Source organism: Somniosus microcephalus, unplaced genomic scaffold (genome assembly GCF_052327205.1).
Source record: "Somniosus microcephalus isolate GS21.2 unplaced genomic scaffold, FLI_Smic_1.0 unresolved_chr5, whole genome shotgun sequence".
Taxonomy (NCBI): Eukaryota; Metazoa; Chordata; class Chondrichthyes; order Squaliformes; family Somniosidae; genus Somniosus; species Somniosus microcephalus.
The window spans coordinates 13,844,429-13,915,803 of NW_028225183.1; the positions used below are offsets into that span (position 1 = coordinate 13,844,429).

Here is a 71,375-nt window from a genome sequence, read left to right on the forward strand (position 1 = left end):
AGCACGGTGGGAGGCCTTTCGGCCAATCGTGCCTGTGCTGTCTCTTTGAAAGAGCAGTCGTGCTTTCTCCCGCTGTTATCTCATTTTCTCTCTCCCTCCTCAGAGCCCCACACAACAGGCAAACAGAAGGAGAACACTCTACTAACGAGGAACTGGTGCAGGGAGTTGTTATAAATTTCGTCATGTACATATTTTAAAATTATTTTCGTTCATTTTGTTCTATTCAACTTTTCCCAGGGTCTTTTTAAGGAGCTGCTCAAAGGTTTAAAATTGGGGATGTTAAAAATTCTCCCCGTCTGGGAATTGAACCCCGGTCTCCTGCGTGACAGGCGGGGATACTCACCACTATACTAACGAGGAACTGAAAGGTGCCGAATCTGTCAGAGCAAAAATCGACCTGTGAACAGAGGGACAGAGGCAGAAGGGACAGAAATAAGAACAGAAGGAATAGGAGCAGGAGTGGGCCATTCGGCCCCTCGAGCCTGCCCCGCCATTCAATAAGATCATGGCTGATCAGATCTTCTACTCAACGCCACTTTCCTGCCCGCTCCCCATAACCCTTGACTCCACTGCAGCTCAAATATATGTCTATCTCCACCTTGAATATATTCAGTGGCTCCGCCTCCACAGCTCTCTGGGGTAGAGGATTCCAAAGATTCACGACATTCTGAGAGAAGAAAATCCTCCTCATCTCCGTTTTAAATGGGCGACCGGATATCCTGGAGCTTTGCCCCCTAGTTGTAGATTCCCCTAGGAGGGGAAATATCCTCCCTGCATCTATCCTGTCAAGCACCCTCAGAATCCTATACAGAGAGAGACAGGGACAAAGAGGGAGACAAAGATAGACATACAGAGCGAGACAGTCAGTTTGACGTCTTGCAGAGTGGTCCGAGGGATAAGGAACTTCAGTTATGTTGAGAGTTTGTGATTGTTTTCCTCAGACGGTTAAGAGGAAATTTAATAAGAGGCTTTCAAAATTACAAGGGGATTTGATTGAGCTAATAAGGAGAAAAACTTGCCAGTGGCAGGTATGACGGTAACCAGAGGAGACCAATTGAAGATAGCAGAATCAGTATGGGGAGAATTGTATTATGCAGCAAGGGCTCAGGCCTACTGAATATCTTACTGCTTAGAAATGTTATCACGGCCCAACTCTCTCTCACTAAAGTCTTGCACACTTTGCTAACTTTCAAATGTTGCATTCTTCAAACTGGCGTTGAGTTGATTGATAGCCGTGCTGTGATAAGCTAAGTTTGTTAGGGGGGTGCAGCCTGCAAGAAAATACATGGAAGTTTGATAATAACCGTGACTGTTCTGACACTGTCAGCTGCAGTTAAATGTGGGCATGTACACGTTTAAATTGTCTCGTCCCAAATGTAATTTCCTGCTGACTTTGAAACAGCAGGCATTTTACAAAAGGCAAGGAAGTGCATTGTGAACCTGTTGAGGCAGCAGCAGTGTTGAAATTGCAAAGGTTGATCAGGAGCAGGCATTGCTTCGCGCGGGTGCATTGATTGGAGGCATTTCAAACAGCCTCAAAACGCACTGCTCCCTAATCGGGAATCGAACCCGGGCCGCGGCAGTGAAAGCGCCGAATCTTAACCACTAGACCACCAGGGAAGCTGCAAGAAGCTGCCTGCCAGCAAGCAGAGCAACGCAGACTTAACTCCTTGCTGCTTTGAAATTCAGATCACTTTAACGCCAGGCAAACTTTTCGTACAAGATGACATCTTTTAGACGAGAACACAAAGGACATGTTCACTAAGCCACAGCATCAAGTGCGGGAAGGCGTCCATTTGCCATATATTTCCTTCTCTGCTTTTCTCAGAGACAGAGGCATAAAGTCAGAGAGAAGCCGTCGGGGAAGTGAAAACTGAACATCATAATATCCACGACATTGTAGAGGAAATGGTTATGCAGTGCTTGAGACAAAGCAGCAAACACACACAAAATACCCGTATGTGCTCTCTTTGTGTGGGTATGTCTCAGATATCCATCTCAGTGTCATGCATTCATGGAGGCTGGCAGCACGGTGGGAGGCCATTCGGCCAATCGTGCCTGTGCTGTCTCTTTGAAAGAGCAGTCGTGCTTTCTCCCGCTGTTATCTCATTTTCTCTCTCCCTCCTCAGAGCCCCACACAACAGGCAAACAGAAGGAGAACACTCTACTAACGAGGAACTGGTGCAGGGAGTTGTTATAAATTTCGTCATGTACATATTTTAAAATTATTTTCGTTCATTTTGTTCTATTCAACTTTTCCCAGGGTCTTTTTAAGGAGCTGCCCAAAGGTTTAAAATTGGGGATGTTAAAAATTCACCCCGTCGGGGAATTGAACCCCGGTCTCCCGCGTGACAGGCGGGGATACTCACCACTATACTAACGAGGAACTGAAAAGTGCCGAATCTGTCAGAGCAAAAATCGACCTGTGAACAGAGGGACAGAGGCAGAAGGGACAGAAATAAGAATAGAAGGAATAGGAGCAGGAGTGGGCCATTCGGCCCCTCGAACCTGCCCCGCCATTCAATAAGATCATGGCTGATCAGATCTTCTACTCAACGCCACTTTCCTGCCCGCTCCCCATAACCCTTGACTCCACTGCAGCTCAAATATATGTCTACCTCCACCTTGAATATATTCAGTGGCTCCGCCTCCACAGCTCTGTGGGGTAGAGGATTCCAAAGATTCACGACATTCTGAGAGAAGAAATTCCTCCTCATCTCCGTTTTAAATGGGCGACCGGATATCCTGGAGCTTTGCCCCCTAGTTGTAGATTCCCCCAGGAGGGGAAACATCCTCCCTGCATCTATCCTGTCAAGCAACCTCAGAATCCTATACAGAGAGAGACAGGGACAAAGAGGGAGACAAAGATAGACATACAGAGCGAGACACTCAGTTTGACGTCTTGCAGAGTGGTCCGAGGGATAAGGAACTTCAGTTATGTTGAGAGTTTGTGATTGTTTTCCTCAGACGGTTAAGAGGAAATTTAATAAGAGGCTTTCAAAATTACAAGGGGATTTGATTGAGGTAATAAGGAGAAACGCTTGCCAGTGGCAGGTATGACGGTAACCAGAGGAGACCAATTGAAGATAGCAGAATCAGTATGGGGAGAATTGTATGACGCAGCAAGGGCTCAGGCCTACTGAATATCTTACTGCTTAGAAATGTTATCACGGCCCAACTCTCTCTCACTAAAGTCTTGCACACTTTGCTAACTTTCAAATGTTGCATTCTTCAAACTGGCGTTGAGTTGATTGATAGCCGTGCTGTGATAAGCTAAGTTTGTTAGGGGGTGCAGCCTGCAAGAAAATACATGGAAGTTTGATAATAACCGTGACTGTTCTGACACTGTCAGCTGCAGTTAAATGTGGGCATATACGCGTTTAAATTGTCTCGTCCCAAATGTAATTTCCTGCTGACTTTGAAACAGCAGGCATTTTACAAAAGGCAAGGAAGTGCATTGTGTACTTGTTGAGGCATCAGCAGTGTTGAAATTGCTAAAGGTTGATCAGGAGCAGACATTGCTTCGCGCGGGTGCATTGATTGGAGGCATTTCAAACAGCCTCAAAACGCACTGTTCCCTAACCGGGAATCGAATCCTGGCCGCGGCGGTGAAAGCGCCGAATCCTAACCACTGGACCACCAGGGAAGCTGCAAGAAGTTGAAAAAAGCTGCCTGCCAGCAAGCAGAGCAACGCAGACTTTCCTCCTTGCTGCTTTGAAATTCAGATCACTTTCACGCCAGGCAAACTTTTCGGACAAGATGACATCTTTTAGACGAGAACACAAAGGACATGTTCACTAAGCCACAGCATCAAGTGCGGGAAGGGGTCCATTTGCCATATATTTCCTTCTATGCTTTTCTCAGAGACAGAGGCATAAAGTCAGAGAGAAGCCGTCGGGGAAGTGAAAACTGAACATCATAATATCCACGACATTGTCCAGGAAATGGTTATGCAGTGCTTGAGACAAAGCAGCAAACACACACAAAATACCCGTATGTGCTCTCTTTGTGTGGGTATGTCTCAGATATCCATCTCAGTGTCATGCATTCATGGAGGCTGGCAGCACGGTGGGAGGCCATTCGGCCAATCGTGCCTGTGCTGTCTCTTTGAAAGAGCAGTCGTGCTTTCTCCCGCTGTTATCTCATTTTCTCTCTCCCTCCTCAGTGCCGCACACAACAGGCAAACAGAAGGAGAACACTCTGCTAACGAGGAACTGGTGCAGGGAGTTGTTATAAATTTCGTCATGTTCATATTTTAAAATTATTTTCGATCATTTTGTTCTATTCAACTTTTCCCAGGGTCTTTTTAAGGAGCTGCCCAAAGGTTTAAAATTGGGGATGTTAAAAATTCTCCTCGTCGGGGAATTGAACCCCGGTCTCCCGCGTGACAGGCGGGGATACTCACCACTATACTAACGAGGAACTGAAAAGTGCCGAATCTGTCAGAGCAAAAATCGACCTGTGAACAGAGGGACAGAAATAAGAATAAGAACAGAAGGAATAGGAGCAGGAGTGGGCCATTCGGCCCCTCGAGCCTGCCCCGCCATTCAATAAGATCATGGCTGATCAGATCTTGTACTCAACGCCACTTTCCTGCCCGCTCCCCATAACCCTTGACTCCACTGCAGCTCAAATATATGTCTATCTCCACCTTGAATATATTCAGTGGCTCCGCCTCCACAGCTCTCTGGGGTAGAGGATTCCAAAGATTCACGACATTCTGAGAGAAGAAATTCCTCCTCATCTCCGTTTTAAATGGGCGACCGGATATCCTGGAGCTTTGCCCCCTAGTTGTAGATTCCCCCAGGAGGGGAAACATCCTCCCTGCATCTATCCTGTCAAGCACCCTCAGAATCCTATACAGAGAGAGACAGGGACAAAGAGGGAGACAAAGATAGACATACAGAGCGAGACACTCAGTTTGACGTCTTGCAGAGTGGTCCGAGGGATAAGGAACTTCAGTTATGTTGAGAGTTTGTGATTGTTTTCCTCAGACGGTTAAGAGGAAATTTAATAAGAGGCTTTCAAAATTACAAGGGGATTTGATTGAGGTAATAAGGAGAAACGCTTGCCAGTGGCAGGTATGACGGTAACCAGAGGAGACCAATTGAAGATAGCAGAATCAGTATGGGGAGAATTGTATTTCGCAGCAAGGGCTCAGGCCTACTGAATATCTTACTGCTTAGAAATGTTATCACGGCCCAACTCTCTCTCACTAAAGTCTTGCACACGTTGCTAACTTTCAAATGTTGCATTCTTCAAACTGGCGTTGAGTTGATTGATAGCCGTGCTGTGATAAGCTAAGTTTGTTAGGGGGGTGCAGCCTGCAAGAAAATACATGGAAGTTTGATAATAACCGTGACTGTTCTGACACTGTCAGCTGCAGTTAAATGTGGGCATGTACACGTTTAAATTGTCTCGTCACAAATGTAATTTCCTGCTGACTTTGAAACAGCAGGCATTTTACAAAAGGAAAGGAAGTGCATTGTGTCCCTGTTGAGGCAGCAGCAGTGTTGAAATTGCAAAGGTTGATCAGGAGCAGGCATTGCTTCGCGCGGGTGCATTGATTGGAGACATTTCAAACAGCATCAAAACGCACTGTTCCCTAATCGGGAATCGAACCCGGGCCGCGGCAGTGAAAGCGCCGAATCTTAACCACTAGACCACCAGGGAAGCTGCAAAAAGTTGCAAGAAGCTGCCTGCCAGCAAGCAGAGCAACGCAGACTTTCCTCCTTGCTGCTTTGAAATTCAGATCACTTTAACGCCAGGCAAACCTTTCGTACAAGATGACATCTTTTAGACGAGAACACAAAGGACATGTTCACTAAGCCACAGCATCAAGTGCGGGAAGGCGTCCATTTGCCATATATTTCCTTCTATGCTTTTCTCAGAGACAGAGGCATAAAGTCAAAGAGAAGCCGTCGGGGAAGTGAAAACTGACATCATAATATCCACGACATTGTCGAGGAAATGGTTATGCAGTGCTTGAGACAAAGCAGCAAACACACACAAAATACCCGTATGTGCTCTCTTTGTGTGGGTATGTCTCAGATATCCATCTCAGTGTCATGCATTCATGGAGGCTGGCAGGCCATTCGGCCAATCGTGCCTGTGCTGTCTCTTTGAAAGAGCAGTCGTGCTTTCTCCCGCTGTTATCTCATTTTCTCTCTCCCTCCTCAGAGCCCCACACAACAGGCAAACAGAAGGAGAACACTCTACTAACGAGGAACTGGTGCAGGGAGTTGTTATAAATTTCGTCATGTACATATTTTAAAATTATTTTCGTTCATTTTGTTCTATTCAACTTTTCCCAGGGTCTTTTTAAGGAGCTGCCCAAAGGTTTAAAATTGGGGATGTTAAAAATTCTCCCCGTCGGGGAATTGAACCCCGGTCTCCTGCGTGACAGGCGGGGATACTCACCACTATACTAACGAGGAACTGAAAGGTGCCGAATCTGCCAGAGCAAAAATCGACCTGTGAACAGAGGGACAGAGGCAGAAGGGACAGAAATAAGAACAGAAGGAATCGGAGCAGGAGTGGGCCATTCGGCCCCTCGAGCCTGCCCCGCCATTCAATAAGATCATGGCTGATCAGATCTTGTACTCAACGCCACTTTCCTGCCCGCTCCCCATAACCCTTGACTCCACTGCAGCTCAAATATATGTCTATCTCCACCTTGAATATATTCAGTGGCTCCGCCTCCACAGCTCTCTGGGGTAGAGGATTCCAAAGATTCACGACATTCTGAGAGAACAAATTCCTCCTCATCTCCGTTTTAAATGGGCGACCGGATATCCTGGAGCTTTGCCCCCTAGTTGTAGATTCCCCCAGGAGGGGAAACATCCTCCCTGCATCTATCCTGTCAAGCACCCTCAGAATCCTATACAGAGAGAGACAGGGACAAAGAGGGAGACAAAGATAGACATACAGAGCGAGACAGTCAGTTTGACGTCTTGCAGAGTGGTCCGAGGGATAAGGAACTTCAGTTATGTTGAGAGTTTGTGATTGTTTTCCTCAGACGGTTAAGAGGAAATTTAATAAGAGGCTTTCAAAATTACAAGGGGATTTGATTGAGGTAATAAGGAGAAACGCTTGCCAGTGGCAGGTATGACGGTAACCAGAGGAGACCAATTGAAGATAGCAGAATCAGTATGGGGAGAATTGTATTACGCAGCACGGGCTCAGGCCTACTGAATATCTTACTGCTTAGAAATGTTATCACGGCCCAACTCTCTCTCACTAAAGTCTTGCACACGTTGCTAACTTTCAAATGTTGCATTCTTCAAACTGGCGTTGAGTTGATTGATAGCCGTGCTGTGATAAGCTAAGTTTGTTAGGGGGGTGCAGCCTGCAAGAAAATACATGGAAGTTTGATAATAACCGTGACTGTTCTGACACTGTCAGCTGCAGTTAAATGTGGGCATATACGCGTTTAAATTGTCTCGTCCCAAATGTAATTTCCTGCTGACTTTGAAACAGCAGGCATTTTACAAAAGGCAAGGATGTGCATTGTGTAGCTGTTGAGGCATCAGCAGTGTTGAAATTGCTAAAGGTTGATCAGGAGCAGGCATTGCTTCGCGCGGGTGCATTGATTGGAGACATTTCAAACAGCATCAAAACGCACTGTTCCCTAATCGGGAATCGAACCGGGGCCGCGGCAGTGAAAGCGCCGAATCTTAACCACTAGACCACCAGGGAAGCTGCAAGAAGCTGCCTGCTAGCAAGCAGAGCAACGCAGACTTTCCTCCTTGCTGCTTTGAAATTCAGATCACTTTCACGCCAGGCAAACTTTTCGTACAAGATGACATCTTTTAGACGAGAACACAAAGGACATGTTCACTAAGCCACAGCATCAAGTGCGAGAAGGGGTCCATTTGCCATATATTTCCTTCTATGCTTTTCTCAGAGACAGAGGCATAAAGTCAGAGAGAAGCCGTCGGGGAAGTGAAAACTGAACATCATAATATCCACGACATTGTCCAGGAAATGGTTATGCAGTGCTTGAGACAAAGCAGCAAACACACACAAAATACCCGTATGTGCTCTCTTTGTGTGGGTATGTCTCAGATATCCATCTCAGTGTCATGCATTCATGGAGGCTGGCAGCACGGTGGGAGGCCTTTCGGCCAATCGTGCCTGTGCTGTCTCTTTGAAAGAGCAGTCGTGCTTTCTCCCGCTGTTATCTCATTTTCTCTCTCCCTCCTCAGTGCCCCACACAACAGGCGAACAGAAGGAGAACACTCTACTAACGAGGAACTGGTGCAGGGAGTTGTTATAAATTTCGTCATGTACATATTTTAAAATTATTTTCGTTCATTTTGTTCGATTCAACTTTTCCCAGGGTCTTTTTAAGGAGCTGCCCAAAGGTTTAAAATTGGGGATGTTAAAAATTCTCCCCGTCGGGGAATTGAACCCCGGTCTCCCGCGTGACAGGCGGGGATACTCACCACTATACTAACGAGGAACTGAAAGGTGCCGAATCTGTCAGAGCAAAAATCGACCTGTGAACAGAGGGACAGAGGCAGAAGGGACAGAAATAAGAACAGAAGGAATCGGAGCAGGAGTGGGCCATTCGGCCCCTCGAGCCTGCCCCGCCATTCAATAAGATCATGGCTGATCAGATCTTGTACTCAACGCCACCTTCCTGCCCGCTCCCCATAACCCTTGACTCCACTGCAGCTCAAATATATGTCTATCTCCACCTTGAATATATTCAGTGGCTCCGCCTCCACAGCTCTCTGGGGTAGAGGATTCCAAAGATTCACGACATTCTGAGAGAACAAATTCCTCCTCATCTCCGTTTTAAATGGGCGACCGGATATCCTGGAGCTTTGCCCCCGAGTTGTAGATTCCCCCAGGAGGGGAAACATCCTCCCTGCATCTATCCTGTCAAGCACCCTCAGAATTCTATACAGAGAGAGACAGGGACAAAGAGGGAGACAAAGATAGACATACAGAGCGAGACAGTCAGTTTGACGTCTTGCAGAGTGGTCCGAGGGATAAGGAACTTCAGTTATGTTGAGAGTTTGTGATTGTTTTCCTCAGACGGTTAAGAGGAAATTTAATAAGAGGCTTTCAAAATTACAAGGGGATTTGATTGAGGTAATAAGGAGAAACGCTTGCCAGTGGCAGGTATGACGGTAACCAGAGGAGACCAATTGAAGATAGCAGAATCAGTATGGGGAGAATTGTATTACGCAGCAAGGGCTCAGGCCTACTGAATATCTTACTGCTTAGAAATGTTATCACGGCCCAACTCTCTCTCACTAAAGTCTTGCACACGTTGCTAACTTTCAAATGTTGCATTCTTCAAACTGGCGTTGAGTTGATTGATAGCCGTGCTGTGATAAGCTAAGTTTGTTAGGGGGGTGCAGCCTGCAAGAAAATACATGGAAGTTTGATAATAACCGTGACTGTTCTGACACTGTCAGCTGCAGTTAAATGTGGGCATGTACACGTTTAAATTGTCTCGTCCCAAATGTAATTTCCTGCTGACTTTGAAACAGCAGGCATTTTACAAAAGGCAAGGAAGTGCATTGTGTACCTGTTGAGGCAGCAGCAGTGTTGAAATTGCAAAGGTTGATCAGGAGCAGGCATTGCTTCGCGCGGGTGCATTGATTGGAGGCATTTCAAACAGCCTCAAAACGCACTGTTCTCTAATCGGGAATCGAACCCGGGCCGCGGCAGTAAAAGCGCCGAATCTTAACCACTAGACCACCAGGGAAGCTGCAAAAAGCTGCCTGCCAGCAAGCAGAGCAACGCAGACTTTCCTCCTTGCTGCTTTGAAATTCAGATCACTTTCACGCCAGGCAAACTTTTCGGACAAGATGACATCTTTTAGACGAGAACACAAAGGACATGTTCACTAAGCCACAGCATCAAGTGCGGGAAGGGGTCCATTTGCCATATATTACCTTCTATTCTTTTCTCAGAGACAGAGGCATAAAGTCAGAGAGAAGCCGTCGGGGAAGTGAAAACTGAACATCATAATATCCACGACATTGTCCAGGAAATGGTTATGCAGTGCTTGAGACAAAGCAGCAAACACACACAAAATACCCGTATGTGCTCTCTTTGTGTGGGTATGTCTCAGATATCCATCTCAGTGTCATGCATTCATGGAGGCTGGCAGCACGGTGGGAGGCCATTCGGCCAATCGTGCCTGTGCTGTCTCTTTGAAAGAGCAGTCGTGCTTTCTCCCGCTGTTATCTCATTTTCTCTCTCCCTCCTCAGTGCCCCACACAACAGGCAAACAGAAGGAGAACACTCTACTAACGAGGAACTGGTGCAGGGAGTTGTTATAAATTTCGTCATGTTCATATTTTAAAATTATTTTCGTTCATTTTGTTCTATTCAACTTTTCCCAGGGTCTTTTTAAGGAGCTGCCCAAAGGTTTAAAATTGGGGATGTTAAAAATTCTCCCCGTCGGGGAATTGAACCCCGGTCTCCCGCGTGACAGGCGGGGATACTCACCACTATACTAACGAGGAACTGAAAGGTGCCGAATCTGTCAGAGCAAAAATCGACCTGTGAACAGAGGGACAGAGGCAGAAGGGACAGAAATAAGAACAGAAGGAATCGGAGCAGGAGTGGGCCATTCGGCCCCTCGAGCCTGCCCCGCCATTCAATAAGATCATGGCTGATCAGATCTTCTACTCAACGCCACTTTCCTGCCCGCTCCCCATAACCCTTGACTCCACTGCAGCTCAAATATATGTCTACCTCCACCTTGAATATATTCAGTGGCTCCGCCTCCACAGCTCTCTGGGGTAGAGGATTCCAAAGATTCACGACATTCTGAGAGAAGAAATTCCTCCTCATCTCCGTTTTAAATGGGCGACCGGATATCCTGGAGCTTTGCCCCCTAGTTGTAGATTCCCCCAGGAGGGGAAACATCCTCCCTGCATCTATCCTGTCAAGCACCCTCAGAATCCTATACAGAGAGAGACAGGGACAAAGAGGGAGACAAAGATAGACATACAGAGCGAGACACTCAGTTTGACGTCTTGCAGAGTGGTCCGAGGGATAAGGAACTTCAGTTATGTTGAGAGTTTGTGATTGTTTTCCTCAGACGGTTAAGAGGAAATTTAATAAGAGGCTTTCAAAATTACAAGGGGATTTGATTGAGGTAATAAGGAGAAACGCTTGCCAGTGGCAGGTATGACGGTAACCAGAGGAGACCAATTGAAGATAGCAGAATCAGTATGGGGAGAATTGTATTACGCAGCAAGGGCTCAGGCCTACTGAATATCTTACTGCTTAGAAATGTTATCACGGCCCAACTCTCTCTCACTAAAGTCTTGCACACGTTGCTAACTTTCAAATGTTGCATTCTTCAAACTGGCGTTGAGTTGATTGATAGCCGTGCTGTGATAAGCTAAGTTTGTTAGCGGGGTGCAGCCTGCAAGAAAATACATGGAAGTTTGATAATAACCGTGACTGTTCTGACACTGTCAGCTGCAGTTAAATGTGGGCATGTACACGTTTAAATTGTCTCGTCACAAATGTAATTTCCTGCTGACTTTGAAACAGCAGGCATTTTACAAAAGGCAAGGAAGTGCATTGTGTCCCTGTTGAGGCAGCAGCAGTGTTGAAATTGCAAAGGTTGATCAGGAGCAGGCATTGCTTCGCGCGGGTGCATTGATTGGAGACATTTCAAACAGCATCAAAACGCACTGTTCCCTAATCGGGAATCGAACCCGGGCCGCGGCAGTGAAAGCGCCGAATCTTAACCACTAGACCACCAGGGAAGCTGCAAGAAGCTGCCTGCCAGCAAGCAGAGCAACGCAGACTTTCCTCCTTGCTGCTTTGAAATTCAGATCACTTTCACGCCAGGCAAACTTTTCGTACAAGATGACATCTTTTAGACGAGAACACAAAGGACATGTTCACTAAGCCACAGCATCAAGTGCGGGAAGGGGTCCATTTGCCATATATTACCTTCTATGCTTTTCTCAGAGACAGAGGCATAAAGTCAGAGAGAAGCCGTCGGGGAAGTGAAAACTGAACATCATAATATCCACGACATTGTCCAGGAAATGGTTATGCAGTGCTTGAGACAAAGCAGCAAACACACACAAAATACCCGTATGTGCTCTCTTTGTGTGGGTATGTCTCAGATATCCATCTCAGTGTCATGCATTCATGGAGGCTGGCAGCACGGTGGGAGGCCATTCGGCCAATCGTGCCTGTGCTGTCTCTTTGAAAGAGCAGTCGTGCTTTCTCCCGCTGTTATCTCATTTTCTCTCTCCCTCCTCAGTGCCCCACACAACAGGCAAACAGAAGGAGAACACTCTCCTAACGAGGAACTGGTGCAGGGAGTTGTTATAAATTTCGTCATGTACATATTTTAAAATTATTTTCGTTCATTTTGTTCTATTCAACTTTTCCCAGGGTCTTTTTAAGGAGCTGCCCAAAGGTTTAAAATTGGGGATGTTAAAAATTCTCCTCGTCGGGGAATTGATCCGCGGTCTCCCGCGTGACAGGCGGGGATACTCACCACTATACTAACGAGGAACTGAAAGGTGCCGAATCTGTCAGAGCAAAAATCGACCTGTGAACAGAGGGACAGAGGGGACAGAAATAAGAATAAGAACAGAAGGAATAGGAGCAGGAGTGGGCCATTCGGTCCCTCGAACCTGCCCCGCCATTCAATAAGATCATGGCTGATCAGATCTTCTACTCAACGCCACTTTCCTGCCCGCTCCCCATAACCCTTGACTCCACTGCAGCTCAAATATATGTCTACCTCCACCTTGAATATATTCAGTGGCTCCGCCTCCACAGCTCTCTGGGGTAGATGATTCCAAAGATTCACAACATTCTGAGAGAAGAAATTCCTCCTCATCTCCGTTTTAAATGGGCGACCGGATATCCTGGAGCTTTGCCCCCTAGTTGTAGATTCCCCCAGGAGGGGAAACATCCTCCCTGCATCTATCCTGTCAAGCACCCTCAGAATCCTATACAGAGAGAGACAGGGACAAAGAGGGAGACAAATATAGACATACAGAGCGAGACAGTCAGTTTGACGTCTTGCAGAGTGGTCCGAGGGATAAGGAACTTCAGTTATGTTGAGAGTTTGTGATTGTTTTCCTCAGACGGTTAAGAGGAAATTTAATAAGAGGCTTTCAAAATTACAAGGGGATTTGATTGAGGTAATAAGGAGAAACGCTTGCCAGTGGCAGGTATGACGGTAACCAGAGGAGACCAATTGAAGATAGCAGAATCAGTATGGGGAGAATTGTATTATGCAGCAAGGGCTCAGGCCTACTGAATATCTTACTGCTTAGAAATGTTATCACGGCCCAACTCTCTCTCACTAAAGTCTTGCACACTTTGCTAACTTTCAAATGTTGCATTCTTCAAGCTGGCGTTGAGTTGATTGATAGCCGTGCTGTGATAAGCTAAGTTTGTTAGGGGGGTGCAGCCTGCAAGAAAATACATGGAAGTTTGATAATAACCGTGACTGTTCTGACACTGTCAGCTGCAGTTAAATGTGGGCATGTACACGTTTAAATTGTCTCGTCCCAAATGTAATTTCCTGCTGACTTTGAAACAGCAAGCATTTTACAAAAGGCAAGGAAGTGCATTGTGTACCTGTTGAGGCAGCAGCAGTGTTGAAATTGCAAAGGTTGATCAGGAGCAGACATGGCTTCGCGCCGGTGCATTGATTGGAGGCATTTCAAACAGCCTCAAAACGCACTGTTCCCTAACCGGGAATCGAACCCGGGCCGTGGTGGTGAAAGCGCCGAATCCTAACCACTAGACCACCAGGGAAGCTGCAAGAAGCTGCCTGCCAGCAAGCAGAGCAACGCAGACTTTCCTCCTTGCTGCTTTGAAATTCAGATCACTTTCACGCCAGGCAAACTTTTCGTACAAGATGACATCTTTTAGACGAGAACACAAAGGACATGTTCACTAAGCCACAACATCAAGTGCGGGAAGGGCTCCATTTGCCATATATTTCCTTCTCTGCTTTTCTCAGAGACAGAGGCATAAAGTCAGAGAGAAGCCGTCGGGGAAGTGAAAACTGAACATCATAATATCCACGACATTGTCCAGGAAATGGTTATGCAGTGCTTGAGACAAAGCAGCAAACACACACAAAATACCCGTATGTGCTCTCTTTGTGTGGGTATGTCTCAGATATCCATCTCAGTGTCATGCATTCATGGAGGCTGGCAGCACGGTGGGAGGCCATTCGGCCAATCGTGCCTGTGCTGTCTCTTTGAAAGAGCAGTCGTGCTTTCTCCCGCTGTTATCTCATTTTCTCTCTCCCTCCTCAGTGCCCCACACAACAGGCAAACAGAAGGAGAACACTCTACTAACGAGGAACTGGTGCAGGGAGTTGTTATAAATTTCGTCATGTTCATATTTTAAAATTATTTTCGTTCATTTTGTTCTATTCAACTTTTCCCAGGGTCTTTTTAAGGAGCTGCCCAAAGGTTTAAAATTGGGGATGTTAAAAATTCTCCCCGTCGGGGAATTGAACCCCGGTCTCCCGCGTGACAGGCGGGGATACTCACCACTATACTAACGAGGAACTGAAAAGTGCCGAATCTGTCAGAGCAAAAATCGACCTGTGAACAGAGGGACAGAGGCAGAAGGGACAGAAATAAGAATAGAAGGAATAGAAGCAGGAGTGGGCCATTCGGTCCCTCGAACCTGCCCCGCCATTCAATAAGATCATGGCTGATCAGATCTTCTACTCAACGCCACTTTCCTGCCCGCTCCCCATAACCCTTGACTCCACTGCAGCTCAAATATATGTCTACCTCCACCTTGAATATATTCAGTGGCTCCGCCTCCACAGCTCTCTGGGGTAGATGATTCCAAAGATTCACAACATTCTGAGAGAAGAAATTCCTCCTCATCTCCGTTTTAAATGGGCGACCGGATATCCTGGAGCTTTGCCCCCTAGTTGTAGATTCCCCCAGGAGGGGAAACATCCTCCCTGCATCTATCCTGTCAAGCACCCTCAGAATCCTATACAGAGAGAGACAGGGACAAAGAGGGAGACAAAGATAGACATACAGAGCGAGACAGTCAGTTTGACGTCTTGCAGAGTGGTCCGAGGGATAAGGAACTTCAGTTATGTTGAGAGTTTGTGATTGTTTTCCTCAGACGGTTAAGAGGAAATTTAATAAGAGGCTTTCAAAATTACAAGGGGATTTGATTGAGGTAATAAGGTGAAACGCTTGCCAGTTGCAGGTATGACGGTAACCAGAGGAGACCAATTGAAGATAGCAGAATGGGGAGAATTGTATTACGCAGCAAGGGCTCAGGCCTACTGAATATCTTACTGCTTAGAAATGTTATCACGGCCCAACTCTCTCTCACCAAAGTCTTGCACACGTTGCTAACTTTCAAATGTTGCATTCTTCAAACTGGCGTTGAGTTGATTGATAGCCGTGCTGTGATAAGCTATGTTTGTTAGGGGGGTGCAGCCTGCAAGAAAATACATGGAAGTTTGATAATAACAGTGACTGTTCTGACACTGTCAGCTGCAGTTAAATGTGGGCATGTACACGTTTAAATTGTCTCGTCCCAAATGTAATTTCCTGCTGACTTTGAAACAGCAGGCATTTTACAAAAGGCAAGGAAGTGCATTGTGTACCTGTTGAGACATCAGCAGTGTTGAAATTGCAAAGGTTGATCAGGAGCAGACATTGCTTCGCGCGGGTGCATTGATTGGAGGCATTTCAAACAGCCTCAAAACGCACTGTTCTCTAACCGGGAATCGAACCACGGGCCACGGCGGTGAAAGCGCCGTATCCTAACCACTAGGGAAGCTGCAAGAAGCTGCAAGAAGCTGCCTGCCAGCAAGCAGAGCAACGCAGACTTTCCTCCTTGCTGCTTTGAAATTCAGATCACTTTCACGCCAGGCAAACTTTTCGTACAAGATGACATCTTTTAGACGAGAACACAAAGGACATGTTCACTAAGCCACAGCATCAAGTGCGGGAAGGGGTCCATTTGCCATATATTTCCTTCTATGCTTTTCTCAGAGACAGAGGCATAAAGTCAGAGAGAAGCCGTCGGGGAAGTGAAAACTGAACATCATAATATCCACGACATTGTCCAGGAAATGGTTATGCAGTGCTTGAGACAAAGCAGCAAACACACACAAAATACCCGTATGTGCTCTCTTTGTGTGGGTATGTCTCAGATATCCATCTCAGTGTCATGCATTCATGGAGGCTGGCAGCACGGTGGGAGGCCATTCGGCCAATCGTGCCTGTGCTGTCTCTTTGAAAGAGCAGTCGTGCTTTCTCCCGCTGTTATCTCATTTTCTCTCTCCCTCCTCAGTGCCCCACACAACAGGCAAACAGAAGGAGAACACTCTACTAACGAGGAACTGGTGCAGGGAGTTGTTATAAATTTCGTCATGTTCATATTTTAAAATTATTTTCGTTCATTTTGTTCTATTCAACTTTTCCCAGGGTCTTTTTAAGGAGCTGCCCAAAGGTTTAAAATTGGGGATGTTAAAAATTCTCCCCGTCGGGGAATTGAACCCCGGTCGCCCGCGTGACAGGCGGGGATACTCACCACTATACTAACGAGGAACTGAAAGGTGCCGAATCTGTCAGAGCAAAAATCGACCTGTGAACAGAGGGACAGAGGCAGAAGGGACAGAAATAAGAACAGAAGGAATCGGAGCAGGAGTGGGCCATTCGGCCCCTCGAGCCTGCCCCGCCATTCAATAAGATCATGGCTGATCAGATCTTTTACTCAACGCCACTTTCCTGCCCGCTCCCCATAACCCTTGACTCCACTGCAGCTCAAATATATGTCTATCTCCACCTTGAATATATTCAGTGGCTCCGCCTCCACAGCTCTCTGGGGTAGAGGATTCCAAAGATTCACGACATTCTGAGAGAACAAATTCCTCCTCATCTCCGTTTTAAATGGGCGACCGGATATCCTGGAGCTTTGCCCCCTAGTTGTAGATTCCCCCAGGAGGGGAAACATCCTCCCTGCATCTATCCTGTCAAGCACCCTCAGAATCCTATACAGAGAGAGACAGGGACAAAGAGGGAGACAAAGATAGACATACAGAGCGAGACAGTCAGTTTGACGTCTTGCAGAGTGGTCCGAGGGATAAGGAACTTCAGTTATGTTGAGAGTTTGTGATTGTTTTCCTCAGACGGTTAAGAGGAAATTTAATAAGAGGATTTCAAAATTACAAGGGGATTTGATTGAGGTAATAAGGAGAAACGCTTGCCAGTGGCAGGTATGACGGTAACCAGAGGAGACCAATTGAAGATAGCAGAATCAGTATGGGGAGAACTGTATTACGCAGCAAGGGCTCAGGCCTACTGAATATCTTACTGCTTAGAAATGTTATCACGGCCCAACTCTCTCTCACTAAAGTCTTGCACCCGTTGCTAACTTTCAAATGTTGCATTCTTCAAACTGGCGTTGAGTTGATTGATAGCCGTGCTGTGATAAGCTAAGTTTGTTAGGGGGGTGCAGCCTGCAAGAAAATACATGGAAGTTTGATAATAACCGTGAATGTTCTGACACTGTCAGCTGCAGTTAAATGTGGGCATGTACACGTTTAAATTGTCTCGTCCCAAATGTAATTTCCTGCTGACTTTGAAACAGCAGGCATTTTACAAAAGGCAAGGAAGTGCATTGTGTACCTGTTGAGGCAGCAGCAGTGTTGAGAATGCAAAGGTTGATCAGGAGCAGGCTTTGCTTCGCGCGGGTGCATTGATTGGAGGCATTTCAAACAGCCTCAAAACGCACTGTTCCCTAATCGGGAATCGAACCCGGGCCGCGGCAGTAAAAGCGCCGAATCTTAACCACTAGACCACCAGGGAAGCTGCAAAAAGCTACCTGCCAGCAAGCAGAGCAACGCAGACTTTCCTCCTTGCTGCTTTGAAATTCAGATCACTTTCACGCCAGGCAAACGTTTCGTACAAGATGACATCTTTTAGACGAGAATACAAAGGACATGTTCACTAAGCCACAGCATCAAGTGCGGGAAGGGGTCCATTTGCCATATATTACCTTCTATGCTTTTCTCAGAGACAGAGGCATAAAGTCAGAGAGAAGCCGTCGGGGAAGTGAAAACTGAACATCATAATATCCACGACATTGTCCAGGAAATGGTTATGCAGTGCTTGAGACAAAGCAGCAAACACACACAAAATACCCGTATGTGCTCTCTTTGTGTGGGTATGTCTCAGATATCCATCTCAGTGTCATGCATTCATGGAGGCTGGCAGCACGGTGGGAGGCCATTCGGCCAATCGTGCCTGTGCTGTCTCTTTGAAAGAGCAGTCGTGCTTTCTCCCGCTGTTATCTCATTTTCTCTCTCCCTCCTCAGTGCCCCACACAACAGGCAAACAGAAGGAGAACACTCTACTAACGAGGAACTGGTGCAGGGAGTTGTTATAAATTTCGTCATGTACATATTTTAAAATTATTTTCGTTCATTTTGTTCTATTCAACTTTTCCCAGGGTCTTTTTAAGGAGCTGCCCAAAGGTTTAAAATTGGGGATGTTAAAAATTCTCCCCGTCGGGGAATTGAACCCCGGTCTCCCGCGTGACAGGCGGGGATACTCACCACTATACTAACGAGAAACTGAAAGATGCCGAATCTGTCAGAGCAAAAATGACCTGTGAACAGAGGGACAGAGGCAGAAGGGACAGAAATTAGAATAAGAACAGAAGGAACAGGAGCAGGCCATTCGGCCCCTCGAGCCTGCCCCGCCATTCAATAAGATCATGGCTGATCAGATCTTATAATCAACGCCACTTTCCTGCCCGCTCCCCATAACCCTTGACTCCACTGCAGCTCAAATATATGTCTATCTCCACCTTGAATATATTCAGTGGCTCCGCCTCCACAGCTGTCTGGGGTAGAGGATTCCAAAGATTCACGACATTCTGAGAGAACAAATTCCTCCTCATCTCCGTTTTAAATGGGCGACCGGATATCCTGGAGCTTTGCCCCCGAGTTGTAGATTCCGCCAGGAGGGGAAACATCCTCCCTGCATCTATCCTGTCAAGCACCCTCAGAATCCTATACAGAGAGAGACAGGGACAAAGAGGGAGACAAAGATAGACATACAGAGCGAGACAGTCAGTTTGACGTCTTGCAGAGTGGTCCGAGGGATAAGGAACTTCAGTTATGTCGAGAGTTTGTGATTGTTTTCCTCAGACGGTTAAGAGGAAATTTAATAAGAGGCTTTCAAAATTACAAGGGGATTTGATTGAGGTAATAAGGAGAAACGCTTGCCAGTGGCAGGTATGACGGTAACCAGAGGAGACCAATTGAAGATAGCAGAATCAGTATGGGGAGAATTGTATTACGCAGCAAGGGCTCAGGCCTACTGAATATCTTACTGCTTAGAAATGTTATCACGGCCCAACTCTCTCTCACTAAAGTCTTGCACACGTTGCTAACTTTCAAATGTTGCATTCTTCAAACTGGCGTTGAGTTGATTGATAGCCGTGCTGTGATAAGCTATGTTTGTTAGGGGGGTGCAGCCTGCAAGAAAATACATGGAAGTTTGATAATAACAGTGACTGTTCTGACACTGTCAGCTGCAGTTAAATGTGGGCATGTACACGTTTAAATTGTCTCGTCCCAAATGTAATTTCCTGCTGACTTTGAAACAGCAGGCATTTTACAAAAGGCAAGGAAGTGCATTGTGTACCTGTTGAGACATCAGCAGTGTTGAAATTGCAAAGGTTGATCAGGAGCAGACATTGCTTCGCGCGGGTGCATTGATTGGAGGCATTTCAAACAGCCTCAAAACGCACTGTTCCTTAACCGGGAATCGAACCCGGGCCGCGGCGGTGAAAGCGCCGAATCCTAACCACGAGACCACCAGGGAAGCTGCAAGAAGCTGCCTGCCAGCAAGCAGAGCAACGCAGACTTTCCTCCTTGCTGCTTTGAAATTCAGATCACTTTCACGCCAGGCAAACTTTTCGTACAAGATGACATCTTTTAGACGAGAACACAAAGGACATGTTCACTAAGCCACAGCATCAAGTGCGGGAAGGGGTCCATTTGCCATATATTTCCTTCTATGCTTTTCTCAGAGACAGAGGCATAAAGTCAGAGAGAAGCCGTCGGGGAAGTGAAAACTGAACATCATAATATCCACGACATTGTCCAGGAAATGGTTATGCAGTGCTTGAGACAAAGCAGCAAACACACACAAAATACCCGTATGTGCTCTCTTTGTGTGGGTATGTCTCAGATATCCATCTCAGTGTCATGCATTCATGGAGGCTGGCAGCACGGTGGGAGGCCATTCGGCCAATCGTGCCTGTGCTGTCTCTTTGAAAGAGCAGTCGTGCTTTCTCCCGCTGTTATCTCATTTTCTCTCTCCCTCCTCAGTGCCCCACACAACAGGCAAACAGAAGGAGAACACTCTACTAACGAGGAACTGGTGCAGGGAGTTATTATAAATTTCGTCATGTACATATTTTAAAATTATTTTCGTTCATTTTGTTCTATTCAACTTTTCCCAGGGTCTTTTTAAGGAGCTGCTCAAAGGTTTAAAATTGGGGATGTTAAAAATCCTCCCCGTCGGGGAATTGAACCCCGGTCACCCGCGTGACAGGCGGGGATACTCACCACTATACTAACGAGGAACTGAAAGATGCCGAATCTGTCAGAGCAAAAATCGACCTGTGAACAGAGGGACAGAGGCAGAAGGGACAGAAATTAGAATAAGAACAGAAGCAGGAGTGGGCCATTCGGCCCCTCGAGCCTGCCCCGCCATTCAATAAGATCATGGCTGATCAGATCTTATACTCAACGCCACTTTCCTGCCCGCTCCCCATAACCCTTGACTCCACTGCAGCTCAAATATATGTCTATCTCCACCTTGAATATATTCAGTGGCTCCGCCTCCACAGCTGTCTGGGGTAGAGGATTCCAAAGATTCACGACATTCTGAGAGAACAAATTTCTCCTCATCTCCGTTTTAAATGGGCGACCGGATATCCTGGAGCTTTGCCCCCGAGTTGTAGATTCCCCCAGGAGGGGAAACATCCTCCCTGCATCTATCCTGTCAAGCACCCTCAGAATCCTATACAGAGAGAGACAGGGACAAAGAGGGAGACAAAGATAGACATACAGAGCGAGACAGTCAGTTTGACGTCTTGCAGAGTGGTCCGAGGGATAAGGAACTTCAGTTATGTTGAGAGTTTGTGATTGTTTTCCTCAGACGGTTAAGAGGAAATTTAATAAGAGGCTTTCAAAATTACAAGGGGATTTGATTGAGGTAATAAGGAGAAACGCTTGCCAGTGGCAGGTATGACGGTAACCAGAGGAGACCAATTGAAGATAGCAGAATCAATATGGGGAGAATTGTATTACGCAGCAAGGGCTCAGGCCTACTGAATATCTTACTGCTTAGAAATGTTATCACGTCCCAACTCTCTCTCACTAAAGTCTTGCACACGTTGCTAACTTTCAAATGTTGCATTCTTCAAACTGGCGTTGAGTTGATTGATAGCCGTGCTGTGATAAGCTATATTTGTTAGGGGGGTGCAGCCTGCAAGAAAATACATGGAAGTTTGATAATAACAGTGACTGTTCTGACACTGTCAGCTGCAGTTAAATGTGGGCATGTACACGTTTAAATTGTCTCGTCCCAAATGTAATTTCCTGCTGACTTTGAAACAGCAGGCATTTTACAAAAGGCAAGGAAGTGCATTGTGTACCTGTTGAGACATCAGCAGTGTTGAAATTGCAAAGGTTGATCAGGAGCAGACATGGCTTCGCGCCGGTGCATTGATTGGAGGCATTTCAAACAGCCTCAAAACGCACTGTTCCCTAACCGGGAATCGAACCCGGGCCGTGGTGGTGAAAGCGCCGAATCCTAACCACGAGACCACCAGGGAAGCTGCAAAAAGCTACCTGCCAGCAAGCAGAGCAACGCAGACTTTCCTCCTTGCTGCTTTGAAATTCAGATCACTTTCACGCCAGGCAAACTTTTCGTACAAGATGACATCTTTTAGACGAGAACACAAAGGACATGTTCACTAAGCCACAGCATCAAGTGCGGGAAGGGGTCCATTTGCCATATATTTCCTTCTATGCTTTTCTCAGAGACAGAGGCATAAAGTCAGAGAGAAGCCGTCGGGGAAGTGAAAACTGAACATCATAATATCCACGACATTGTCCAGGAAATGGTTATGCAGTGCTTGAGACAAAGCAGCAAACACACACAAAATACCCGTATGTGCTCTCTTTGTGTGGGTATGTCTCAGATATCCATCTCAGTGTCCTGCATTCATGGAGGCTGGCAGCACGGTGGGAGGCCATTCGGCCAATCGTGCCTGTGCTGTCTCTTTGAAAGAGCAGTCGTGCTTTCTCCCGCTGTTATCTCATTTTCTCTCTCCCTCCTCAGTGCCCCACACAACAGGCAAACAGAAGGAGAACACTCTACTAACGAGGAACTGGTGCAGGGAGTTGTTATAAATTTCGTCATGTTCATATTTTAAAATTATTTTCGTTCATTTTGTTCTATTCAACTTTTCCCAGGGTCTTTTTAAGGAGCTGCTCAAAGGTTTAAAATTGGGGATGTTAAAAATTCTCCCCGTCGGGGAATTGAACCCCGGTCTCCCGCGTGACAGGCGGGGATACTCACCACTATACTAACGAGGAACTGAAAGATGCCGAATCTGTCAGAGCAAAAATCGACCTGTGAACAGAGGGACAGAGGCAGAAGGGACAGAAATCAGAATAAGAACAGAAGGAACAGGAGCAGGAGTGGGCCATTCGGCCCCTCGAGCCTGCCCCGCCATTCAATAAGATCATGGCTGATCAGATCTTATACTCAACGCCACTTTCCTGCCCGCTCCCCATAACCCTTGACTCCACTGCAGCTCAAATATATGTCTATCTCCACCTTGAATATATTCAGTGGCTCCGCCTCCACAGCTCTCTGGGGTAGAGGATTCCAAAGATTCACGACATTCTGAGAGAACAAATTCCTCCTCATCTCCGTTTTAAATGGGCGACCGGATATCCTGGAGCTTTGCCCCCGAGTTGTAGATTCCCCCAGGAGGGGAAACATCCTCCCTGCATCTATCCTGTCAAGCACCCTCAGAATCCTATACAGAGAGAGACAGGGACAAAGAGGGAGACAAAGATAGACATACAGAGCGAGACAGTCAGTTTGACGTCTTGCAGAGTGGTCCGAGGGATAAGGAACTTCAGTTATGTTGAGAGTTTGTGATTGTTTTCCTCAGACGGTTAAGAGGAAATTTAATAAGAGGCTTTCAAAATTACAAGGGGATTTGATTGAGGTAATAAGGAGAAACGCTTGCCAGTGGCAGGTATGACGGTAACCAGAGGAGACCAATTGAAGATAGCAGAATCAGTATGGGGAGAATTGTATTACGCAGCAAGGGCTCAGGCCTACTGAATATCTTACTGCTTAGAAATGTTATCACGGCCCAACTCTCTCTCACTAAAGTCTTGCACACGTTGCTAACTTTCAAATGTTGCATTCTTCAAACTGGCGTTGAGTTGATTGATAGCCGTGCTGTGATAAGCTATGTTTGTTAGGGGGGTGCAGCCTGCAAGAAAATACATGGAAGTTTGATAATAACAGTGACTGTTCTGACACTGTCAGCTGCAGTTAAATGTGGGCATGTACACGTTTAAATTGTCTCGTCCCAAATGTAATTTCCTGCTGACTTTGAAACAGCAGGCATTTTAAAAAAGGCAAGGAAGTGCATTGTGTACCTGTTGAGACATCAGCCGTGTTGAAATTGCAAAGGTTGATCAGGAGCAGACATTGCTTCGCGCGGGTGCATTGATTGGAGGCATTTCAAACAGCCTCAAAACGCACTGTTCCCTAACCGGGACTCGAACCCGGGCCGCGGCGGTGAAAGCGCCGAATCCTAACCACTAGACCACCAGGTAAGCTACAAGAAGCTGCCTGCCAGCAAGCAGAGCAAAGCAGACTTTCCTCCTTGCTGCTTTGAAATTCAGATCACTTTCACGCCAGGCAAACTTTTCGTACAAGATGACATCTTTTAGACGAGAACACAAAGGACATGTTCACTAAGCCACAGCATCAAGTGCGGGAAGGCGTCCATTTGCCATATATTTCCTTCTATGCTTTTCTCAGAGACAGAGGCATAAAGTCAGAGAGAAGCCGTCGGGGAAGTGAAAACTGAACATCATAATATCCACGACATTGTCCAGGAAATGGTTATGCAGTGCTTGAGACAAAGCAGCAAACACACACAAAATACCCGTATGTGCTCTCTTTGTGTGGGTATGTCTCAGATATCCATCTCAGTGTCATGCATTCATGGAGGCTGGCAGCACGGTGGGAGGCCATTCGGCCAATCGTGCCTGCGCTGTCTCTTTGAAAGAGCAGTCGTGCTTTCTCCCGCTTTTATCTCATTTTCTCTCTCCCTCCTCAGTGCCCCACACAACAGGCAAACAGAAGGAGAACACTCTACTAACGAGGAACTGGTGCAGGGAGTTGTTATAAATTTCGTCATGTTCATATTTTAAAATTATTTTCGTTCATTTTGTTCTATTCAACTTTTCCCAGGGTCTTTTTAAGGAGCTGCCCAAAGGTTTAAAATTGGGGATGTTAAAAATTCTCCCCGTCGGGGAATTGAACCCCGGTCTCCCGCGTGACAGGCGGGGATACTCACCACTATACTAACGAGGAACTGAAAAGTGCCGAATCTGTCAGAGCAAAAATCGACCTGTGAACAGAGGGACAGAGGCAGAAGGGACAGAAATAAGAATAGAAGGAATAGGAGCAGGAGTGGGCCATTCGGCCCCTCGAACCTGCCCCGCCATTCAATAAGATCATGGCTGATCAGATCTTCTACTCAACGCCACTTTCCTGCCCGCTCCCCATAACCCTTGACTCCACTGCAGCTCAAATATATGTCTACCTCCACCTTGAATATATTCAGTGGCTCCGCCTCCACAGCTCTCTGGGGTAGAGGATTCCAAAGATTCACGACATTCTGAGAGAAGAAATTCCTCCTCATCTCCGTTTTAAATGGGCGACCGGATATCCTGGAGCTTTGCCCCCTAGTTGTAGATTCCCCCAGGAGGGGAAACATCCTCCCTGCATCTATCCTGTCAAGCAACCTCAGAATCCTATACAGAGAGAGACAGGGACAAAGAGGGAGACAAAGATAGACATACAGCGCGAGACACTCAGTTTGACGTCTTGCAGAGTGGTCCGAGGGATAAGGAACTTCAGTTATGTTGAGAGTTTGTGATTGTTTTCCTCAGACGGTTAAGAGGAAATTTAATAAGAGGCTTTCAAAATTACAAGGGGATTTGATTGAGGTAATAAGGAGAAACGCTTGCCAGTGGCAGGTATGACGGTAACCAGAGGAGACCAATTGAAGATAGCAGAATCAGTATGGGGAGAATTGTATTACGCAGCAAGGGCTCAGGCCTACTGAATATCTTACTGCTTAGCAATGTTATCACGGCCCAACTCTCTCTCACTAAAGTCTTGCACACGTTGCTAACTTTCAAATGTTGCATTCTTCAAACTGGCGTTGAGTTGATTGATAGCCGTGCTGTGATAAGCTAAGTTTGTTAGGGGGGTGCAGCCTGCAAGAAAATACATGGAAGTTTGATAATAACCGTGACTGTTCTGACACTGTCAGCTGCAGTTAAATGTGGGCATGTACACGTTTAAATTGTCTCGTCCCAAATGTAATTTCCTGCTGACTTTGAAACAGCAGGCATTTTACAAAAGGCAAGGAAGTGCATTGTGTACCTGTTGAGGCAGCAGCAGTGTTGAAATTGCAAAGGTTGATCAGGAGCAGGCATTGCTTCGCGCGGGTGCATTGATTGGAGGCATTTCAAACAGCCTCAAAACGCACTGTTCCCTAATCGGGAATCGAACCCGGGCCGCGGCAGTAAAAGCGCCGAATCTTAACCACTAGACCACCAGGGAAGCTGCAAAAAGCTGCCTGCCAGCAAGCAGAGCAACGCAGACTTTCCGCCTTGCTGCTTTGAAATTCAGATCACTTTCACGCCAGGCAAACTTTTCGTACAAAATGACATCTTTTAGACGAGAACACAAAGGACATGTTCACTAAGCCACAGCATCAAGTGCGGGAAGGGGTCCATTTGCCATATATTTCCTTCTATGCTTTTCTCAGAGACAGAGGCATAAAGTCAGAGAGAAGCCGTCGGGGAAGTGAAAACTGAACATCATAATATCCACGACATTGTCCAGGAAATGGTTATGCATTGCTTGAGACAAAGCAGCAAACACACACAAAATACCCGTATGTGCTCTCTTTGTGTGGGTATGTCTCAGATATCCATCTCAGTGTCATGCATTCATGGAGGCTGGCAGCACGGTGGGAGGCCATTCGGCCAATCGTGCCTGTGCTGTCTCTTTGAAAGAGCAGTCGTGCTTTCTCCCGCTGTTATCTCATTTTCTCTCTCCCTCCTCAGTGCCCCACACAACAGGCAAACAGAAGGAGAACACTCTACTAACGAGGAACTGGTGCAGGGAGTTGTTATAAATTTCGTCATGTTCATATTTTAAAATTATTTTCGTTCATTTTATTCTATTCAACTTTTCCCAGGGTCTTTTTAAGGAGCTGCCCAAAGGTTTAAAATTGGGGATGTTAAAAATTCTCCCCGTCGGGGAATTGAACCCCGGTCTCCCGCGTGACAGGCGGGGATACTCACCACTATACTAACGAGGAACTGAAAGATGCCGAATCTGTCAGAGCAAAAATCGACCTGTGAACAGAGGGACAGAGGCAGAAGGGACAGAAATCAGAATAAGAACAGAAGGAATAGGAGCAGGAGTGGGCCATTCGGCCCCTCGAGCCTGCCCCGCCATTCAATAAGATCATGGCTGATCAGATCTTATACTCAACGCCACTTTCCTGCCCGCTCCCCATAACCCTTGACTCCACTGCAGCTCAAATATATGTCTATCTCCACCTTGAATATATTCAGTGGCTCCGCCCCCACAGCTCTCTGGGGTAGAGGATTCCAAAGATTCACGACATTCTGAGAGAACAAATTCCTCCTCATCTCCGTTTTAAATGGGCGACCGGATATCCTGGAGCTTTGCCCCCCAGTTGTAGATTCCCCCAGGAGGGGAAACATCCTCCCTGCATCTATCCTGTCAAGCACCCTCAGAATCCTATACAGAGAGAGAAAGGGACAAAGAGGGAGACAAAGATAGACATACAGAGCGAGACAGTCAGTTTGACGTCTTGCAGAGTGGTCCGAGGGATAAGGAACTTCAGTTATGTTGAGAGTTTCTGATTGTTTTCCTCAGACGGTTAAGAGGAAATTTAATAAGAGGCTTTCAAAATTAAGAGGGGATTTGATTGAGGTAATAAGGAGAAACGCTTGCCAGTGGCAGGTATGACGGTAACCAGAGGAGACCAATTGAAGATAGCAGAATCAGTATGGGGAGAATTGTATTACGCAGCAAGGGCTCAGGCCTACTGAATATCTTACTGCTTAGAAATGTTATCACGGCCCAACTCTCTCTCACTAAAGTCTTGCACACGTTGCTAACTTTCAAATGTTGCATTCTTCAAACTGGCGTTGAGTTGATTGATAGCCGTGCTGTGATAAGCTATGTTTGTTAGGGGGGTGCAGCCTGCAAGAAAATACATGGAAGTTTGATAATAACAGTGACTGTTCTGACACTGTCAGCTGCAGTTAAATATGGGCATGTACACGTTTAAATTGTCTCGTCCCAAATGTAATTTCCTGCTGACTTTGAAACAGCAGGCATTTTAAAAAAGGCAAGGAAGTGCATTGTGTACCTGTTGAGACATCAGCCGTGTTGAAATTGCAAAGGTTGATCAGGAGCAGACATTGCTTCGCGCGGGTGCATTGATTGGAGGCATTTCAAACAGCCTCAAAACGCACTGATTCCCTAACCGGGAATCGAACCCGGGCCGCGGCGGTGAAAGCGCCGAATCCTAACCACTAGACCACCAGGGAAGCTGCAAGAAGCTGCCTGCCAGCAAGCAGAGCAAAGCAGACTTTCCTCCTTGCTGCTTTGAAATTCAGATCACTTTCACGCCAGGCAAACTTTTCGTACAATATGACATCTTTTAAGACGAGAACACAAAGGACATGTTCACTAAGCCACAGCATCAAGTGCGGGAAGGCGTCCATTTGCCATATATTTCCTTCTATGCTTTTCTCAGAGACAGAGGCATAAAGTCAGAGAGAAGCCGTCGGGGAAGTGAAAACTGAACATCATAATATCCACGACATTGTCCAGGAAATGGTTATGCAGTGCTTGAGACAAAGCAGCAAACACACACAAAATACCCGTATGTGCTCTCTTTGTGTGGGTATGTCTCAGATATCCATATCAGTGTCATGCATTCATGGAGGCTGGCAGCACGGTGGGAGGCCATTCGGCCAATCGTGCCTGCGCTGTCTCATTGAAAGAGCAGTCGTGCTTTCTCCCGCTGTTATCTCATTTTCTCTCTCCCTCCTCAGTGCCCCACACAACAGGCAAACAGAAGGAGAACACTCTACTAACGAGGAACTGGTGCAGGGAGTTGTTATAAATTTCGTCATGTTCATATTTTAAAATTATTTTCGTTCATTTTGTTCTATTCAACTTTTCCCAGGGTCTTTTTAAGGAGCTGCCCAAAGGTTTAAAATTGGGGATGTTAAAAATTCTCCCCGTCGGGGAATTGAACCCCGGTCTCCCGCGTGACAGGCGGGGATACTCACCACTATACTAACGAGGAACTGAAAAGTGCCGAATCTGTCAGAGCAAAAATCGACCTGTGAACAGAGGGACAGAGGCAGAAGGGACAGAAATAAGAATAGAAGGAATAGGAGCAGGAGTGGGCCATTCGGCCCCTCGAACCTGCCCCGCCATTCAATAAGATCATGGCTGATCAGATCTTCTACTCAACGCCACTTTCCTGCCCGCTCCCCATAACCCTTGACTCCACTGCAGCTCAAATATATGTCTACCTCCACCTTGAATATATTCAGTGGCTCCGCCTCCACAGCTCTCTGGGGTAGAGGATTCCAAAGATTCACGACATTCTGAGAGAAGAAATTCCTCCTCATCTCCGTTTTAAATGGGCGACCGGATATCCTGGAGCTTTGCCCCCTAGTTGTAGATTCCCCCAGGAGGGGAAACATCCTCCCTGCATCTATCCTGTCAAGCAACCTCAGAATCCTATACAGAGAGAGACAGGGACAAAGAGGGAGACAAAGATAGACATACAGCGCGAGACACTCAGTTTGACGTCTTGCAGAGTGGTCCGAGGGATAAGGAACTTCAGTTATGTTGAGAGTTTGTGATTGTTTTCCTCAGACGGTTAAGAGGAAATTTAATAAGAGGCTTTCAAAATTACAAGGGGATTTGATTGAGGTAATAAGGAGAAACGCTTGCCAGTGGCAGGTATGACGGTAACCAGAGGAGACCAATTGAAGATAGCAGAATCAGTATGGGGAGAATTGTATTACGCAGCAAGGGCTCAGGCCTACTGAATATCTTACTGCTTAGAAATGTTATCACGGCCCAACTCTCTCTCACTAAAGTCTTGCACACGTTGCTAACTTTCAAATGTTGCATTCTTCAAACTGGCGTTGAGTTGATTGATAGCCGTGCTGTGATAAGCTAAGTTTGTTAGGGGGGTGCAGCCTGCAAGAAAATACATGGAAGTTTGATAATAACCGTGACTGTTCTGACACTGTCAGCTGCAGTTAAATGTGGGCATATACGCGTTTAAATTGTCTCGTCCCAAATGTAATTTCCTGCTGACTTTGAAACAGCAGGCATTTTTCAAAAGGCAAGGAAGTGCATTGTGTACCTGTTGAGGCATCAGCAGTGTTGAAATTGCAAAGGTTGTTCAGGAGCAGACATTGTTTCGCGCGAGTGCATTGATTGGAGGCATTTCAAACAGCCTGAAAACGCACTGTTCTCTAACCGGGAATCGAACCCGGGCCGCGGCGGTGAAAGCGCCGAATCCTAACCACTAGACCACCAGGGAAGCTGCAAGAAGCTGCCTGCCAGCAAGCAGAGCAACGCAGACTTTCCTCCTTGCTGCTTTGAAATTCAGATCACTTTCACGCCAGGCTAACTTTTCGGACAAGATGACATCTTTTAGACGAGAACACAAAGGACATGTTCACTAAGCCACAGCATCAAGTGCGGGAAGGGGTCCATTTGCCATATATTTCCTTCTCTGCTTTTCTCAGAGACAGAGGCATAAAGTCAGAGAGAAGCCGTCGGGGAAGTGAAAACTGAACATCATAATATCCACGACATTGTCCAGGAAATGGTTATGCAGTGCTTGAGACAAAGCAGCAAACACACACAAAATACCCGTATGTGCTCTCTTTGTGTGGGTATGTCTCAGAGATCCATCTCAGTGTCATGCATTCATGGAGGCTGGCAGCACGGTGGGAGGCCTTTCTGCCAATCGTGCCTGTGCTGTCTCTTTGAAAGAGCTGTCGTGCTTTCTCCCGCTGTTTTCTCATTTTCTCTCTCCCTCCTCAGAGCCCCACACAACAGGCAAACAGAAGGAGAACACTCTACTAACGAGGAACTGGTGCAGGGAGTTGTTATAAATTTCGTCATGTACATATTTTAAAATTATTTTCGTTCATTTTGTTCTATTCAACTTTTCCCAGGATCTTTTTAAGGAGCTGCTCAAAGTGTTAAAATTGGGGATGTTAAAAATTCTCCCCGTCGGGGAATTGAACCCCGGTCTCCCGCGTGACAGGCGGGGATACTCACCACGATACTAACGAGGAACTGAAAGGTGCCGAATCTGTCAGAGCAAAAATCGACCTGTGAACAGAGGGACAGAGGCAGAAGGGACAGAAATAAGAATAAGAACAGAAGGAATAGGAGCAGGAGTGGGCCATTCGGCCCCTCGAGCCTGCCCCGCCATTCAATAAGATCATGGCTGATCAGATCTTCTACTCAACGCCACTTTCCTGCCCGCTCCCCATAACCCTTGACTCCACTGCAGCTCAAATATATGTCTATCTCCACCTTGAATATATTCTGTGGCTCCGCCTCCACAGCTCTCTGGGGTAGAGGATTCCAAAGATTCACGACATTCTGAGAGAAGAAATTCCTCCTCATCTCCGTTTTAAATGGGCGACCGGATATCCTGGAGCTTTGCCCCCTAGTTGTAGATTCCCCTAGGAGGGGAAACATCCTCCCTGCATCTATCCTGTCAAGCACCCTCAGAATCCTATACAGAGAGACACAGGGACAAAGAGGGAGACAAAGATAGACATACAGAGCGAGACAGTCAGTTTGACGTCTTGCAGAGTGGTCCGAGGGATAAGGAAGTTCAGTTATGTTGAGAGTTTGTGATTGTTTTCCTCAGACGGTTAAGAGGAAATTTAATAAGAGGCTTTCAAAATTACAAGGGGATTTGATTGAGGTAATAAGGAGAAACGCTTGCCAGTGGCAGGTATGACGGTAACCAGAGGAGACCAATTGAAGATAGCAGAATCAGTTTGGGGAGAATTGTATTATGCAGCAAGGGCTCAGGCCTACTGAATATCTTACTGCTTAGAAATGTTATCACGGCCCAACTCTCTCTCACTAAAGTCTTGCACACTTTGCTAACTTTCAAATGTTGCATTCTTCAAACTGGCGTTGAGTTGATTGATAGCCGTGCTGTGATAAGCTAAGTTTGTTAGGGGGGTGCAGCCTGCAAGAAAATACATGGAAGTTTGATAATAACCGTGACTGTTCTGACACTGTCAGCTGCAGTTAAATGTGGGCATGTACACGTTTAAATTGTCTCGTCCCAAATGTAATTTCCTGCTGACTTTGAAACAGCAGGCATTTTACAAAAGGCAAGGAAGTGCATTGTGTACCTGTTGAGGCAGCAGCAGTGTTGAAATTGCAAAGGTTGATCAGGAGCAGGCATTGCTTCGCGCGGGTGCATTGATTGGAGGCATTTCAAACAGCCTGAAAACGCACTGTTCTCTAACCGGGAATCGAACCCGGGCCGCGGCGGTGAAAGCGCCGAATCCTAACCACTAGACCACCAGGGAAGCTGCAAGAAGCTGCCTGCCAGCAAGCAGAGCAACGCAGACTTTCCTCCTTGCTGCTTTGAAATTCAGATCACTTTAACGCCAGGCAAACTTTTCGTACAAGATGACATCTTTTAGACGAGAACACAAAGGACATGTTCACTAAGCCACAGCATCAAGTGCGGGAAGGCGTCCATTTGCCATATATTTCCTTCTATGCTTTTCTCAGAGACAGAGGCATAAAGTCAGAGAGAAGCCGTCGGGGAAGTGAAAACTGACATCATAATATCCACGACATTGTCGAGGAAATGGTTATGCAGTGCTTGAGACAAAGCAGCAAACACACACAAAATACCCGTATGTGCTCTCTTTGTGTGGGTATGTCTCAGATATCCATCTCAGTGTCATGCATTCATGGAGGCTGGCAGCACGGTGGGAGGCCATTCGGCCAATCGTGCCTGTGCTGTCTCTTTGAAAGAGCAGTCGTGCTTTCTCCCGCTTTTATCTCATTTTCTCTCTCCCTCCTCAGAGCCCCACACAACAGGCAAACAGAAGGAGAACACTCTACTAACGAGGAACTGGTGCAGGGAGTTGTTATAAATTTCGTCATGTACATATTTTAAAATTATTTTCGTTCATTTTGATCTATTCAACTTTTCCCAGGGTCTTTTTAAGGAGCTGCCCAAAGGTTTAAAATTGGGGATGTTAAAAATTCTCCCCGTCGGGGAATTGAACCCCGGTCTCCCGCGTGACAGGCGGGGATACTCACCACTATACTAACGAGGAACTGAAAGGTGCCGAATCTGTCAGAGCAAAAATCGACCTGTGAACAGAGGGACAGAGGCAAGAATAAGAACAGAAGGAACAGGAGCAGGAGTGGGCCATTCGGTCCCTCGAACCTGCCCCGCCATTCAATAAGATCATGGCTGATCAGATCTTCTACTCAACGCCACTTTCCTGCCCGCTCCCCATAACCCTTGACTCCACTGCAGCTCAAATATATGTCTATCTCCACCTTGAATATATTCAGTGGCTCCGCCTCCACAGCTCTCTGGGGTAGAGGATTCCAAAGATTCACGACATTCTGAGAGAACAAATTCCTCCTCATCTCCGTTTTAAATGGGCGACCGGATATCCTGGAGCTTTGCCCCCGAGTTGTAGATTCCCCCAGGAGGGGAAACATCCTCCCTGCATCTATCCTGTCAAGCACCCTCAGAATCCTATACAGAGAGAGACAGGGACAAAGAGGGAGACAAAGATAGACATACAGAGCGAGACAGTCAGTTTGACGTCTTGCAGAGTGGTCCGAGGGATAAGGAACTTCAGTTATGTTGAGAGTTTGTGATTGTTTTCCTCAGACGGTTAAGAGGAAATTTAATAAGAGGCTTTCAAAATTACAAGGGGATTTGATTGAGGTAATAAGGAGAAAGGCTTGCCAGTGGCAGGTATGACGGTAACCAGAGGAGACCAATTGAAGATAGCAGAATCAGTATGGGGAGAATTGTATTACGCAGCAAGGGCTCAGGCCTACTGAATATCTTACTGCTTAGAAATGTTATCACGGCCCAACTCTCTCTCACTAAAGACTTGCACACGTTGCTAACTTTCAAATGTTGCATTCTTCAAACTGGCGTTGAGTTGATTGATAGCCGTGCTGTGATAAGCTATGTTTGTTAGGGGGGTGCAGCCTGCAAGAAAATACATGGAAGTTTGATAATAACAGTGACTGTTCTGACACTGTCAGCTGCAGTTAAATGTGGGCATGTACACGTTTAAATTGTCTCGTCCCAAATGTAATTTCCTGCTGACTTTGAAACAGCAGACATTTTACAAAAGGCAAGGAAGTGCATTGTGTACCTGTTGAGGCATCAGCAGTGTTGAAATTGCAAAGGTTGTTCAGGAGCAGACATTGTTTCGCGCGGGTGCATTGATTGAAGGCATTTCAAACAGCCTCAAAACGCACTGTTTCCTAATCGGGAATCGAACCCAGGCCGCGGCGGTGAAAGCGCCGAATCCTAACCACTAGACCACCAGGGAAGCTGCAAGAAGCTGCCTGCCAGCAAGCAGAGCAACGCAGACTTTCCTCCTTGCTGCTTTGAAATTCAGATCACTTTCACGCCAGGCAAACTTTTCGTACAAGATGACATCTTTTAGACGAGAACACAAAGGACATGTTCACTAAACCACAGCATCAAGTGCGGGAAGGCGTCCATTTGCCATATATTTCCTTCTATGCTTTTCTCAGAGACAGAGGCATAAAGTCAGAGAGAAGCCGTCGGGGAAGTGAAAACTGAACATCATAATATCCACGACATTGTCCAGGAAATGGTTATGCAGTGCTTGAGACAAAGCAGCAAACACACACAAAATACCCGTATGTGCTCTCTTTGTGTGGGTATGTCTCAGATATCCATCTCAGTGTCATGCATTCATGGAGGCTGGCAGCACGGTGGGAGGCCATTCGGCCAATCGTGCCTGTGCTGTCTCTTTGAAAGAGCAGTCGTGCTTTCTCCCGCTGTTATCTCATTTTCTCTCTGCCTCCTCAGTGCCCCACATAACAGGCAAACAGAAGGAGAACACTCTACTAACGAGGAACTGGTGCAGGGAGTTATTATAAATTTCGTCATGTTCATATTTTAAAATTATTTTCGTTCATTTTGTTCTATTCAACTTTTCCCAGGGTCTTTTTAAGGAGCTGCCCAAAGGTTTAAAATTGGGGATGTTAAAAATTCTCCCCGTCGGGGAATTGAACCCCGGTCTCCCGCGTGACAGGCGGGGATACTCACCACTATACTAACGAGGAACTGAAAGGTGCCGAATCTGTCAGAGCAAAAATCGACCTGTGAACAGAGGGACAGAGGCAGAAGGGACAGAAATAAGAATAAGAACAGAAGGAATAGGAGCAGGAGTGGGCCATTCGGCCCCTCGAGCCTGCCCCGCCATTCAATAAGATCATGGCTGATCAGATCTTATACTCAACGCCACTTTCCTGCCCGCTCCCCATAACCCTTGACTCCACTGCAGATCAAATATATGTCTACCTCCACCTTGAATATATTCAGTGGCTCCGCCTCCACAGCTCTCTGGGGTAGAGGATTCCAAAGATTCACGACATTCTGAGAGAAGAAATTCCTCCTCATCTCCGTTTTAAATGGGCGACCGGATATCCTGGAGCTTTGCCCCCTAGTTCTAGATTCCCCCAGGAGGGGAAACATCCTCCCTGCATCTATCCTGTCAAGCACCCTCAGAATCCTATACAGAGAGAGACAGGGACAAAGAGGGAGACAAAGATAGACATACAGAGCGAGACAGTCAGTTTGACGTCTTGCAGAATGGTCCGAGGGATAAGGAACTTCAGTTATGTTGAGAGTTTGTGATTGTTTTCCTCAGACGGTTAAGAGGAAATTTAATAAGAGGCTTTCAAAATTACAAGGGAATTTGATTGAGGTAATAAGGAGAAACGCTTGCCAGTGGCAGGTATGACGGTAACCAGAGGAGACCAATTGAAGATAGCAGAATCAGTATGGGGAGAATTGTATTACGCAGCAAGGGCTCAGGCCTACTGAATATCTTACTGCTTAGAAATGTTATCACGGCCCAACTCACTCTCACTAAAGACTTGCACACGTTGCTAACTTTCAAATGTTGCATTCTTCAAACTGGCGTTGAGTTGATTGATAGCCGTGCTGTGATAAGCTATGTTTGTTAGGGGCGTGCAGCCTGCAAGAAAATACATGGAAGTTTGATAATAACAGTGACTGTTCTGACACTGTCAGCTGCAGTTAAATGTGGGCATGTACACGTTTAAATTGTCTCGTCCCAAATGTAATTTCCTGCTGACTTTGAAACAGCAGACATTTTACAAAAGGCAAGGAAGTGCATTGTGTACCTGTTGAGGCATCAGCAGTGTTGAAATTGCAAAGGTTGTTCAGGAGCAGACATTGTTTCGCGCGGGTGCATTGATTGAAGGCATTTCAAACAGCCTCAAAACGCACTGTTTCCTAATCGGGAATCGAACCCAGGCCGCGGCGGTGAAAGCGCCGAATCCTAACCACTAGACCACCAGGGAAGCTGCAAGAAGCTGCCTGCCAGCAAGCAGAGCAACGCAGACTTTCCTCCTTGCTGCTTTGAAATTCAGATCACTTTCACGCCAGGCAAACTTTTCGTACAAGATGACATCTTTTAGACGAGAACACAAAGGACATGTTCACTAAGCCACAGGCGTCCATTTGCCATATACTTCCTTCTATGCTTTTCTCAGAGTCAGAGGCATAAAGTCAGAGAGAAGCCGTCGGGGTATTGAAAACTGAACATAATAATATCCACGACATTGTAGAGTAAATGGTTATGCAGTGCTTGAAACAAAGCAGCAAACACACACAAAATACCCGTATGTGCTCTCTTTGTGTGGGTATGTCTCAGATATCCATCTCAGTGTCATGCATTCATGGAGGCTGGCAGCACGGTGGGAGGCCATTCGGCCAATCGTGCCTGTGCTTTCTCTTTGAAAGAGCAGTCGTGCTTTCTCCCGCTGTTATCTCATTTTCAGTCTCCCTCCTCAGTGCTCCACACAAAAGGCAATCAGAAGGAGAACACGCTACTAGCGAGGAACTGGTGCTGGGAGTTGTTATACAGTTCTTCATATGCCAGTTTCTATTTTAAAATTATTGTAGTTCACTTTGTTCTATTCAACTTTTCCCAGGGTCATTTTAAGCAGCTGCCTGAAGGTTTAAAATTGGGAATGTTAAAAATCCTCCCCGTCGGGGAATTGAACCCCGTTCCCCCGCGTGACAGACTCAGTTTGACGTCTTGCAGAGTGGTCCGAGGGATAACGGACTTCAATTATGTTGAGAGTCTGGGATTGTTTTCCTGCGACGGTTAGGAGGAAATTTAATATGGGGGAATTGTTATACAGTTCTTCTTATGCCAGTACATATTTTAAATTATTTTAGTTCATTTTGTCTTGTTCAACTTCTCCCAGGAGCATTTTAAGGAGCTGCCCAAAGGATTAAATATGGGGGATGAACCCCTGTCTCCACATTACAGGCAGGGATACTCACCGCTATACTAACAAGGAACTAAAACATACCGAATCTGTCAGAGCAAAAATCGACCTGTGAACAGAGGGACAAGAGGCAGAAGGGACAGAGATAAGAATAAGAACAGAAGAAATTGTAGCAGGGGTGTGCCATTCGCCTCGTCGCGCCTGCCACGCCATTCAATAATGTCATGGCTGATCAGATCTTCGAATCAACGCCACTTTTCCGCCCACTCCACAAAACCCGTGACTCCACTGTATCTCAAGCATATGTCTGTCTCCGCCTTGATTATATTCAATGACTCCGCCTGCACAGCTCTCTGGGGTAGAGGATTCCAAAGTTTCACTACACTCTGAAAGAAGATATTCCTCCTCATCTCTGTTTTAATTGGGCGACCACTGATTCTGAGCTCTGCCCCCAAGTTATCGATTCCCCCAGGAGGAGAAATATCCTCCCTGCATCTATCCTGTCAAGCATCCTCAGAATCCTATACAGAGAGAGACAGGGGCAAAGAGGTAGACAAAAATAGACATACAGAGCGAGACCCTCAGTTTGACGTCTTGCTGATTGGCCCGAGATTTAAGGGACTTTAGTTATGTTGCGAGTCTGGGATTGTTTTCCTCAGAAGTTAAGAGGAAATTTAATAAGGGGCCTTCAAAATTATAAGGGGATCAGATAGAGGCAATAAGGAGAAACGCTTGCCAGTGGCAGGAGTGACGGTAACCAGAGGACACCGATTGAAGATAACCAGCAAAATAATCATAATGGGGAGAATTGGCTTACGCAGCAAGGGCTCAGGCGTAATGTTTTTCTTACTGCTCAGGTTAAGTTATCATGACAGGCGGGGATACTCACCACTATGCTAACGAGGAACTGAAAGATGCAGAATCTGTCAGAGCAATAATCGACCTGGGAACAGAGGGACAAAGTGGCAGAAGGGACAGAAATAAAAACAAGTACAGAAGAAATTGGAGCAGGAGTATGCCATTCGGACACTCCAGCATGCCCCGCCATTCAATAAGATCATGGCTGATCAGATCTTCGGCTCAACATCCGCACCCCATAACCCTTGACTCCCTCAACATTGGCTAACAAGGGAAATTAATGATAGCATAAGTTCCAAGGAGAGGACATATCAATTGGACAGATAAAGCAGCAAACAAAAGAACATAAGAAATAGGAGCAGGAGTAGGCTAATCGGCCCCTCGAGCCTGCTCCAGCATTCAATAGATCATGGCTGATCTGATCCTAACCTCAAATCTACTATTACTCTACATCCCTCCCGAACCCATGTGATCTCCTGGGAGAGGAGAAAAACCTGATAAAAAACCCAATGGCCAATTTGGGAGATAAAAATCTGGGAAATTCCTCTCCGACCCATCTGGGCGATCGCAACTCGTCCAGGAAATCACTGTCCCTATATTTTCTACAGTACTTACATTCTGTAAAAGTTGATTTCCACCCCAGCCAGGAACAGGAATAGAACCATCTCCTGCAATCTAACACATAATTAGAACATAAGAAGTAGGAGCAGAACCAGGCTACATGGCCACTGAGCCCGCTCCTTTACCCACAGGGCCATGACCGTTCCGAACATAGACTCATGTTCAATTTCCTGCCGGCTCCCCGTAACACCTAATTCCCGTTAATTCTAAGAAACTGTCAATTTCTGTTTTAAATTTATTTAAATATGTAGCTTCCACAGCTTTCTGGGGCAGCAAATTCCACAGACCTACTACCCTCTGATTGAAGAAGTTTCTCCTCATCTCAGTTTGAAAGAGCAGCCCCTTAGTCTAAGATTATGCCCCCTAGTTCTAGTTTCAGCCATCATTGGGAACATCCTCACCACATCCACCCGATCAAGCCCCTTCACAATCTTATATATTTCAATAAGATCGCCTCTCATTCTTCTGAACTCCATTGAGTAGTGTCCCAATCTACTCAACCTCTCTCATATGACCAGCCCCTGATCCCTGGAATTAACCGAGTGAACCTTCTTTGTACTGACTCGAGAGCAAGTATGTATTTTCTTAAGTATGGACAACAAAACAGTATGCAGTATTCCAGGTGCGGGCTCACCAATACCTTGTACAACTGCAACAATACCTCCCTGTTTTTATATTCTGTCCCCCAAGCAATAAAAGCCAACATTCCATTGGCCTTCTTGATCACTTGCTACACCTGCATACTAACTTTTTGTGTTTCGTGCACCAGGACCCCCAGATCCCTTTGTATTACAGTACTTTCCAGTTTCTTGCCATTAAGATAATAACTTGCTCTATGATTTTTTTCTGCCAAAGTGCATAACCTCACACTTTCCAGGATTGTATTCCATCTGGCAAATCGCTGCCCACTCATTCACTACTTTCCTTCCCATCTTTGTATCATCTGCAAACTTTGATATGTTACACTCGGTCCCCTCCTCCAAATCATTAATATAGATTGCAAAGTGTTGGGGACCCAGCACTGGCCCCTGCGGGACACCAATAGTTACTGATTGCCAGTCTGAGAACGAACCCTTTATCCTAACTCTCTGCTTTCTGTTAGATAGCCAATCCTGCACCCATGCCAGAATATTACCCCTAATCCCATGATTTTTTATCTTGAGTAATAATCTTTTGTGTGGCACCTTGTCAAATGCCTTTTGGAAGTCTAAATACAATACATCCACTGGTCCCCCTTTATCCACCCTGTATGTTAGTTCCTCAAAGTACACAAGCAAATTTGACAAACATGACTTCCCCTTCATAAAACCATGCTGACTTTGACCTAGTAAATTATGTTTATCCAAATGTCCCGTTACTGTCTCCTTAATAATGGACTCTAAAATTTTACAAACCACAGATGTTAGGCTAACAGGTCTGTAGTTTTCAGCCTTCTGCCTACTACCTTTTTTAAATAAGGGTGTTGCATTAGCAGTTTTCCAATCTGCTGGGACCTTTGCTGAGTCCAGGGAGTTTTGGAAAATTATTACCAATGCATCCACAATCCCTACCGCCACTTCCCTCAAGACCCTAGGATGTAAGCCATCAGGTCCAGGGGATTTATCCGCCTTGAGTCCCATTATTTTACCAAGTACCACTTCCTCAGTGATTTTAATCGTATTTAGCTTCTCCTCCCCCCCCCTAGAGCCCACTGTTTGTCCAGTGTTGGGATATTCTTAGTGTCCTCCGCCGTAAAGACTGATACAAAATAATTGTTCAGCTTTTTTGCCATATCCATGTTTCCCAGCATTAATTTCCCAGTCTCATTCTCTAAGGGACCAACATTTACTTTAGCCACCCTTTTTCTTTTTATATAACTATAGAAAATTTTGCTATCTGACGATTGGGAGCAGTTTCCCAGACTGATACCTGGGATGGCAGGAATGATGTATGAGGAGAGGTTGTGTCGACTGGGCTTTTACTCGCTGGAGTTTAGAAGAATGAGAGGGGGTCTCATTGAAACTTATAATATTCTAACAGGACTAGACAGACTAGATGCAGGAAGGATGTTCCAGATGGCCAGCGAGTCCAGACCCAGGTGTCAGAGTTTAAGGATAAGGGGTAAGCCACAGTATGGTGAACCTGTGGAATTCTCTACACCAGAAGGCAGTGGAGGCAAATTCATTAAATATGTTCAAGTAGGAGTTAGATCTATTTCTTCAGGCCAATGGGATCAAGGGATATGGGGAGAAGGCAGGGACAGGGTACTGAATTTGGATGATCAGCCATGATTTCATTGAATGGTGGAGCAGGCTCGAGGGGCTGAATGGCCGACTCCTGCTCCTATCTTCTATGTTTCTATCTTTCTATGTTTAGGATCCAGCAAAGGAGGACAAAGGTATTAATTAAGAGGGGGAATATAGAGTATGAGAGTAAGCTATCAGGGAACATAAAAACTGACAGTAAAAGCATCTATAGATATGTGAATAGAAAGAGATTGTTAAAGTGAAGCGCAGGTCCCTTGCATTCAGAAACAGGGGAATTTATAATGGGGAACAAAGACATGGCAGACAAATTAAATCCATACTTTGGTTCTGTCTTCACAAAGGAGGACACGAATAAACTCCCAGAGATGTCGGGGAACATAAGGTTTAATGAAAGGGAGGAACTGAATGAAATCAGTATTTGTAGGGAAATGGTGTTAGGGAAATTGACGGGATTGAGGGCCGATAAATCCTCAGCGCCTGATAATCTACATCCTAGGGTACTTAAGGAAGTGGCCCTAGAAAGAATAGATGCAATGCTGGTCATCTTCCAAAATTCTATAAATTCTGGAACAATTCCCATGGATTGGAGGGAAGGTAATGTAACACCACTATTTAAAAAAGGTGGTAGAGCAAAAACGGGGCATTATAGGCCGGTAAGCATGACATCGGTAGTGGGGAAAATGCTATTGTCCATTATAAAAGATGTAATAGCACAGCACTTGGAAAACAATGACAGGATCGGACAAAGTCAAAAGCAAAATGCTGCAGATGCTGGAAATCCGAAATAACAACAGGAAATGCTGGAAAAGCTCAGCAGGCCAGGCAACATCCGTGGAGAGAAAATAGAGTCAACGTTTCTGGTCTATTTTCAACGTAGACTCTATTTTCTCTCCAAGGATGTTGCCTGGCCTGCTGATTTTTCCAGCATTTTCTGTTGTTATGTTGGACAAAGTCAAAATGGATTTACACAAGGTAAATCGTGCTTGACTAATCTACTGGAATTATTTGAAGATGTAACTGGTAGAATAGAAAAGGGAGAACAAGTGGATGTGGTGTATTTGGAATTTCAGAAGGCCTTCGAAAAGGTCCTGCATAAGAGACTAGCATGCAAAGTTAAAGCACATGGGATTGGGGGTAATGTACTGACTTGGATAGAAAACTGGTTGGCAGACAGGAAGCAAAGATTTAGAATAAATGGGTCTTTTTCCGAGTTGACGGCACTGACTAGTGGGGTAGCAGAGGGATCGGGGCTAGGACCCCAGTTATTCACAATATATACTAATGATCTAGACGGGGGAACTAGATGTAATATCAGCAAGTTTGCAGACGACACAAAGCTGGGTGGGCGTGTACGATTTGGATAGGTTGGGCGATTGGGCAGATGCATGGGAGATGCAGTATAATGTAAATAAATGCGAGGTTATCCACTTTGGTGGCAAAAACAGGAAGGCAGATTATTAACTGAACGGCAATAGATTGGGAAAAGGGGAAGTGCAACGAGACGTGGGTGTCCTTGTGCACCAGTCGCTGAAGGCAAGCATGCAGGTGCAGCGGGCGGTTAAGAAGGCAAATGGTATGCTGTCCTTCACAGCGAGAACATTCGTGTACAGGAACAAGAATGTGTTGATGGAATTCTACAGGGCCTTGGTGAAACCATACCTTGAGTATTGTGTGCAGCTTTGGTCGCCTTATCTGACGAAGGATGATCTTGCCCTGGAGGGAGTGCAGCGAAGATTCACCAGATTGATACCTGGAATGGCAGGAATGACGTATGAAGAGAGATTGGATTGATTAGTCTTATATTCGCTAGAGTTTATAAGAATGAGAGGGGATCTCATTGAAACTTATAAAATTCTAACAGGACTAGACATATTAGATGCAGGAAGGCTGTTCCCGATGGTGCGGGAGTCCAGAACCAGGGGTCACTGTCTAAGGATAAGGGGTAAGCCATTTAGGGCTGAGATTAGGAGGAATTGCTTCACCCAGAGTGGTGAACCTGTGGAATTCTCTACCACAGAAGACAGTTGAGGCCAATTCATTAAATACATTCAAGAAGGCGTTAGAAATATTTCTTAAGGATAAGGGGATCAAGGGATATGGGGAGAAAGCAGGGACAGAATGCTGAATCTGGATGATCAGCCATGACCGCATTGATCGGAGGAGCAGGCTCGAGGGGCCGAATGGACTTCTCCTGATCCTATCTTCTACGTTTCTATGCAGCTCAAATATTTGTCAATCTCCGACTTGATTATATCCAATGACTCCGCCTCCACAGCTCTCTGGGTTAGAGATTACCAAAGATTCACGACCCTCTGAGAGAAGAAATTCCTCCGTTTGAAATGGACGACCCCTTAGCCTGAATCTTTGCCCCCTAGTTCTAGATTCCCCCAAGAGGGGAAGCATCCTTCGTGCATCTACCCTGTCAATCCCCCTCAGAAATGTATACAGAGACAAAGAGAGAGACAGAGACAAAGATAGAGAGAGACACACAGAGAGCGAGAGCCTCGGTTTCACGTCTCACAGAGTGGTCCGAGGGGTGAAGGACTTCAGTTATGTTGAGAGACTGGAGAAGCTGAGATTGCTTTCCTCAGAAGTTTAAGAGGAAATTTAATAGAGTTTTTCATAATTGCAAGGTGCATTGAAAGAATAAATAAGGAGAAACCGTTTGCAGTGGCAGGAGGGTCGGTAACCGAAGGACATAACTGGCAAAAGGCCCAGAGGGGAGATGAGGAGAATTTTCTTACGCAGCAAGGGCTCAGGCCTAATGAATATCTTGATGCTCAGGATAAGCTATCACTGACCACGGCCCAGGCACTCTCTCATTCCAGTCTTGCACACGTTGCTAAGTATCAAGAGTTGCATTTTTCACACTGGCAATGAATTGATTGATAGCCATGCTGTGATCAGCTAAATTTGTTAGGGAGATGCCGTTCAACAAGCATCAAAATCCAGCAATTTTCTGATGGCAAAGCACTTTACTCCTTGTCAATATTTCTTGTCGATTTCCTGGTGTTTCCCAACTCTGTCTGCCTCTCTGGTTGTTTATTTGTGCGTGGTCATCTGCGGGTTCATTTTGATCAAATACCTGTGTTTTTGTCTGCTTATTACTTTAAACAAATGAGGGCATGAGTCGCTTCCTACATAAGCACAGTATTTTCCTTCAATACATTCCTCCCACCCACGCCCCCTCCCCCGTCCATGCACCTGCTTAATATCTGTTACATCTCCAGCTTTCTCCAGTTCTGATGAAGGGTCCAAGACCTGAAACATTAACTCTGTTCGGCTCTCCACATATTCTGCCTGGCCTGCTGAGTATTTCCAGCGTTTTTTGTTGTTATGTAAGATGTCCAATATCCGAAGTATTTTTCTATTATATTCACTATAAGCCCACGGACTCCCACAGATGTCTGGAGTGCACTTCCTCCCACCCTGCTTCCTGTAAGGATTTTATTCCATTCTCCCTGTTGCTCCATCTCCGCCGCTTCTGGCCTGACGATGCCTCATTCCATTCCAGTGCTTCAGACATGTCTTCCTCTTTCCTCAACCTAGGATTCCCCTCTACCGTGGCTGACACGGCTCTTGACTGTGTCCATTCTATTTCCCGCACTTCTGCTCTCACCTTTTCCCCTCCCTCGCGGAACCACAATAGGGTTCCCCTTGTCATCAGCTTTCACCCCACCAGTCTCCACATTCAAAGAAATAATGGGGCAGTCTGTGCTAGGATTGAAGGCAGGAGAGATGAAATGTTGCAAATGGGGATTGCAGAAGGATCAACAGCTGCCACCTGCAAAAATCTTCCGCCATTTCTGCCACTTCCAGCGTGATACCACCGCCAAGCACATCTTGCCCTCACCTCCACTTTCAGCATTCTGAAGGGGCCGCTCCCTCCACAACACCCTGGTCCAATCCTCTATCACCCCAACACTCCTTCCCGTTCGCCCGGCACCTTCCCGTGTAAGTGCAGGAGTAGCAATACATGCCCTTTTACTTCCTACCTTCCCACTGTCCAGGGCTTCAAGCAACCCTTCCAGGTGAAACAGCGATTTACTTGTACTTCTTCCAATTTAGTATACTGTATTCACTGCTCATGATGCGGTCTCCTCTTCATTGGGGAGACCAAAGCCAGATTGGGAATACCACTTTGCAGAACACGTCCATTTCGTCCGTAATGGTGACCTCGAGCATCTGGTCGCCTGTCACTTTAATTCGCCGCTCCACTCCAACACAGGCCAGTCTGTCCTAGGCCTGTTACACTGATCCAATGAAGCTCAATGCAAGCTGGAGGAACAGCACCTCCTCTTTCGATTAGGCACTTTACAGCCTTCTGGACTCAACACTGAGTTCATCAATTTCAGACTATAACCCCTGAACTTATTTTTGCAGGTCGCAGCTGTTGATCATTCTGCCATCCCCATTTGCAACATTTCATCTCTCCTGCCTTCAATCCTAGCACAGACTGTCCCTTTATTCCCTTCCTCCGCTCCCCCACTTTCCCTGCCTTTACACCTGCTTAAAACCTGTTGCATCTCCAACTGTTTCCAGCTCTGACGATGGTTCACGATGGTACTGGGGAAAGATAACCTCACCGCCTTCTTAGGAAGTTTAACCACTTTATTCACTTTCTTATTTGAGCTCCGTTTGTAATTAGAGTTTATTTTATATTATTGCAGCAAGTTTAAAGACAGCTTTCAAGAGGGAAAGAGAAACTTGGAGCAACTTCTTCTGTCATAGCTGCGATGTGACTAGAAAGAATTTAAAGATTTTTAAAGAAATGTTCTCAAAAAATAAATGTTATAAACACTTCTTTACCCCTACGTTTCGAATATGATTTTGGAAGAAACAAGCAAACATCAGTGTTCCCCGCATCTAAACAAGTTTCAAGCGCGTCTTGAAGTCGGAATTATTTTAAGCAGGCGCTAAATTGCTTAAAACTTTTTAAATTGGAAATTGCTCAAAATTTGATTTTCAACAATGGAATGAAGTGAGTAGCTTCACAGAAACATGCAGTTGAATTCGGGGAGAGTAGTGGAGGTTTTGGAGGAGTAACTTATTACTTTTTATTGATTTTATAATAATATAATTAAGACGTTTAGGAAGAGAACCAAAAATGGGGAAAAACACAATCAATTTTATTTTACATAATATAAAAAGAGAAAATGCTGGATATACTCAGCAGGCCAGGCAGCATCGGTGGAGAGAGAGAAAAACAGATTGAACGTTTCAGGTCTGTGACCTTTCTTCAGAAATGAAAAATGTTAGAGTTGTTACAGATTTTAACCAGGTGCAGAGTCAGCGAAATGCGGGCGGGCGGAAGGAACAAAGGGGATGGTCTGTGATATGGTGGAAGGCAGCAGTGGTTAAATCCGGCCTCTGCATCTGGTTAAATCTCTAACTTTATCCAGTTGCGACAACAGGCCACAGACCTGAAGCCTTAACTTTGTTCATCTCTCGCTCTCCACAGATGCTGCCGGGCCTGCTGCGTATTCCCAGCTTTTTCTGTGTATATTTCAGATTCCAGCATCCGCTGTATTTTGCTATTGTGAACGATTTTATTTTGTCTGTCGTTCTATAGTCTGAACAATCCCAGAGATAACGTAACTATAGATTCCTTCTTAAATGATTAGTGGAGTGTTAATAGAAACAAGAACTCTGTATTGATGTATGAAAAATGGAGGCAGCTACTTTAGAAGAAACCATTACTTGTTTATTGAGAAAGAAACGCAAAATACTTTGATTAAACAGCTAATCTGTCATTTTTATTAGGTATACATTTTTGATTTAGGAGATTGAAAATTGAGACAACAATAAAGTTTGTTCCCTGCTGTTTACTTGGGAAGTACCTAAAATAATTCAACACTTTTCGTGATAAGAGCAGGGATTAATATTGTGGAGAACGTTTGAGAGAAAAAACATTGGAAGCAAAATTTGTAAATTAACATCTTTACATCAACATATTAGTAAATATTTCGAAGTCAGTCTGAATGGTTCTCTTGTCCAGGAGGAGTGATGAATATTTATTTGTGTTAAATCATAGCTTTCCCTGCATTTTATTTTTAATTCAGCGACGCAAAATGTGTATATGTTTTTCTGCACTTGTGAATAAGTTCTGCATTTCTGTCATGTTACATGTGGGGTGTGTCGGTTCAACAAGACCATGTTTATTAATGGGATTGATTGAATTTGGAAATATGGATACCAGTTTTTGTTCAATTATTTTTAATATTGTGTACTAAAGAACTACAGCACTTCATATTTGTTGGTTGCCTGGTTGCATTGTAATTATTATTCTGATTACATATCAGGACGTACAGCACGTCAGCGCCATGGGAAAGTCACTGCGCCTGCTGCTTGTGCAGCCTTTACTATAGTGACAAGAGGGATGGGCTAATAAGTTGAAAACCTTAAAATTAATACAAATTGCACGAATGGATTTGCCTCATTCAGCTCAAGTTGAGCTTTTGGATTGTTTGTCGATGTGTAACTGAGTGACGTTGCTGAAGTGTTAATTTATTATTCTGCAGTTCTTTTATATCCCAGTCATTTCTGACAAGTTTTTATTTAAATAGAATTTGTACATGACGAACTAAAAGCTTTTAATTAATTCTACCGTAAACAAAATAGCAGAATGGGTATGTAAATTACAAATGAATTTCAATATCCGTAAGTGTGAGGTGGAGCATTGTGGTAGCAGGTTTAAGGAGCCTAGCTACTCCTTGGAAAATAAGAGTCTAAATGGAGTAGAGGTGCAAAGGTATCTCGGGGTATAGATTCACAAATCATCAGAAGTAGCAACGCAGGGTAAAACTCCATGAAATTGCAAATAAAGCATGGGCTCATTTCTAGAGGAATAGATTTCAAAAGCAGGGAAGTTATGTTTAACTTGCAGAAACTTATCTGATTGCCTCATGATTTGAGGTGGTGGGGTGGCAATATCTCATTACTGTATACATGATTTTAACTGGTTGTTGCTGCTGTCGTTGTTGGGTAAGTTGCTTTTCTAAAAGTTGCTCTAATATTTGTTGTTTTAAAATTTGCCCGTGGAAGAAAAGGTCGAGCTCAAAAGAGATTGCAGCCGCTGAGTACAAAAAGATTCAATGGAACATTAGTGGGGAGGAGCTGAGGATATTAGTTGGGGTGGAGAGGAGCTGAGGATACTAGTTGGGGTGGGGAGGAGCTGAGGATATTAAGTGGGTTCAGGAGTAGCTAAGGATATTAGCTGGGTTGGGGAGGAGCTGAGGATATTAGTTGGGATGGGGAGGAGCTGAGGATATTAGGTCTGTGGAGGATGAGCTGAGGATTTTAGGTAGGGTGGGGAGGAGCTGAGGATATTAGGTGGTGTGGGGATCAGCTGAGGATATTAGGTGGGGTGGGGAGGAGCTAAGGATAATAGGTTGGGTGGGGATGAGCTGAGGATATTAGGTGGTGTGGGGAGGTGTTCAGGATATTAGATGGGTTCAGGAGGAGCTGAAGATATTAGGTGGGGTGGAGAGGAGCTGAGGATATTAGGTGGGTGCAGGAGCTGCTGAGGATATTAGGTGCGTTGGGGAGGAGCTAAGGATGTTAGGTGGGGTTGGGAGGAGCTGAGCATATTGGTGTGGTAGGGCGGAGCTGAGGATATTCGGTGGGGTGTGGAGGAGCTGAGGATATTTCGTGGCGTGTGGAGGAGCTGTGGATGGTGGTGAGGTGGGAAGGATCTGAGGATATTAGGTGGGGTGAGGAGGAGCTGAGGATATTAGATGGGGTGGGGAGGAGCTGAGTATATTAAGTGGCGTGGGGATGAGCTGAGGACATTAGGTGGCGTGGGGAGGAGCTGAAGATATGAGCTGAAGTTGGGCAGAGCAGAGGATATTAGGTGGGGTGGGGAGGAGCTGAGGATATTAGGTGGAGTGGGGAGGAGCTGCGGATATTAGGTGGGCTGGGGAGGAGCAGAGGGTATTAGATGGGGTGGGGAGGAGCTGATTATATTAGATGGCGTGGGGATGAGCTGAGGACATCAGCTGGAGTGGGGAGGAGCTGACGATATGAGCTGAGGTTGGGCGGAGCTGAGGATATTAGGTGGGGTCGGGAGGAGCTGAGGATATTAGGTGGAGTGGGGAGGAGCTGCGGATATTAGGTGGTGTGGGGAGGAGCTGAAGATATTAGGTGGGGTGGGGAGGTGTTGATGATATTAGGTGGGGTGGGGAGGAGCTGAGGATATTAGGTGGGGTGGGGAGTAGCTGAGGATATTAGGTGGGGTGGGGAGGTGTTGATGATATTAGTTGGGGTGGGGAGGAGCTGAGGACATTAGGTGAGGTGGGGCAGGGCTGAGTATATTAGATGGGGTGAGGAGGAGATGAGGATATTAGGTGTGGTGGGGCAGAGCTGAGGATATTAGGTGGGGTGGGGCAAAGCTGAGGATATTAGGTGGGGTGGGGCAGAGCTGAGGATATTAGATGGGGTGGGGAGGTGCTGAGGATATTAGTTGTGGTGGGGCAGAGCAGAGGATATTAGGTGGGGTGGGAAGGCGCTGATGATATTAGGTGGGGTGGGGAGGCGCTGAAGATATTAGGTGTGGTGGGGCAGAGCTGAGGATATTAGATGGGGTGGGGAGGCGCTGAGGATATTAGGTGTGGTGGGGCAGAGCTGAGGATATTAGTTGGGGTGGGGAGGAGCTGAGGATATTAGTTGGGGTGGGGAGGAGCTGAGGATATTAGGTGTGGTGGGGCAGAGCTGAGGATATTAGATGGGGTGGGGAGGCGCTGAGGATATTAGGTGTGGTGGGGCAGAGCTGAGGATATTAGATGGGGTGGGGAGGAGCTGAGGATATTAGTTGTGGTGGGGCAGAGCTGAGGATATTAGATGGGGTGTGGAGGAGCTGAGGATATTAGTTGTGGTGGGGCAGAGCTGAGGATATTAGGTGGGGCGGGGCAGAGCTGAGGATACTGGATGGGGTGGGGAGGCGCTGAGGATATTAGATGGGGTGGAGAGGCGCTGAGGTTATTGATGGGGTGGGGCAGAGCTGAGGATATTAGATGGGGTGGGGAGGCGCTGAGGATATTAGGTGTGGTGGGACAGAGCTGAGGATATTAGGTGGGGTGGGGCAGAGCTGAGGATATTAGGTGTGGTGGGGCAGAGCTGAGGATATTAGTTGGGGTGGGGATGAGCTGAGGATATTGTTGGGGTGGGGAGGAGCTGAGGATATTACGTGGGGTGGGGAAGAGATGAGGATATTAGATGGGTTGGGGAGGCGCTGAGGATATTAGGTGTGGTGGGGCAGAGCTGAGGATATTAGATGGATTGGGGAGGCGCTGAGGATATTAGGTGTGGTGGGGCAGAGCTGAGGATATTAGATGGGGTGGGGAGGAGCTTAGGATATTAGGTGTGGTGGGGCAGAGCTGCGGATATTAGATGGGGTGGGGCAGAGCTGAGGATATTAGGTGGGGTGGGGAGGCGCTGAGGATATTAGATGTGGTGGGGAGGCGCTGAGGATATTAGATGTGGTGGGGAGGCGCTGAGGATATTAGATGGGGTGGGGAGGCGCTGAGGATATTAGGTGTGGTGGGGCAGAGCTGACGATATTAGGTGGGGTGGGGAGGCACTGAGGATATTAGATGGGGTGGGGAGGCGCTGAGGATATTAGACGGGTGGGGCAGAGCTGACGATATTAGGTGGGGTGGGGAGGAGCTGCGGATATTAGATGGGGTGGGGCAGAGCTGAGGATATTAGATGGGGTGGGGTGGCGCTGAGGATATTAGGTGTGGTGGGGCAGAGCTGAGGATATTAGGTGGGGTGGGGAGGAGCTGCGGATATTAGCTGGGGTGGGAAGGAGTTTAGTATGTTCGATGCATGCATAGATTTCGAAAGTCACAAAGTGAGGCTGAAGCATACAGGAGGGCAATTCTGTTATTTGATATAAATAATATCTTCACCAACTTCTTCGAAATGCAGTGGTACAAAGTGAGAAGCCATGAGGTTTCTCTGCAATAAATCCTCAGATTTTTGGATAAAATTCCAAAACCACACATTGTTTTAGATGGCAACCTTTATTAATTACGAGCTGGAGAGCCCGGCGGTGCCTGTGCAAAGTCTGCCCCTGTGCCTTGTTGATTGACATTGCGGGGAAGGAGAGAGAGGGAGTGCTAAGGAGAGAGAGAGAGAGAGAGGGAAGGGGAGAGAGACAGAGAGAGAGAGGGAAGGAGAGAGAGAGAGAGGGGGAAAGAGAGAGGGGGAAAGAGAGAGAGACAGAGAGAGAGAGGGAAGGAGAGAGAGAGAGGGAGGGAGAGAGAGAGAGGGAAGGAGAGAGAGAGAGAGAGGGAAGGAGAGAGAGAGAGAGGGAAGGTGCGAGAGACAGAGAGAGAGAGAGCAGGAGCGAGTGAGGGAAGGAGATAGACCAGAGCACCCGTGCACGACGTAGCACCTCAGGCCCGGCCTGAGTCACCGCAGCTAAGCTCCCACTGTGGCCCGCTGCCACGGAGCCACAGTGGGCAGCATAGCGCCTGAGTCCAGGCCCGAGTCACCCGAGCTGAGCTCGCGCTGCAGTCCGCTGCCCCGGAGCCCCCATGGGCGGCGTAGCACCTGAGGCCCGGCCCGAGTCACCTGAGCTGAGCTCCCACTTCGGCCCGCCACCTAACGTGAATAACAAACACCCTCCTCACCTGTCACCGAGTTGAAGTCTCCGAAAGCGGCCATGGTTCCCCGGGACCCCGACCCGACGAGCTCGGCAGTGGCATCCTGCAGAGCGGAGAGGCCGGGGTCACAGGAGAGAGGGGAGAAAGCGGCGAGAAGGAGGAGGAGGAGACAGAGGGTGGGACTGGGGCCCATGGTCGGACAGAGGCAGAGTTTATCCATAACAAACACCCCACCGCCGCTGCTCCCCCACACGCTGTCTCTCGGGCCGCATCAAAACAGATAAAGAGAGACGCCAATGAGTGAATCTAATTTAAAGCAGCCTCTCCCCCGGTAAAAGGTGAGAGCCGGAGGCAGATTTTGTGGGTGAAGATGGGTGGCTGCCATTTTGTGAGGCACTAACGGCAGTTTGAAGCATTAGGCCACGCCCACACACACCATGAAACGCCCCCCGTGACGCAGCGCGCTCCCCCCGTAGGATTGGTCAACCTTCACGTCAGTCAACGCTAATGAGCAGATTCCCCCGTAGGATTGGTCAACAGCTAATGAGTGGATTTTGTCCGTTTTGTGAACGATTTTTGTATACTGTCCGAACAACGTTTGTCTGGCCAAAAAGTAAATACGTCTACGACACTCCCCTAATCATAAGCTTTCTTTTGTTATAGCATATGTGTAGGTAGGCTGTATAACTTTTGAGTTACGCCCGGACATACACACAGACAGACAGACAGACAGACACGCAGACAGACACCACAATCCTTTTATATATATGGATTATTGTTTTATATTCAATACACTGATGCTTTGCTTCAAATATTGAAAAGTCATTTCTCTATATGACTTCTCACAATAGACATTAGAAAACGTACAGACTGCGCAGTTATGTGGCAAGTGAAGTTTAACATCGATTAATGCAAGGCGATGCACTTTGATAGGAAAATAGAAGCATCATGAGGGTAGTGTGGTTGATGTTGTGTATATGGACTTTGAAAAGGCGTTTGACAAAGTACCACATGACATACCTGGTCACAAAATTATAGCCCATGGGATTAATGGGACAGGGCAGCATGGATACCAAATTGGCTAAAGGTCAGAAAGCAGAGAGTCATGGTGACGTGTTCTTTTTCATACTGGAGGGAAGTATATAGGGCATCGAAACTCAGGAAAGCAGCACACAACGAGGAGGATAGTAACATACTTCAAGGGGATGCAGACTGACTGGTCAACAAGAGTGCATAAGAAATAGGAGCAGGAGTAGGCCATTCAGCACTTCGAGCCTGCTCCACCATTCAATAGGATCATGGCTGACCTTCGGTTAAAATGTCATTCATGCAACACCTTCTAACTGACCCTCATTCATGCATATAAAGTTATCTCGTTACTCAGTTTACTGACATATTTTGCATTAACATAATAAAATATAATTGGAGCCGAAAGCAAGAATCTAAAGGCCAAGAAAAGTTTGCTGTGTCTTTACCCTTATAAACTGTACCTCAGGCTGGAGGTTTTGAGTGCTTCAGATACGTCCTTGACATGATCCTGCTCTTCTCTGATGGCGTTTCTTTCCGAATCCAATCACTTTGCATGCAGCATAATCCGAAATCTGATTCAATTAGGCAGGCACTTGGCAGATTCTATTTAACAGAGAGAATTGTGAAGTGAAAAATGAGAAGAAACAATGTGATCTCAATGGCACATCTTTAAAGGGAGTGCAGGAACAGAGGGACCTAGGCATGTATGTGAACTAATTTTTGAAGGCGGCCGGACAATTTGATAAGTATGTTAATAAAGCATATGGGATCCTTCGCTTTATTAATAAGCAGTAAAGTACAAAAGCACAGTAGTTATGAGAACATTTTATAAAGTGCTGATTAGGCTTCAGGTGGAGTATTGTGTCCCATTCTGGGCACCAAACTTTAGGAAAATTTTAAGGCCTTTGAGCGTGTGCAGAAGAGATTTACTAGAATGGTACCAGGGATAAGGGACTTCAGTTATGTGAAGAGACTGGAGTAGCTGGGGTTGTTCAGGTTAGAGCTGAGAAGGTTAAGAGGAGATTTGCTAGAATGGTACCAGGGATAAGGGAATTCAGTTATGTGGAGAGACTGCAGAAGCTGGGGTTGTTCAGATTAGAGCAGAAAAGGTTAAGATGAGATTTACTGGAATTGTTCCAGGGATAAGGGACTTCAGTTATGTGGAGAGAATGGAGAAGCTGGGGTTGTTCTGATTAGAGCTGGGAAGGTTAAGAGGAGATTTACTTGAATGGTACCAGGGATAAGGGACTTCAGTTATGTGGAGAGACTGGAGAAGCTGGGGTTATTCTGCTTAGAGCAGAGAAGGTTAAGAGGAGATTTACTAGAATGGTATCAGGGATAAGGGACTTCAGTTATGTGGAGAGACTGGAGTAGCTGGGGTTGTTCAGATTAAAGCTGAGAATGTTAAGAGGAGATTTGATAGAGCTGTTCAAAAGCCTAAATAGGTTTAATAGGGTAATTAAGGAGCAACTGTTCCCAGTGGCAGAAATCAGTTGCCGGCTGGTGTTGTGCCTACTGAGTCTCTGATCGTTTGTGCTCTCTGGAAAAGTAAGAACGCCTAAAATCGAATCCATTCCTCTCTCTGTGTCAGGCTGAACATGTATTATTGTCATATTGATACACTTTAAAATACTTCATTCGCTGTAAAGAGCGTTGGGATGCCCTGACGTGGTGAAAGGCGCAAAGGAAGTGCAATTTTGAGCGGAGAATGTGAACCTGATGGGAAACAGTGCAAGAGGACAACAAATAAAACGGGAGAACCGGCGGCAGAGAGTCAGTTAGAGTGGAGAGAACGAGCCTGAGGGAAGAAAAAAACAACGGTAGAAAGAACGACAATCATTTCCATAGAGAAATATTTGAGAATTGTGCCAATTGTGGTAATAAAATTCTGAGCCTAGGTGGCTCATTGTGCCCTTCCTTCTAAAGCTCTCTGAACTGAACTATTCCTGACGCATTGAGCGTGAAAGTTACCACAATTATAAGAGGAGACAATAAAAGGGAATATTTGCCCTCCAAATCAAACATTCCTCAGATTAATGGAATGAAAAACACATCTGACCCGCATCCTGAACACAGACTCCTGCTCACCACCTACTTATAGAGAACGGATCTTCGCTTATCCTTGTCTTAATGTATTTTCACTGTCTGGATAGGTTAGATTGGAAAAAAAATATTCATGTTATATTAATCGGATTGGAGCACAGGAGCAGATGGCAGGTGCGGTTCAAACGGCAAGTTTGGAAGGGTGAACGGCTTAACGGCGGATAGATGGTGGGTGCGAGAGTGGCAGCAATGGGGGGGGCAGTCGATAGATTGTAAAAAATGGAAGAAACAACAATGTAAAAGTGGTGGCTATCTGAATAAGCGAGACGCAGAAGGTGTGGAGGCGATTGAGTGCACGGTCTGTTCATAAGCCTAAATAGAGTTAATAGAGTAATTAAGGAGCAACTGTTTCCAGTGGCAGTGGGGTCGCCAGAGGACACATACTTAATACAAAAGAACCCGAGCCAACATGAGGAAGTTTTTGTTATATACAGCGAGTTGTTGTGATCTGGAATGCGCTGCCTGAAAGGGCGGTGGAAGCAGATTCAATAGTAACTTTCAATGTGGATTTGGAAAAAATATTTGAGATAAAAAAAATACAGGGGTAAGAGCAGAGGAGTGGGATTAATTGGACAGTGCTTCCAAAGAGCCGGAACAGGTATGGTGGGCCGAATGGCCTCCTTTTGTGCTGTATCATTCCATGATTCTATAATCACAGATACGTTAGAAAATAAGAAACTGAACCTGGCAGAAGTGCAAAGGGCTGTAGGGCTACAGGTGAACAAAAAATTAAAAGCAGTATCACTGGACAGCAAAGCAATTAAAATGCTAACATTGATTTGGGGTTTATTTCTAAGGTGATAGAATTCAAAAGAAGCGAAGTTGGCCAATGGTGGGAAGTGATGATTCACAAGCATCGGTGCTGGGAACACATTTGTTCACCATTTACTTAAACAATTCGGACTCAGGAATCGGAAGTGCAATTGCAAACATTGTGGATGCCACCTAAAGTGACATTCAGCCAAGGACATTCAGCCTCCGATCTTCGGGTAAGCATTCTCCAAGGTGGCCTTCGAGACACACGACAACGCAAAATCGTCGAGCAGAAACTGATAGCCAAGTTCCGCACCCATGAGGACGGCCTTAACCGAGATCTTGGGTTCATGTCACGCTACATGTAACCCCACCTGATGCAGGGTCATCCAGACTCGAGTCGACATTGGCTTGTTCTCTCTACACACATGCGGCTGGACCTGCTGTGATTTCCAGCCAAAAAAAATGTTTTTTGTCTGTTTTTTTGTTTTTCATACAGACCCCAGCATCTGCAATATTTGACCCCTTGTGACCCCACCTCATTGTTCTTTGATGTAATGTTTCCCTGACTGACCTGTTTGGACACCATTCACACCTTTGACTGCTGTGATTATCTCTCTGCCGAGGTGCGATAAATGGCAGTTGGAAAGGTTACCTGTAAACATCTGACATGATTCTCTGACTATATAAGCTGTGTCTTTATGCATTTCTCCACTTCACCTGAAGAAGGAGCAGCGCTCCGAAAGCTTGTGATTTCAAATAAAGCTGTTGGGCTATAGCCTGGTGTTGTGTGATTTCTTACCTAAAATGAGGGTTCACAGTTAATACAGAGGACTGCGACAAAATCCAGGAAGACTTTATTCAACTAGCAGAATGGGTAAATGAACCTCATATAGAAAAATGTGAGGTAGTGCATTTTAATAGGAAGTGTACAGAGGTCACATACTCCTTCGAAAATAAGTTCTAAACGGGGTTGAGGGACAGAGGGATGAGAGGGTACAGTTATATAAATCAGTATAAGTTGCAATGCAGGTTGATAAGGCCATAAAAACAAAGAAAGCACTGGGGTTCATTACCAGAGGCATAGATTTGTAAATAAATAGAAGTTATTTTGAACTTGTATGGAACCTTGGTTAGACCACACTTGGTGTACTGTGAGCATAGTCTCCATCTTAAAAAAAGGGCACAGAGGCACTGGCGAAGGCGAAGTATTTTTTAGAATTATACCAGAACTGAGAGGTTATACCTGTCAGGTAAGACTCAACAGGCTGGGGCTCTTTTCTTTAGGGAAATGAAGACTGAGGGATAATCAGATAATGTAACACAGAGAAATGATATTGGGTCAAAAGATCTGGATAATGAAACAGTTTGGGTGGAGGTAAGGAATAATAAGGGCAAATAACACGAGTGGGCATAGTATATAGGCCGCCGAACAGTGGCAACTCTGTTGGACGGAGTATCAATCAGGAAATAGTTGAGGCTTGCAATAAGGGAACATCTATAATTATGGGGGATTTTAACTATCATATTAATTGGACAAATCAAATTGGGCAGGGCTGCCTTGAGATGAGTTCATTGATTGTATTAGGGATGGGTTTCTTGAGCAGCATGCAACTGAACCGACCAGGGGGCAAGCATCTTAGATCTGGTCCTGTGTAACGAGACAGGATTAATTAAAAATGTCCTAGTAAAGGATCCCCTTGGAATGAGTGACCATAACATGGCTGAATTCCATATTCAATTAGAGGGTGAGACGGTTGGATCTCAAACAAGCATGCTAAGCTTGAATAAAGGAGACTATGAAGGTATGAGAGCGGAATTGAGTAGAGTGGATTGGGAAAATAGATTAAAGGGTAAGACGATACATGATCAGTGGTGTACATTTAGGGAGTTATTTTACAACTTCCAAAAAAAATATATTCCACTGAGAAGAAAAGTGTGTAAAAGCAAAGACAGCCATCTATGGCTAAGTAAAGAAATTAAGGATAGTATTCGACTAAAAAAAGGGCATATAAGGTAGCTAAATCAAGTGGGAAGATAGAGCATTGGGAAAACTTTAAAAGACAGCCAAAAATAACAAAAAGATTGATTAAGAAAGGGAAGATAGATTATGAAAGTAAATTAGCAAAAAATATAAAAACAGATAGTAAGAGTTTTTATAGTTATATAAAAAGAAAAAGGGTGGCTAAAGTAAATGTTGGTCCCTTAGAGGATGAGACCGGGAAATTAATGGTGGGAAATATGGAGATGGCAAAAACACTGAATGAATATTTTACATCAGTCTTTACAGTAGAAGACACTAAGAATACCCCAACACTGGACAAACAGGGGGCTAAAGGGGGGGAGGAGCTAAACACGATCAAAATCACGAAGGAAGTGGTACTTGGTAAAATAATGGGACTCAAGGCGGATAAATCACCTGGACCTGATGGCTTACATCCTAGGATCTTGAGGGAAGTGGCGGTAGGGATTGTGGATGTTGGTAATCATTTTCCAAAACTCCCTGGACTCGGCAAAGGTCACGGCAGACTGGAAAACTGCAAATGTAACACCCTTATTTAAATAGGGCAGTAGACAGAAGGCTGGAAACTATAGACCGGTTAGCCTACCATCTGTGGTAGGCAAAATTTTGGAGTCCATTATTAAGGAGACAGTAACAGGACATTTGGATAATCATAATTTAATAGGACAAAGGCAGCATGGTTTTATGAAGGGGAAGTCATGTTTGACAAATTTGCTGGAGTTCTTTGAGGTAGTAATGTATAGGGTGGATAAAGGGTAACCAGTGGACGTAGTGTATTTAGACTTCAAAAAGGCATTTGACAAGGTGCCACATAAAAGATTATTGCTTAAGATAAAAAATCACGGGATTGGGGGTAATATTCTGGCATGGATAGAGGATTGGCTATCTAACAGAAGGCAGAGAGTTGGGATAAATGGTTCATTCTCAGACTGGCAATCAGTAACTAGTGGTGTTCCGCAGGGGTCAGTGCTGGGTCCCCAACTCTTTACAATCTATATAAACGATTTGGAGGAGGGGACCGAGTGTAACATATCAAAGTTTGCAGATGATACTAAGATGGGAGGGAAATTAGTGAGTGAGGAGGACATAAAAAAACTGCAAGGGGACATAGACAGGCTAAGTAAGTGGGCAGAGATTTGGCAGATGGAATACAATACTGGAAAGTGCGAGGTTATGCACTTTGGCAGGAAAAATAGTAGAGCAAGTTATTATCTTAATGGCAAGAAACTGGAAAGTACTGAAGTACAAAGGGATCTGGGGGTCCTGGTGCACGAAACTCAAAAGATTAGTATGCAGGTGCAGCAAGTGATTAAGAAGGCCAATGAAATGTTGGCTTTCATTGCTAGGGGGATAGAATATAAAAATAGGGAGGTATTGCTTCAGTTGTACAAGGTATTGGTGAGACCGCACCTGGAATACTGCGTACAGTTTTGGTGTCCATACTTAAGAAAGGACATACTTCTTATCGAGTCAGTACAAAGAAGGTTCACTCGGTTAATCCCGGGGATGAGGGGATGGACATATGAGGAGAGGTTGAGTAGATTGGGACACTACTCATTGGAGTTCAGAAGTATGAGAGGCGATCTTATTGAAATTTATAAGATTGTGAAGGGGTTGGATCGGGTGGATGCAGGGAAGATGTTCCCGATGATGGGTGAAACTAGAACTAGGGGGCATAGTCTTAGAATAAGGGGCTGCTCTTTCAAAACTGGGATGAGGAGGAACTACTTCACTCAGAGGGTGGTAGGTCCATGGAATATGCTGCCCCAAAAAGCTGTAGAAGCTACATCATTACATAAATTTAAAACAGAAATATACAGTTTCCTACAAGTAAAGGGAATTAAAGATTACGGGGAGCGGGCAGGGAATTGGACATGAGACTAGGTTCGGATCGGTCATGGCCCTGTGGGTAGTGGAGCGGGCCCAGGGGCCGTGTAGCCTGATCCTGCTACTATTTCGTGTGTCTGATTCTGTTAGATTCAGGAGATGGTTCTGGGATAGTGGATTGGTGGTCAGGATCAGATCAGCCATGATCTTATTGAATGGCGGAGCAGGCTCGAGGGGCCGATTGGCCTACTCCTGCTCCTATTTCATATGTTCTTATGTTCTTTGAGATTACGAAAGGGTTTCATAGGGTAGATTGATGAAGGTGTTTGCACTTGCAGGGGAGACCAGAACTTGGGGTCATAGATTTAAGATAATCATTAATAAACCTAATAGGGAATTGAGGAGAAAACTGTTTAAGAAATGACTGGTCAGAATGTGCAACTTGCTAACACAAGGACCAGTTGATGCGAATAGCAGAGACATATTTAAAGGGGAGTGAGACAAGCACATGAGGGGGAATGGAATGGAACGATATTTTTACTGGGTTAGATGAAGGAGGGTCCTGTGGAGCATGGACACCACGTGGAATTTTGAGTCGACTGGCCTGTCTCTGTGCTGTAAATACTTTGTAAATAGTATTAAACATGTCTAGGACCCGGGTCAGGTCACACTTAGAGAACTGTGCATAGTTATGCTCACCATGACATAAAAATGGAATAGAACAAATGGAGAACGTGCAAAAAAAGACTTACAACAAGAACAATTTCATTTATATAGCGCCTTTAACATAGCAAAATTGCCCAAGCGATTCATGCGAGCGTTATTGAACAAAACCTTACCCTGAGCCACATAAGCAAGATATTAGGAAAGATGACCAAAAGCTTAGTCAAAGTGGTATGTTTTAAGCAGTATCTTAAAGAGGGAGGGCGATTTAGAGAAGCAGAGAGGTTTAGGGAGGGGATTCCTGAGTTGAGGGCCCAGGCAACTGAAAGCACAGCCGCCAATGGTGGAGCAGCTAAAATCAATGATGTGCAATAGGCCAGAATTAGAGGAGCACAGAGATCTCGGGAGTTTTGAGGGGCTGATAGAGCTTGCAGATGTAGGGAGGGCGAGGCCATGCAGGGATTTGAAAACAAGAATGATCATTTTAAAATGGAGGAATTGCCGGAACGGGAGCCAATGTAATTCAGCGGAGCACAGGGCTGGTGGTTTACCGGGATTTGGTGTGGTTTAGGTTACAGGAAGCACAGGTTTGGAGGAGCTCAAGTTAGGGAGGGTAGGAGATGGGAAACTGGCCAGGAGAGTGTTGGTGTTATCAAGACTAGAGCTACCAAAAGCATGGATGATGGTTTGAGCAGCAGATGAGCTGAGGCAGGGGCGAATTTCGGCGATATTACGGAGTTGGAAGTATGCCGTCCTGGTGATGGAGTGAATATCTGGTCGGAAGATCATCCCGTGCTCAAATAAGACACCAATGTTGCAAACAGCAAACTGGTGCTAAGGAGAGGGATGGAGTCGTTGCCTAGGCAACGGAGTTTGTGAACGGGTAGAATAGCTTCGGTCTTACAAATATTTATTTGGATGGCACCAGAACTGAAAGATTGCAGCTATCGGGAACGATTAACCAGGTTGGGCCTTTCTGCTATAGAAGAGAGACGACTTTGATGAGGCCTGGTAAAGATCTTGAAAATTATGAATGGGTTGGACAGGGTGGATGTGGAGAGACTCTTTACACTTGTGGGAGAATGCAAGACTTAGGGTCATAAATACAAGACAGTTACTAATAAATTCTATAGGTAAATAAGGAGCAATTTCTGTACTCAGAGAGTGTTGAGAATGTGGAACATATTAGCACAGGAAGTGTTTGAGGAAAATACTTTAGATTTTTTCAGAAGGAAACTAGACGTGTAAATGCTAGAAAGGGGTATATAAAGATATTCTGAGAGGCTGAGGTGAGGTAGATTCAATGAGAGGAGACTGGAGTGGAGCATAAACACCAGCACAGATTGATTGGGCCGAATGGCCTGTTTGTGTGCTGTATGTTCCATGTAATATAATCCTCTGAACTGCAGCTCAGCTCTGTCTGCCTACTTATTGACCAGGCTGTTGCTCTGGAAGCTTCAAATGAATTGCTGCCCTCAGTCGCTGAAGGGACTCTTTACAGAAGAGCTCAGAGTGAAAGCAGCAAACTAGTGTTCCTGCCCGAAAGCCAACGTGGGAAATGTCAGTTAGAAACAGCGCCGAGTCCTAAATACAGTGCTCGCCCCGCCGCTGGCCGTATCTTCAGATCTCCAGCGATTGCTGGTGTAAGTCAGTGGATGGCAGTCTGGGGCTGAATATTACATTCCTGGGCTGGAAACAGTGGGAGCCGCCTCTGGGCTGCATTCAGTTATTTCTGATTATTAATGTATTGAATAATTGAGGTAAGTGGATATTTCACGGCGCTCTTCAGCTGCTCTCTGAACTTGGACTGGGTCACCCCATAAATAAATGTGTTTCTGCAGTAACTTAAAATCTGCGGCATAACTCCGACTTGTCTGAAGTTAATTAAAGAGCCATTGTAATAATGGGGACTTGTTCCTGCAATGTTATAACATAAGAAATTTATAACATAGACCAGCCAGAGCAGTATGAAGCTGGCAGATATGGTGAAGAGCAAAATTACAGACTTCTTTCTGCTCTCTATCTCTGGGTCTCTGGCTTTCTCTCCCTTGTTCTCACCCTTCAGCCCCTTACGGATCAGACTGGCCACTAAAATGTGTCTGACTGTCAGAGCGTTGAGCGACAGAATTAAAGCGAATGGGAGCAATGGGGTTAAAGCCCGATCAAACCAGGTAAATCCCACCCACCCGGGTTCAGTATAATAGCTCAGGATTGAGTCACAGAACCACGGCACGTTGTCAATTGTACACCTGGGTTGAATTGCAAAGTAGAAGGGAACGTTTTTAAAACAGAGCAGAATGCCGGTTGTTGCTAGAACCACAGCCGCAGTTTTCTCGGTGCAATATTTAGATTTCAGCTTCTGGCAACAAATGGCCGCAAATGGATCAAAGTTGAAAGTGACGGTGAACCAGACAGAAAAGTCTGTGGCTGCAGCGGTCAGGACAGTGTTTACACTACACACAGGGGTGATGGACTGGAAAGACCATGGGAAATAATACATGCTGATTCTCCGCAGTATGACCTCAGTGACAATGACCAGGAGATCGGCCGCTGCCATGGCCACCAGTTAGCGAGTGGTGCAGGTGGAGAGCCCGCACTTTCCCCAGGACAGGATCACAATCGCCAGCAAATTCACTGTAAAACACAGAAGGGAAAAGAGACTGGTAATTACTGATCACACATTCTCCGTGTATGAGCCCAGACAGTAAGGGCTGGATTTTAACGCACCAAAAACAGTTGGGTTCGGGTCGGGTCTGAGGTGAAAATTGAACAACATCCTCCCGAACCAACCCACCTCCAACCCGCCCGCTTCCGAGTTTAAAGGAGACGGAAGCTGGGGGTGGGTGGGGCAATGAAGCGCGCCCAAGAGGCGGGTACACAATATACATTTTTTAATGAGGCGGGCAGCTTCGGATTTAACCTGTTTTACCTGTTTAACTACGACTGGCCGGGCTTGCTGGGCTTCTGGAATGCTTTCACCACGCACCCCCAAGTTCTACCCATCGCCCGACTCCCATGGATAGAACCCCGGGTTCCCACATCCCCAAGACTGGGAATTGGACACACCACCGGGAAGGATCTAACCCCTGTGACCGGTCAAACCCCCGGGTCCAACCAAACCCCAGGACCGGTCAAACACCCGGGACATGTCCATTCCTCCAAACCTGTCAAACCCCCGGGTCCAATCAAACCCCCAGGACCAGTCAAACCCCCGGGACCAGTCAAACCCATGGGACCAGTCAATCCCTCCGAACCTGTCAAACCCCCAGGACTGTTCAAACCCCTGGGACCGGTCAAACCCCAGGACCGGTCAAACACCCGGGACATGTCCATTCCTCCAAACCTGTCAAACCCCCGGGTCCAATCAAACCCCCAGGACCAGTCAAACCCCCGGGACCAGTCAAACCCATGGGACCAGTCAATCCCTCCGAACCTGTCAAACCCCCAGGACTGTTCAAACCCCTGGGACCGGTCAAACCCCCGGGACCAGTCAAACCCCCAGGACCGGTCAAACCCCCGGGACCAGTCAAACCACTGGGAACAGTAAAACCACCGGGACCAGTCAACCCCCCGGGTGCATTCAAACCCCCGGGACCGGTCAAACCCCTGGGACCAGTCAAACCCCCGGGACCAGTCAAAACCCTGGACCAGTCAAACCCCCGGGACTGGTCAAACCCCCGGTCTCAGTCTAACACCTGGGACCAGTGAAACCCCCTGGTCTGTGATCGGACACACCAGCGGATTGGAGGCTCCATTCCCCTCCAGATTTGTGCATCAGACCTACCTGGTCCTGCTCCGGCGTCCCCCACCTTGCTGATATTACATATCCACCCCAAACCATGCGTGTCATCGCCTATGTAACCCACCCCTCTTATTAACTATGCATAAGTATTTGACCAAAAGCAAAGTACTGGGACTGCCGTAAGTCTGATAAAAAACACATTGCTGAAAATACTCAGTAGCTAAGGCAGCATCTGTGCAGAGAGAGACAGCCTGATCATTTCAGGTCGATGACGTTTCATCAGAAGTGGAAGATATCAGAGATGAACAGTATTAAAGCAATGCTAGATTCAGAGACATGTGCGGTAGCATCAAGAAAGAACAACGATGAAGGATTGAGATCAGTGGAGGGCAGGAGTGATTGAATGACAAAATGACTGATGGTGCAAAGCGAATGGGACAATTAAAGAAACAGAAGATGGTTCTAGAGGAGGTGTAAATGGTTACAGCAGAATAACAAGGGGGAGGGGTAGCACACGTGGAAGAGAAATTTCGGTAGACCGCAGGTATTTGGACTAGCCCGATGGCCATGTATCAAAATCGCCACCCCAAGGCCCAGCCCACACCTCCTCCACTCCCACTGGCCATGTACCGGGATCACCACCCCAAGCCCCAGCCCACACATCCTCCATTCGCAGTGGCCGTGTGCCGGGATCGCCACCCAAGCCCCAGCCTACACCTCCTCCACTCTCAGTGGCTCTGGTGGAGCCATCCTCCATTATCTGCGCATGTCGTCCGAGAAAACTGGAGCGGAGGTTATGATCTGAAGTTTGTAAACTTAGTGTTGAGTCTGGAAGGCAATAAAATGCCTAATCGAAAAATACAGTGCTGTTCCTCAATGAGTTTAAGAGGGGAACAGTGCAGAAGGCCGAGAACAGAGAATTCAGATTGTGAGTGCGATGTAGAATTAAAGTGTCAATTGACCTGAAGCTCAGGGTCACACTTGTGGACTGAATGGAGGCGTTCAGCAAAGCAATTATTCAATCTACATTTAGTCCACCCAATGTACAGGAGACTGGATCGTGGGCAGCGAATATGACGTGTTAAATTGGAAGAAGTACAAGTACGTTAGTCTTTCACGTGGTTGGAATGTTTGGGGTCCTGGATGGTGGGAACGAACGAGGGGAAAGGGCAGCTGTTCCATCTCCTGCGCTTGCATAGGAAGGTGCTGGAGAAGGCAGATGTTAGGGGTGAAGGAAGAGTGGGCCAGGGTGTTGCGAAGGCCGGGGCGACGGGAGGGCCGGGGAAGATATGTTTGTTGTTGGACTTAGCTAGACATGGTGGAAATGGCAGAGGATGATCCGTTGAATGTGAAGGCTGTTGCAGAGGAAGCTGAGGACAAGTGGAACCCTGACTAGGTTCTAGCAGGGAGGGCAAGGGGTGATGGCAGCAACAGAGGATTGACATGGTCGAGGGCCCTGTCAATCACAATGCAGGTGATTACTCGGCTGAGGAAATATGAAGACATTTCAGAAGCACGGGTGTGGAAGGTGGCATCGTCAGGACATATGCAACCGAGGTGGAAAACTGTGAGAATAGAATAGTGCCCTTCCAGGAAGCCGGGTGGGAGGAAGTCTACTCAAGATTCCTGCGAGAGTCGGTGGGCTTATAGTAGATATTGGTGGACGGCCTAGCCCTTGAAATGAAGATCGAGAATTCGAGGAAGGGAAGGGAAGGCCTCTGTGGTTCACCATTTACACGTTATTCCTGTGTTTAAAATGGAAGATAGAACAATTCCAAGGATCTACAGACCAGTTAGCATAACGTCGATGGTAGGAAAGGTAATTGAATCCCTACTCAAAGGTTTAACAGAAAAATATCTAGAAACACAAAATATAATAACAAGTAGTCAGTAGGTTTTCCAAAATGGAACCATAGAATGGTTACAGCACAGAAGGAGGCCATTCGGCCCGTCGAGCCCGTGCTCACTCTCTGCACATGCACTTCAGCTAGTCCCAACCCCCACCCTTTCTCCGAAGCCCTGCAATGATTTTCCTTCAGTTACTTATCCCATTTCCTTTTGAAAGCCACGATTGAATCTGCCTCCACCACGCGTTAAGACAGTGCATTCCAGATCGTAACCATTCGCTGCCTGTGGTAAACCACTGTTATTGTTGTTCACCGTTGTTGTTGTTGTTGTTGCACACTGTTGTACCTATGCATGCCTCAGCATGTCTCTGCTGGCTCCGCCCCTGGCTCCACCCACATGCCCAGGTATAAAGGTGACTGCTCTGCAGCCCCCTGCCTTCTTGGAACCCAGTCAACCACGAGAGGCATGCTCTGTTCTTTGCTAATAAAAGCCTTTTAGTTACTCTCCTAACTCTCCGTCTTTTATGAGTAATTGATAGCGCATCAATTTTATTAGCAAAAACAAAATGTCGGCAACAAACGCTGAGCAGCAGGCTGCTGCACCAAACGCTGAGCAGCAGGAGCTGCTGCGAGCCCTCAGACCAACATGCCTGGACCTAGACCCCCAAGAAGCGGGTTTGGCTACCAAATTCGCGCATTGGCTGCGTTGCTTCGAGGCTTACCTGCAAGCCTCAACTGTGACCGTGGACGAAAACAAGCTGGAAATCCTGGCCTCAAAGGTGAGCTACCAAGTTTATACAATAATCCAGGATGCGACGACCTATGCAGCGGCTATCGATCTGCTAAAAGGGCAATGCGCACGCCTGGTAAATACGGTCTATGCCAGGCACCTCTTAAGATCCCGCAGACAGCAGCCCGGGGAATCGGCGGAGGCCTTCCTACGGGCACTACGGATACTCGGCTGAGGCTGCGATTGCAAAGAAGTATCAGCCGCAGCACACACGGAGGGACTGATCCGAGATGCTTTCATTGTGGTCTGAGGTCCGACTACTCCCGGCAGAGACTGTTGGAAAAGGGAGAAATGGACCTGAGAAAGGCAGTGTCCCTCACGCTCTCGCTCGACGCGGCCCACAGGAATATGGATGCCTTCTCCCCTAACCGCTCCGCAACGTGGACGCCACAACCTTGGGTCATGGGACCGCCACCTTCAACTGCTGCTGTGATCTCCAAGGCACAGAAATGTTATTTCTGTGGCCAGGCAAAACACCTCAGAGCAAGCTGCCCGGCGAGAAACGCTACCTGCTCTGGCTGCGGGAAGAAAGGACACTATGTCAGTGCCTGCAAAGGTAAAACCGCTAACGCCAGCAGCGCCGCGTGCGAACCGTGGGGGCAGCCATCTTGTCCACCATCTTGGGCTCCCCCAGCCGCGTGGGGTTCGGGATCATGGGCGCCGCCATTTTGTCCGCCATCTTGGACGTCTCCAACTTCAAGCACGGGGGACCCGGACTCAACCACCGCCTCATCTGACGACCACATCAACTCGCTCGACCAAACGCTGGCCTCCGTGATGCTGGACCAATCTCTCCCTCATCAACTGTCCAGGTCCATGATGGACATTACGGTAAACGGCCGTGCCACTACCTGCCTTTTTGACAGCGGGAGCACGGAGAGCTTTATCCACCCCGACACGGTGCGCAGTTACTCTCTCCCGGTCCTGCCGACGCACCATCGGATCTCTTTGTCTTCCAAAGCCCAGTCAGCGGACATCGGTGGCTACTGTGTAGTGACCCTTTCAGTACGGGGCACAGAATACAAAAATGTTAAACTTCTGGTCATGCCACATTTCTGCACTGCCGTTCTACTGGGGTTGGATTTTCAGTGCCACCTTAAGAGTGTCACATTAGCGTACGATGGAACCCTCCGCCAACACACAGTCTGCAGCCAGCAGCTTTTAAATCGCCCGCTGTGCACCATTTGCAGCCTCTCCACCCTTAAAGTCCCCCCCCTCCTTGTTCGCTAAACTCACCCGCGACTGTAAGCCCATCGCTACCAAAAGCAGGCGTTACAGTGCCGGGGATAGGAGCTTCATTAAATCTGAGGTAGCGAGACTCCTGAAGGAAGGGATTATTGAAAGTAGCACCAGCCCATGGCGAGCAAAAGTGGTGGTAGTGAAGACTGGCGAAAAACAGCGCCTAGTTATTGACTATAGACAGACGATCAATCGCTACACCCAACTAGATGCATACCCACTCCCCCGCATATCTGACATGGTCAATCAGATAGCACAATACCGGGAGTTCTCGACGATTGATCTGAAGTCGGCATACCACCAGCTCCTCATCAGGGGTGAGGACCGCCAGTACACAGCTTTTGAAGCTGACGGTCGGCTCGACCACTTCCTCAGAGTTCCTTCGGCGTCACCAACGGGGTTTCAGTCTTCCAACGGGAGATGGACCGGATGGTTGACCAGAACGCGCTCCAGGCCACTTTCCCCTATCTAGACAACGTCACCATCTGCGGCCACGACCAGCAGGACCATGATGTTAATCTAGAGAAATTCCTCTGTACGGCCCAAAGGCTGAACCTAACATACAACAAGGACTAATGTATGTTTCGTACCACGCGCCTTGCCATTCTTGGCTGTGTAGTGGAGAACGGAGTCATCGGCCCCGACCCCGACAGGATGCGCCCCCTTATGGAGCTCCCCCTTCCCCCACTGCCAAAAAGCACTGAAGAGATGCCTAGGGTTTTTCTCGTACTATGCTCAGTGGGTGCCCAACTATGCAGACAAAGCCAGACCCCTCATCCATTCCACCTCCTTCCCCCTGACAGCAGAGGCCTGTGCAGCCTTCACTCTCATAAAAAGAGATATTGCGAGGGCCACGATCCACGCAGTGGATGAGTCCATCACTTTCCAAGTGGAGAGCGACGCATCCGACTTTGCCCTAGCTGCAACCCTTAACCAGGCGGGGAGTCCCGTGGCCTTTTTCTCAAGGACCCTCCAGGTCCCCGAGATTCGACACTGCTCTGTCGAAAAGGAGGCCCAGGCCATTGCGGAAGCTGTGCGACATTGGAGGCATTACCTGGCCGGAAAACGATTTACCCTGCTCACTGACCAGCGTTCAGTAGCTTTTATGTATAATAATAAGCAGAGGGGAAAAATCAAGAATGACAAGATCTTGAGGTGGAGAATCGAACTCTCCACCTACAATTACGATATCTTGTACCGGCCCGGGAAACTCAATGAGCCCCCAGATGCCCTATCACGTGGAACATGCGCCAACGTGCAGGTTGATAGACTGAAGACCCTCCACAATGACCTCTGCCACCCGGGGGTCACCAGGTTTTTTCAATTCATCAAATCCCGTAACCTGCTCTACTCCATCGAGGAGGTCAGGACCATGACCAGGAACTGCCAAATCTGTGCCGAGTGTAAACCGCATTTTTATAGGCCAGACAGAGCAAGCCTGATCAAAGCCACGCGCCCCTTTGAACGGCTGAGCGTCGATTTTAAAGGCCCCCCCCCTCCTCTGACCGCAATGTGTACTTCCTCAACATAATTGACGAGTACTCCCGTTTCCCGTTTGCCATCCCTTGCTCAGATATGAGCAGTACCGCGGTCATTAAATGTCTGAATGACCTCTTCGCCTTGTTCGGTTTCCCTAGCTATATTCATAGCGACAGGGGCTCATCCTTTATGAGCAACGAACTTCGTCAGTACCTGCTCGTGAGAGGTAATGCTACAAGCAGGACCACCAGCTACAACCCCCGGGGGAATGGCCAGGTGGAAAGGGAGAATGCGACGGTCTGGAAGGCAGTCCTTTTAAACTTGAAATCTAAGGGCCTTCCTACCTCTCGCTGGCAGGAGGTCCTCCCTGCGGCGCTCCATTCCATTCAGTCACTGCTCTGTACAGCCACCAATGCCAGCCCTCATGAGAGAATGTTCTCCTTCCCCAGGAAGTCCACATCGGGGATCTCGTTACCGACATGGCTGACTTCTCCAGGACCCGTCCTACTGCGGAAGCACGTGAGGTCCCATAAGACAGACCCGCTGGTCGAGAGGGTGAGCCTCCTCCATGCCAACCCTCAGTATGCTTACATGGTGTAGCCGGACGGGCGGGAGGACACAGTCTCCATACGAGACCTCGCACCTTCAGGTGCTCCCGAAACACCTCCTTCGCCACCCACCACTACCCACGCCTACCCCCAGTACGTTTATGTAGCGTACCCAGACGGGCGGGAGGACACAGCCTCCACACGAGATCTCGCACCTTTGGGTGCCCCTGAGACACTACCATTGCCATCCACCACTACCCACAACCCAACCCCGCTAGACGGCATGCCGCAGCCCCAGGACCCGTCATTGACCACCCAACCACTCAATGAGACGCCTGATTCAACTTTGGATGCTGCACCATCACCGCCGCCACCACGACGATCAGGACGGCATACAAGGCCACCTGATAGACTTACTTACAAGAACCTTTAGTACACTTCACCCCGCCGGACTCAATTTTAAACAAGGGGTGAATGTGGTAAACCACTTTTATTGTTGTTCACCGTTGTTGTTGTTGTTGCACACTGTTGTACCTATGCATGCCTCAGCATGTCTCTGCTGGCCCCGCCCCTGGCTCCACCCACAGGCCCAGGTATAAAGGTGACTGCTCTGCAGCCCCCTGCCTTCTTGGAACCCAGTCAACCACGAGAGGCATGCTCTGTTCTTTGCTAATAAAAGCCTTTTAGTTACTCTCCTAACTCTCTGTCTTTTATGAGTAATTGATAGCGCATCACTGCCTTAAAAAGTTTTTCCTCATGTCGCCTTTGGATGTTCTGTACATCACCTAAAACCTGTTTCCTCTGGTTTTCGAACGTTCTGCCAATTGGAACAGCTTCTCTCAATCTACTCTGTCTAGACCCCTCATGATTTTGATCATATCTAGCAAATCTCCTGTCAATCATCTCTGCTTTAAGAAGAACAACCCCCGCTTCTCTTGTATATCTACGTAACTGAAGTTCCTTGTCCCTGGAACCATTCTTGTAAATCTTTTCTGCACCCTCTCTAAAGCCGTCATGCACTTCCTAAAGTGCGGTGCCCAGAATTGGACACAATACTCCAGTTGTGGCCGATCCAATGTTTTATAGATGTTCCTCATAACTTCCTTGCTTTTTTACTCTATGTCTCTATTTAGAAAGGCCAGATTCCCGTAAGGTTTTTTAACCGCTTTCTCAACCTGCCCTGCCACCTTCAACGATTTGTGTACATGTACCCCCAGGTCCCTCTGTTCCTGCACCCGCTTTAGAATGTCTTGTTTGAGTAACCTTAGTGAATACTTTGAATACATATCAGAAAGAGTTGATAACGGTAATGCAGTCGATGTAATATACATTGATTTTTTAAAGCCATTTGATAAAGTACCACATAGCAGACTGAATCACAGCGCAAATGGAGTTGGGGACAAGCAGCAGAATGGATAGAAAGATGGCTGCAAGAACAGACAATAGGGAGAAGTGCATGAAGCTATTTACTCAGATCAGTGGATGGTGAGAAATGATGTTCCACAAGGATCGGCGTTGCGACCACTGTTGTTCACCATTTACATAAACGATGTTGATTCGGAAAGCAGAAGCACAAAGTCAAAACTTGCAGAAGAATCCAAATTACGAGTACAGTTAATACAGAGGAAGAATGCAACACAATACCTGAAGACAGCAATAAACTTACAGAAAGGGCGTTTAAATGGAAAATTAATTTCAATATAGCTAAGTGAGAGGCACTGCGTTTTGGTAGAAAGAATAATGTTTCCAAATCCTCCTTGGAAAATCAGAGTGGAAATGGGGTAGAGGGGTGCTGATTACCAAATCATTTAAAGTAGCAATGCATGTTTACAAAGCCATAAACATGCAATCAAAGCACTGGGGTTCATTTCCAGATGAATAGAATCGTAAAGCAAAGAGGTTAGCTTAAACTTATATAGAACCTAGTTTATACCACACTGAGCGTACTGTGTGCAGTACTGATCTCCATATTACATAAAGGATATTAAGGCTC

The 71,375-nt window shown here is 46.5% G+C and overlaps 11 non-coding genes across 11 annotated transcripts; all 11 read right to left on the reverse strand.

The window, feature by feature from the left end:
* Nucleotides 1–4,350: 4,350 nt before the first annotated feature.
* trnad-guc (transfer RNA aspartic acid (anticodon GUC)) lies at nt 4,351–4,422 on the reverse strand. Its single transcript has one exon. It is a non-coding gene; the product is annotated as a tRNA-Asp (tRNA).
* A 3,970-nt stretch (nt 4,423–8,392) lies between these two features.
* Nucleotides 8,393–8,464, reverse strand: trnad-guc (transfer RNA aspartic acid (anticodon GUC)). Its single transcript has one exon. It is a non-coding gene; the product is annotated as a tRNA-Asp (tRNA).
* Nucleotides 8,465–10,418: 1,954 nt separating this feature from the next.
* trnad-guc (transfer RNA aspartic acid (anticodon GUC)) lies at nt 10,419–10,490 on the reverse strand. Its single transcript has one exon. It is a non-coding gene; the product is annotated as a tRNA-Asp (tRNA).
* Nucleotides 10,491–14,470: 3,980 nt separating this feature from the next.
* trnad-guc (transfer RNA aspartic acid (anticodon GUC)) lies at nt 14,471–14,542 on the reverse strand. The gene has a single exon. It is a non-coding gene; the product is annotated as a tRNA-Asp (tRNA).
* An 8,025-nt stretch (nt 14,543–22,567) lies between these two features.
* trnad-guc (transfer RNA aspartic acid (anticodon GUC)) lies at nt 22,568–22,639 on the reverse strand. Its single transcript has one exon. It is a non-coding gene; the product is annotated as a tRNA-Asp (tRNA).
* Nucleotides 22,640–24,599: 1,960 nt separating this feature from the next.
* On the reverse strand, nt 24,600–24,671 carry trnad-guc (transfer RNA aspartic acid (anticodon GUC)). The gene has a single exon. It is a non-coding gene; the product is annotated as a tRNA-Asp (tRNA).
* A 1,954-nt stretch (nt 24,672–26,625) lies between these two features.
* Nucleotides 26,626–26,697, reverse strand: trnad-guc (transfer RNA aspartic acid (anticodon GUC)). Its single transcript has one exon. It is a non-coding gene; the product is annotated as a tRNA-Asp (tRNA).
* Nucleotides 26,698–27,892: 1,195 nt separating this feature from the next.
* On the reverse strand, nt 27,893–27,964 carry trnae-uuc (transfer RNA glutamic acid (anticodon UUC)). The gene has a single exon. It is a non-coding gene; the product is annotated as a tRNA-Glu (tRNA).
* Nucleotides 27,965–28,659: 695 nt separating this feature from the next.
* On the reverse strand, nt 28,660–28,731 carry trnad-guc (transfer RNA aspartic acid (anticodon GUC)). The gene has a single exon. It is a non-coding gene; the product is annotated as a tRNA-Asp (tRNA).
* A 3,985-nt stretch (nt 28,732–32,716) lies between these two features.
* Nucleotides 32,717–32,788, reverse strand: trnad-guc (transfer RNA aspartic acid (anticodon GUC)). Its single transcript has one exon. It is a non-coding gene; the product is annotated as a tRNA-Asp (tRNA).
* A 1,945-nt stretch (nt 32,789–34,733) lies between these two features.
* On the reverse strand, nt 34,734–34,805 carry trnad-guc (transfer RNA aspartic acid (anticodon GUC)). The gene has a single exon. It is a non-coding gene; the product is annotated as a tRNA-Asp (tRNA).
* Between the last annotated feature and the right edge of the window lie 36,570 nt (nt 34,806–71,375).